At 32.4% G+C, this 63,129-nt stretch overlaps 3 protein-coding genes, 1 long non-coding RNA gene and 1 other non-coding gene across 7 annotated transcripts; 3 read left to right on the top strand and 2 right to left on the bottom strand.

Annotated features, from left to right (window-relative positions):
- Window positions 1-7,978: 7,978 nt before the first annotated feature.
- LOC105111478 (uncharacterized) lies at window positions 7,979-27,478 on the bottom strand. 2 transcript variants are annotated; one of them, XR_839607.1, is made up of 5 exons: window positions 27,468-27,478; window positions 10,150-11,090; window positions 9,961-10,053; window positions 9,600-9,856; window positions 7,979-9,104 (listed from the first exon to the last, which is right to left on the bottom strand). It is a non-coding gene; the product is annotated as an uncharacterized LOC105111478 (long non-coding RNA). The 2 variants fall into 2 exon arrangements; XR_839606.1 differs by having other exon boundaries at window positions 7,979-9,016.
- MDAR4 (monodehydroascorbate reductase 4) lies at window positions 18,671-23,757 on the top strand. The gene is made up of 7 exons (XM_011006840.1): window positions 18,671-18,956; window positions 20,014-20,065; window positions 20,417-20,497; window positions 21,409-21,527; window positions 21,975-22,194; window positions 22,474-22,592; window positions 22,853-23,757. The coding sequence occupies exons 1-7, from the start codon at window positions 18,837-18,839 to the stop codon at window positions 23,576-23,578; spliced, it is 1,437 nt and encodes a 478-aa protein (XP_011005142.1). The 5' UTR covers window positions 18,671-18,836; the 3' UTR covers window positions 23,579-23,757.
- Window positions 24,377-24,448, top strand: TRNAP-UGG (transfer RNA proline (anticodon UGG)). The gene has a single exon. It is a non-coding gene; the product is annotated as a tRNA-Pro (tRNA).
- LOC105111477 (50S ribosomal protein L12, chloroplastic-like) lies at window positions 24,702-25,537 on the top strand. The gene is made up of 2 exons (XM_011006841.1): window positions 24,702-24,769; window positions 24,806-25,537. Exon 2 carries the CDS (start codon window positions 24,841-24,843, stop codon window positions 25,402-25,404), a length of 564 nt encoding a protein of 187 aa, XP_011005143.1. The 5' UTR covers window positions 24,702-24,769; window positions 24,806-24,840; the 3' UTR covers window positions 25,405-25,537.
- Window positions 27,479-43,687: 16,209 nt separating the features above from the next.
- On the bottom strand, window positions 43,688-61,756 carry RST1 (ARM repeat superfamily protein). Of its 2 annotated transcripts, XM_011006838.1 has the most exons (25): window positions 61,340-61,756; window positions 60,900-61,184; window positions 60,642-60,725; window positions 60,144-60,420; window positions 59,296-59,546; window positions 58,666-58,846; window positions 58,346-58,533; window positions 58,138-58,238; window positions 55,722-55,797; window positions 53,952-54,083; window positions 53,786-53,867; window positions 52,902-52,974; window positions 52,241-52,409; window positions 51,889-52,019; window positions 51,713-51,804; window positions 50,727-50,818; window positions 50,436-50,651; window positions 50,249-50,326; window positions 49,571-49,753; window positions 48,443-49,342; window positions 48,054-48,350; window positions 45,849-46,508; window positions 45,355-45,505; window positions 45,053-45,171; window positions 43,688-44,524 (listed from the first exon to the last, which is right to left on the bottom strand). In XM_011006838.1, exons 1-25 carry the CDS (start codon window positions 61,730-61,732, stop codon window positions 44,162-44,164), a joined length of 5,574 nt encoding a protein of 1,857 aa, XP_011005140.1. In that variant the 5' UTR covers window positions 61,733-61,756; the 3' UTR covers window positions 43,688-44,161. The 2 variants fall into 2 exon arrangements, with proteins under 2 accessions (XP_011005140.1, XP_011005141.1); XM_011006839.1 differs by lacking the exons at window positions 60,144-60,420; window positions 60,900-61,184; window positions 61,340-61,756.
- Between the last annotated feature and the right edge of the window lie 1,373 nt (window positions 61,757-63,129).

Below are 63,129 nucleotides of genomic sequence, written 5' to 3'. Positions count from 1 at the left end.
AAAAAAATAATAATAAAAAAAAAAAAAAAAAAAAAAAAAAAAAAAAAAAAACCTCTGGGTTAACAAATTATACCACCTAGGGTATGAACCTCTGGGTTAACAAATTATACCACCTAAGGTATGGTGGTTGTGGTTGTCTATAATTTTTCATAATTAAGGTTATATATCCAATATTCTAAAGGTGCTGGTAAACAAGGTTAAGAGGTATATGTATTGCAATATTTCATTTGATAACAACACTTGAGGAGTTAACCCTGATATGAAACTTGATAGTACTTAACATGACTAAATAGGATGTTGACCTGAAGAATTATAACAATTATGGTTAAGATTTTAATTTTGAGGCCCATCTTTTGATTCATCATTTCATATGATACCAAACCTCATTATTGTATTCTTAATTCTTTTTTATTTCAAACTTTGCTTAACCCTTTCTATTATGGCTATTATATTAACAAAATAGGTTGATGAATTACTAAGTATTTATAGTATGAAACTGATCAGTACTTAAAAGTTTATTTTTATCAAGGTTTTATATTATCATTTTTACACTTAAAGTATCAATAAATTCCCTAACTTAAGCATGTTTTATAATAATAAATCTGATAATATAAGATAACTTTAATTTATGGTAAATACTCATTTTCAATGCAGGCATATCTCATAATTCAAAAGGTTGATTGATGTGATTAACTATTGAAAATGAAAGAACAAAGAAAAGGTTAAGCTTAGAAAAGATATGTTAATTCAATTCGAACTGGAACACTATTCAATTATTAGGTCATATTTGAAACTATAGATCTTGCATTTTAGTTTAGTTTATATGGCTAGAAAGCTAAAACATAGACTTAAAATATTATAAAAGTCCAATACTCAATTCTGCTATATAAAAGTCCAAATCTTAGCATCACAAGAGAAATCTGAATTTGTCTTGTAGCCTAGATACTATTTAGTATTCAACCTATATCTCAGGTTCTAAATGTCCAAATACACCGATTCTTTTTCTATTAGAAAGCTTAGACAATTTTTTAGAACTTTTATGAAGACTATCTATTCAAATTCTAATGTTACCAATGAAGGTTTTTACAGTAACACTTGCTACAACAAATACTTGACACTTTCATAGTCAACCGTATGATATAACCTATATATATGTTATGAAAGAAACTTGATTTGTTATTAGCATAAGTTAGCATCATGAATTCATGACAATATTTAAAAGTTTAATGTTACTTAAAATAAGATAATTAATATGATCATGTTAATAATTTATAATAAGTTATTAATAACAAATCATTATATTGGAACCTCCTTTATGTGTGGTTTCTAGTTGAGTAATAAAAATAGTTTGTATTACATTTATTTTTAATACTACTAGTGGATCCTCTAACCATGATATTTATTTTTATCATTATTTAATCCTCATATTAATCTTACATCTCAAAGTCCTCTTTAGCTTATTATTATTATTATTATTATTATTATTATTATTATTATTATTATTATTAAGGTCAACCTCCTTGTGGTTCGACCTGGTCTTGCTGGATTATTTATTATTTCGACACTCCTATACTTGGAGAAGACATCAATCTTTTCATCGTGTCAAAAGCTTTTTTTAGATCAAAGGTCTTTAGTAAGTATGTTTGTAATAATTTTGATGATAACAATAATTTAGTTAAATTGATATAAGTGTCAAGATTTGATGTTATAGGGATTTTTCAAGTATAAAAGTTTAGATCAAAATGGACTTTATTGATGGTAAACTTGACTTGAAGAAACCTAAAAATGATTTTATGTAATCAAGTATTTATAGGATTTAATTTGATGTTATAAAAATAATTTTTATCAAAAAGAATTTTCTTTTATTGCCTAATTATGCACACTAAAAAATACCTCATCAGAAAACTTTTCAACATAAAATCTTGCACTATTATACTCATTGCTCAATTCTTTTTGAAAATGAAAAGCATCATTTTTCATTGACATGAGCAAATGATTCATTGTGTCCTATTTATTTTAACATACTAAAAGTCTCTTGACTATTTCCAAATAAGTCATTTAATAATTTGAAAGAATTGTAAATAACTTGTTTTACGCTCAAGTTTTAATTTGTCTTAAACTCAGAAAACTTAACTTATTTTATACTTAAATTATCATAAATAACTTCTTCTTCTTTCTTTTACAAGAAGCCACCTAGCTTTTTCTAATATGATGGGTTTCCTTTAAAATTCAAAATGTCAAACTCCTAAATTTTGGTTATGAGTAATGGCTAAGTGTTTTCTATTTGCCTATAAAATTACTTGTTCACTTCATATAAAAACAACAATATGATGCTTGTTAACTATTTAATCTAAAAAACAACAATATGAACTTTATTTACATTAATTTTCTCTTTCACATAGTTGAGCTGGATTATTTTATTTAAAGAATTGAGTTTAATTTATTGTAATCTTCTCTTTATTATGAGGTGTGATAAATGTTTGTTAGAGATCATTCAATATGAAAATGTAAAAGACACTTGAACCATTGAGAAAAATTTTGGTTATGAACCATTAAAAGGTTAATATTCTAAGCCTTGAAAAATATAAATAGTGAAAGGTTTTTTAATCTAGAAACTATAAAAAAATATTAATGTATCAGAAAGGTATCACCCATAAAAAGACCATGATTTATTAGTGAATACTTGAATAGTGGTCCAAGAAGTTTAGTAGGTAAGATTGGTCGAACCACTGTAAATTTAAAGTTATCCCTCAACCTCAATCTCTTTTACTTTGGGCAATTTTATGTTGAATTTTAGTCTTGTTTTTTTCAAGTGTTAAAGGATAATTTAAAAGAAAATATTAAACCTTTAATTAAGCTCCTAATTCATCACCTTTTAAGTGTTTTTAAGACTTTCAACCTTTAAGTTATAAATGAAAATAGAGATATGTTATTTCTTAGATAAAGAAAGAACAAGTTTGTGTTGTCTATTTACGCATCCTCAAAGCATATTTTTTTGATTGACTCATTATTATTTTTTTCTCCATTTCATAAAGATCATACTTGTTCAAACTATTTCAAAAATGTGACATCCAATTTCATCATTTTTTTTTTATTTTAAAGCCAATCAACCCCATATACTAGTTAAGAGCAAGTTGATCCAAGCTATCATAAAAATAATGGATCATTAATTTCTCATCTTCAATAACTTTAGTTATTTTACCATCGTACATTTTAAGATGGGTCTTAGGACATTAAGCTCTTATATATTTGTAAAATTCAAGGATTATGAAATTACTAGAAATGTCGATATCTAGGGCATTAATTCTTTCATGAGTTAAAAAGGGAAAGGAAGTTAGATTGATTCAAGTAGTTAAGATGTTCTTTGATGTGTATTTATTAGATGTTGATAGATGTTGATGAGAGAAACTATAAAAGAAGATGACTCATGGTTTTACCTTTTATGGTTTAAGTCATGTTGAAATAAGAATGGAGGTGTTTAAGGTAATTGGACTCTTGGAAAGAGTGCATCATATTAAGGAATTGAAAATGATGCATTGGTAGTTTATAAAGGATTTGACATGACAATATAAACCTTTGATGATCCTAGAACATCAATAATAAATGAGAAATCTTTATCAATTGCATTGATGTTTGGAATTATTTTTAACAAAAGTCATTCATAAAGCTATTCAAGGTAAATAGTTTGTTTAGCAAGCTAGTTAACCAAGTCAGTTTATCTTTTAAAAAGTTTATTTAATTTTACTTGATCTAAACTTTTTTTTATCTATGGTAATCTATCAATTTATTCATATAAAGTTAACAAGTATTGGTTTCACTCATAAATATTTATAATCAAATTTAGATAAGGTTTATAATCATAATTTAGTCTCTCACTATTTTTTTTTTTTTGCAAATTAATAGATTTCATTATTAACTTGAGAAATCTCATTTAGATCTTCTAGTGGACTAGAATTCTATTTAATTTATATAATTATAGGTAACTTAAAAAATCAAAATAAATTAAATTAGATATATAACATAACTTATCAATTACATCTTTATATGACTCTAGATCAGTTAAGTGATAATTTTTTGTCTAAACATATCATATATATTTCACCTAACTATAGCCTCCAATCTTATATGATCATAGATTACTCATTCAAATCATATAATTTCATTCAATAGGACTTAATTTTATAACATTAAGCATGTGCGATTAACAGTAACCTTGAGTAGCTTAATGAGTTATCCATGAATAGAAATATGATTTCATGCATATAAAATCAGAAGGCCATAAATCATATTCTCAACATGTATTTAATATTTTAATGAGGAATTTATTATTTTAATTAAGTCTCATTTCATGGCATTAGTGATATATTACACATAACAATTTTATATAAATATACATCCCTAGTATGTTATTCTAATTGGTTGATTATAAATGTATCTAAACTAATTTCCTCAAGCCATCAAAGGGAATTAGATTATCAAAACCTAGGTAGCTGTTGCAAATCTTTATAAGTCTTTTATGAGCATCTTGACTGTAACTTTTTTTGTTGTTATTTCTTTATCTTGAATTATAAAATAGGTTTTCATATCTAAATTCCTACATTTCTAAATTATATAACATTTACATAATTATATAAAAAAAATTCAAGTTACATTCGAGGAGAATTGAATGAGAAAATAATTTTACAACTTAGAAGAAAAACAAAAAAAAACACAGGACATGTAGACCTTATTTAATATTATAGTCATTGAACCATAAACACATAATCACATTGATCTTTAATGTCTATAATCATCCATCATGCATAATAACATTTAATATGCATATTAAAATTATTGCATGCTTTAATTCTAATTATTGCCTTTATATGTAATTTTTAAAATAAATTTTTAACATTTAGAAATATAAAACAAATCCAATTTGATAATTTCTCAAACATAATAAACTTTATTTAATGTATATTTTCTTTGAAAAAAATATTTCAAAATTTAATAACAAAAATAATCATATCAAAATTCTTATTAAAATTCTTAACTATTTTAGGATCAAATAAATAAAACTTTGTGGCTTAAAAACTCTTTATTTTAGAAAAAAAATTCTAAACATTATTTAATTAAATATTTTAATTAAATCCTAACCCAATTAGGATATTATTAAACATAAAAAATTTTGAATTAAACATTTTAAGTTAATCTTAATCCTATTAGAAAAATTAATTCTATAATTAATTTAATTTATTTTTCAATTTTAAAATATAAAATCAACAGTTGTAATTCTATAATGCAATAAGGAATTAAAAGACAAGGGTACCCCAAAACCCTTCCGCAATAAATTACAAGTGTTAGGGGTATAATACTAATTATACCCTAAAAAAGCACCATGGGAAGAATTGTAATTCTTCACATCTCCCTTCCTTTTCTATTTGCTATGGCGTGGGAACGCTGCCCAGGTCGGCTGCAGCTATGGCTACTGCCTAGAAGCACCTGGAGCTACTCGTGGTAGCGCTCATGGCGTCTGGCGCTATGTGCAGCAGCAACCATTGCACAAGATGCTACTCATAGTAGTGCTAATGGCAGATCTCTTTTTTAAAAGACAAAATATTGCCAGATTTCAGCCAGATTCAAGAAATCCAACCAGATCTTGCTGGAACAATTGACTTTCAATTTTTTAAAAAAAAAAATCAGGAGAGATTAATTTTTGAGAAATGATTTTGCACCTAAAATTAATTTAAAATTAACACTAATAAAATTAAAACATGTAATTATCAACCTCAATTATTCAACAATAACTTTATTATCTGAGTTAGGTTTTTCAAAACACACTTATTTGCAAGGAAAATAATAAATTATTTTTTTCAGGAGTTTTAAGAACCTAGTTAGACAGATACATGGTTTATACAAATATTATTTGATCAAGTGTTTTTTTGAACTTTGAAATTTAAAACTAGATCATCATGAACTATAAGTTGTACAAATATTTAGTCTTTAATGATAATTCATACAAATCACTAATAAAAAATCTCTTAAACCTTTTTAGAAAAGAGTGATGGCTGTACCTTATAATTCTAGCTTTTTTTCTTCTGAGTTTTTGATATTTTAATATTATACTCTACTCATATTTTTCAATTTCCCCTAGAAATAAGAGTCATAGTTTTCTATAAACATTTTATATATAAAATAATTTAGAGATCTCAAGTTTAAAGATCACTTACATAATCATCATGTAAGCTTTTATATAGAAACAAGTGATCTCTCCATATACAATTCTTATGCAAGTCAGTTACAAGTGATCTCTCCATATACAATTCTTATACAAGTCAGTTTAATATACATATTATCTGATAAGCACCAACATATTAGTTATAAATATCACTCATACTTTAGTTTATAAAAACAATTACTTTTTTCTTAAAAAAATAACATAATATGTATTAGTCTCAACAGCTCTAATTAATGTCCAATTTTAATAGAACATTGATAAGAAACATTTAGAAATATTGCTCTGATATAATAGGAATCTCATTAGATATAACAGTTTTATAATTTTTTTTGCAAAGCATTTTTGTTCCAATATTATAATTTTTTTTGCAAAGCATTTTTGTTTCAATAATTTTACCTTTACTCTAAATTCATTAATAAAGTATTATATCTATTAATAAAATATTAAATAAATATTAAAAATATATAAACTTTCATTAATAAATTAAATATATTTACATGAAAAAAAAATTAATATCATATATAACAAAATGATTGGCTACAAAGATATTATACACTAACATTTCAATCATATGTAGTGGGGGATTATTGTCTAATTTTTCCATGACTAGTGTCCAAAACTAAGATTTGAGAATAGACCACTTATGATGCATAATGTTTTTATTGATAGCATATTAATACATTCATTTTAAGAGTTAAAAATAAATAAAAAATATCAAAATAGCTCAAAACATTATCTATATATTGTGAAAAGTTAGACTAAGACTTTCCATCATCTAAAAATGTTGAAATAATTTAATTCTTTAACCCGCACATTTTTAAAAGAAGTTTTTTTTTTTAATTTTTTAATATCAAAAAAAGGTAACATAGAAAATGATTTATTTGCAAGTCATGTCTCAAAACCTGTCACCTCAAAGAAATCATGACATGTCAAATGCTTATAATAACAAGGCTTTTTGTAATGACACGTTTGAATACTTTCCCCGGGAGTTTATCAGCATCTTTAGCCATAAGATGCATATGCTTTCAATCCTCTATTAGGACAATCCCCCTCAACTTTCAATCTTTAGATTCATTTTAGAACTATTCTTGATTGTCTTGTCGCATATCTCTTGAAATCTCATGCATATTAGATGTCATCATTAGGGCAAACGATTTCTCTTTATTGCCTATCTCTCTAGAAAGGAGGAGTAATAGAAGGTTAGGTGTTCATTGGGTATGATATCTAGTGCCGATCCGGGATACTCCGAAGGGCGACCAGGTCAGTCCATTGAGAGAGGCGGAAAAGGCCTTATATTCGCCATCGGGAACTAGATCGGTCTTAGGCTTTTACGGCCACCAATGGGCAGCAGCTGTGTTGACATTATATGGAGATGTCTTATAGGAGGTTTCTAGTCATTATGTGTTGGTAAGTTAATTAACCTCTTAGTCTTAAAAGAATCGCTCATCGATTGGATCACAAAGGTTGATCTAATGCCTATAAGTGGTAAAAGGTCTAAACTGAGGCAAAGCCACATTGGCTACAAATTGTGACATCATATACTTTTAACAAAATTCTGAGGTTTTATATGTGCTGGCCTAAAACAAAGCCATATCAAAACACCATTAATTCCTCATGCCAACCTAAAACGATGTATATGCAAATGAGTTTCGTGCAGTGGGTGTATGGGCATAAGTCTCTATTCAATCCACTATGCATAATAACAAAATATATGAAAATATAAAAAATAAAAATAATTAAACAAGAGCACAAAAACCAATATAACAAATCACATAATATAGATAATCATATAAAAAAATGATATAACAAGCATATTATTTTCAACCAAGCAAACAAAGTTTAGCCCTTACTAACTTCCCAACGGAGTTGACATTTTATCATAGGAAAAATCTCAATAATCTTGATTATTTCTGGATTGATGAAGGTAAAATTAAATACATGAATCACCACCTAGTTTTATGGTAAATGAGAACCTAGATGGTTTTTAGAGATTTTTGGATAAGGTTCAAGCTATGAAGCTAATATCACAGGAATCTATTACATCTCAGATGCAAACTACAAAGACACTGTTGTAAACAAGAATGTATCATCCAAAATCAACACAACAGGTATAGACAAGCAATATCTCAATCTCAGAAGCTTCCCTGATGGAACCAAAATTTGTTACCTTTGAAGCTTACGCACGGGGACAGCAAGAACAATTTCCTGATCAGTGCAGGGTTTTTGTGTGGTACTATGATGAACCACGATGGGAAGCAGTGAGACTGAATGATGCATCCACTCCCCTCACAACAGAAATCATCCATGTCCTTTCTCCAGATATTATAGACATTTGTCTTGTGAAAACACGTTTTGGGACACCTTTCATATCAGTTTTGGAGCTAAGGCTTTTGGACAATAACACTTACAGCAATGTACCTGACTTGTTGGCCGCAGAGTTGGTTGTGATGTAGCCTATTCAGATTCGATCAGGTGAGCCATTTTCTTTCATTTTTTCATACATTACCTCAACTGTCCAGTATTATCCAGAAGTTTCTCAGTAAACAGAAACATATCATCTAGGTTCTCTAACGATGTCTATGATTGAATTTGGTCACCTCTTCTGCCTCTTGGTTGCGAAGTTAAAAATACTAGCTATGCCATTAAATCACCAGATGATAACAAGTACACTTTCCCATCTGCTATCATGCAAAAAGCAGCGGTTCAATCAACCATGGCAATCCCCTAGTGTCCTATTTTCAACGTGAAAACCCCACCAACCCGTTTTTCCTCTACATGCACTTGGCTGAAATCGGAAAGCTGCCAGCAAACCAGACCAGAGAATTCAACATCTATGTCAACAATAAGCTGTGGCATGGACCGATTGTTCCAACATAATTGCAGACAACTACAGTAGCAGCATATCCGTATTAGAAGGAATATAATTTACAGTTCCGAACAATAAAACCAGAATATTGAATTTTAAGATTTGAAGCATTTTCCACCGATCAATTAGGCAAATAATAAACTTGAGAATCAATGATCTGATAATCCAATTTAGCATGTAGGGTATTGTCATGTGTAATGCAAATTGGCCAGAATATTGAATTTTAAGATTTGAAGCATTTTCCACCGATCAATTACGCAAATAATAAACTTGAGAATTAATGATCTGACAATCCAATTTCGCATGTGTAATGCAAATTGGCCCATTGCTATCAATATTCAGCTCTACTTCTCAAAAATAAAAATGAGTTCAATTTTTTCAAAAGAAAAATATATCAAACTTCATTAAGTACTTTCTCAAAAAAAGAATACTAATATATTAATTGGTATAAAAAAGTCAATTGAATAGGACTTTAGCTAGTTGAGACATGAAAAATATAGCAAAGAGGATCTTCACCTGATCGACTGTGTCATTGTGCTTCCAATTAGGAATATTGAAGGAAATTGATCGCTGACTGCAGAAAGCAATCTTTTCAGTAGAAATAAAAAGAAGTCCTGCAACAGCACCAGTTTCAGTAGACAAAAAGAAGCGTGATGTCTTTAGCAGCTTTTCTCCTGCTCTAACGTCAAACTTCTGCTTGAAAATGTTCTTCCTCTCACCTTTTTTAATTCTTTTGCCTCAAATTTCATTGTCTAAGAGACCAGCCGACCTCACTGCAATTATATAACATATGATTAATGATATTTTTTTTTTCTGAAGAAGAATCTCATCCTTCATAAAAAGAGAGAGTGAGAGAGAGAGAGAGTGAGAGCAATACTTCAAATAATTCAATGGAATGAGTGTTAACTACCACGGTCAACGCAATTTGCAATGGTGCTGCTTGATTCCCCATCTGCATCAACTTCTTCAGCTGCACCCGCAAGTCAATGAATTAAAGTTATCTACAAATATTGATTTAGATTCAGCAATACTAACTGATAATCCTGGGGAGGACTAGAAGACGAACCAGGATGATTAGAGGAAGAGGGTGTTCCTGGTTGCTAGCAACAAAGTGGAAAAAGTCACTTCATTGTCTTTACCATCACCATCCTTTAATATCCCATGAAAAACTTCAAAAGCATCCATCGATAACCCATTTTGGGCATACACAGCAATCATAGAATTCCAACCCCTTTCCAGGCAAACTCATTTCACCACACTTTATGTACGCATCCAACAAAGTATTCTCAACTCCCATCACTTTATTGAACCCGACCTTCATAGCAACCCCATGAACTCCCTCACTGACTGCTTTATTAGAAACACAAGAACAAGCCGATAAAACAGAAACCATAGCAACAGAATCAACAGAAGTTCCAACCTCTTCACCATTTCCTTAACTCTTCTCAATCAAAAACTCCTTAGAAACCATTAACGCTTCATGAGCATCATCATTTTGAACATACCCGGTGATTAAAGAATTCCAAGTAACAATATTTCTCTAAGGAATTTCATCGAACAGTATTCTTGCATCAGTTAACTTCCCACATTTTAAACACATACCAATCGAAGCTGCTGATACAAATAGGTCCGGTTCAAACCCAAGAACAACAGCTTGTTGGTGGGTTTGTTTTCCAGAGTCAAAATCAAACAAAGCCGAGCATGATTTCCTCAAGAATGATGGAAGTACATTGCTATATATTAGACGAAGGCAAATCATTTTATAACTAACGACTCTACAATGAATTTCCTATTCCTTTTGATGATATGTCTCTTTTAAAATAGCATTAGGAAAATTGATTTTTATGTTGTGCAGCAGCATACAACTTCAAAAAAAAAAATCATAATATCTAATTCATCTTTATCCATCAGACAAAACACTCTCTAATATTGATCCCAGCTTTGTGATCTGTGAGAAATATTATAGTGGCACATTAAACGCTCTTTTTCTATTGTTTTCCAGGAAAACTGAGTTGATAAATGATTGAAAATTCAGAAACTCAAATCAAGAAACTTTGAGGTTGTGTTTGAAGTTCTGGTAATGGTAATGGTTAGTTTTTAAGGTAGTTTTAGTTTAAAAATGTTTTTAAAAAATGTTTTTTATTTTTTAAAAAATATTTTTAATATTATTATGTCTAAAAATTTTAAAAAATAATTTAATATAAAAAATTTAAAAAAAATTATAAAGTGCAGGCGGACAAAAAACGGGACATTAGTTTGAAACCTGGGTGTTTATATATATATAATAAATTGATATCAAAATATTAAAATTGAATTGAAAAAAAAAGTAATCATGAATGAATAAAAACCATTCATTCAAATCAATACAATATAATGAAAAGATATATTTTGGATAAATGATATGTGAAGTTTATTTTTTAGTGTGGTTATAGTTGGTTTTCAAAGTATTTTTCATGTTAAAATGCATTAAAATAATATTTTTTTATTTTAAAAAATTAGATTAATGAATTAAAACGATCCAAAATTCAAAAAAAATATTAATTTTATAAATTTCTCACAGATTTAAATAAAGATTTATGTACATATTTAAATAAAAATGAGAATTTAGAAATTTTCGAATATAAATTTCTGGACGAAACATTTCGAGACATTATAAATTAACCTGGAATACTGAGGGTTTGATTAAATTAAAGAAATAAACTAAACTAAAAAGTTAGAGGGGTAAAATTATAAGAAATGAAAAAAAAGTATAGCTTAATTATAAGAAGAAAAGGATATAGGGGTAAAAGTAATATATTTAAAGGAAATAAAGCTTAAATGTAAATAAAAAAAATTATGATGTATAAATACCCCTCTCCCTTACTCATTAAAAATCTGTAACAATAATATTAAGAGAAAGGGAGGAGTTTTTGAATTTATTCTTTCCAATTCAAGATAAAAACACCAAAATTCTAAGAACTCATCTAGAATTAAGGGTTTATAGGTAGAATAAATAATTATAAGCAAGAGATTAACAAGAAATTTTGAACAAATAAAGAGGAAGGAGGGTCAACAGATATTGGTAAAAAAGGGAGTCAAAAATTTTCAACTGGTTGAAGATCGAGACCTTGATTCTTACTAGATAAGAAGTTATAAATATGGTTCTATAAGTCATTTTGTTTTAAATTTGATTACGAATTGATGCCTTAATGTTGAATTTTAGATTAGAGTTCTTATACTTGAATTATGAGAAATGTATTAATTGTTAAAATTAAGTTAATTCATATGTTGTATGTGATTGGGGGCATGCAATTATGATAATTTATCAAAGAAAATATATGGATAACTAAGTAAGAGGTAGTCGACCATATAAAGAGAAAATGGAGGGATTATGGTTTTTCTTTACTGTATCTATTATAGTAGATTGTTTGTGAAGTGAATGTGTGTGTGAATTGAATGAAATTAGCATGAAAGGAATAAGAGAACTATGGGTTCCTTAAGGTTATGCTTCCGGGCAATTATGCATTAAAGAGAAAGGATGTTTAATTTGACATATTTAACTTGATGACGTGTATTTAATTGTGTCAAAATAAGGAAAGACAAATGTTAAAATAGGAGGGATTGTGTTTAGAAGAATATTATTTGGAAAGTTAGTAAATCGATGAAAATACTCTATTTTGATGTAAGAGGGAAGATTGTAATAAATAGAGTAAATTAGCTCTAAAACATATTTTTTGACACTTTTATATGGTTGTAATAAATAGAGTAAATTAGCTCTAAAAGATATTTTTTGACACTCTTATATGGTATGTGATATGGTTAGGGGTTGAGATAAAAGAGAGGAAGTTGAATTGTGAATGTGATGTGTAAATAAAAAGGTTGATAAATCTAAACAGATTCATCTCCAGACTTTCAGAGGGAATTCTAGCAGAAGGATAAGGGAATTAAAATTAAGTTCCTTATAGAAATTATAGTTTTGAATGTTGACTAATTAAGGAAATTGATCTTGCTCAATTTGGAGCTATAGGACTCCAGTTATAGGTCATCAAATGAGACTGGATCATGAAAGATCCTGCAGAGCAGTAGGTTTAATTAGTTAACAAGTAATTTTGAGTTTCTTGGGAGTAGAACTGAGTTCTCCTCCCTTAAGGGAACTTGTAACGTCATGTCTTAACTTTCCAAAAAGACCATCCTCGTTAAAATGGAGTCTTAAAGCTCCGAATATAGTTAAAAAATTGGAAGAGAGGCCGGAATATGACCTTTACTAGCAGATTTGAAAAGTCGTTAAAACAACTATCTAAATGCATTAAGGGTGAAAATTGGGTCCTTTCACTTCAAGGAACACATGATATTACATTTTAGTTTCCAAAAGAAACGAGCCCTATTCAAAATGGAATTTTGTAATGATAATTGCTATAACCTATTTTTAAGTCATCGCACAAAAAAGAAGAAAATACAAAAGAATAAAAAAATATATGTTTGAAAAAAATCAAAAAAATAAGAACAGTGAGAATAGAAGGCCGAAGTGCCTAGAAAATGGTCAAAAATTAGTTGAGGAGGTTCTAAAATACAAAGATTAAAATTTGATAATATTTTATTGATTGATGAGAGCCCTGTTGACAAAGAAAATTCAATTTAAGGAAGACAAGTCTAAGATCAAATATTTTATGGACTTAATTAAATTTTATTGAAGGTTTAATTAAATTTATGGAGGGTTTGATTGCAATAAAATTAATTTTGGAGTTAATTTGAGTTTTAATTGGAAGAAATTAAAGTTCTGGGGTCTAATTATAATTTTTAAGAGTTAATCTGGTCAAATCAGGGGCTTAATTGCATAAATATTAAAGTTTGATGGCTAATTAGAGACTTAATTGAAAAAAATTTGAAACCAATGACCAAACTGAAAAGGCATGTAAATAAAAAGGTTGTAATTAAAATCGAATCAGGGGCTAAATTGAAGAAATTAAAAGTTTATTTATCAATTGAAAGTCAAATTGCACTAATATGAAACCAAGGATCAAAGTGAAAAAAGCAGTCAACACAAGGGCCGCTGTTTAATTTTTTATAGTGGTGTAATTGCATTGATTTTTAAATCAAAATTGCAATTTAGAAATTAATATTTTTAAATCAAAATTGCAATTTAGAAATTGATAGAACAAATTACAAATTGAGGACCAATGTGAACTCTGACACATTTTTACCGCCTTTTTCCTTTTAAATAAAACAGTGCATTTCATCCAAAACAGCATCGTTTTATACACTGTTCACACAAAAAAAGGATCGAAACGGTGCCATTTTGAACGACACTATAAGTCTTTTTTTTCCCCTGAACACGCGAAGCAGGGGAAGAAAAAGATTTTGTCTTCTTCTGTTTTTCCACTGCCATCTCTCTCTCAAAAAGACATCGACCAACCCCACTAGCCTGAAGCTTTCCACACGTTGGAAAAAAAAGGAGATATGTCCTTTGGGTAGTTTTTAGGGTGGCAACACAATAACTGCCTTAACCTCTCTCTCCCTTCTGTTTTTACCTATAAATACAGAGGGGGAGAGCACAAAAAGAGGGCAGAATAGAAAGGCAAATAAGAGAGAAAAATTAAGAGAGAAAGGAGAGAAGAAAAAAGAAGAGAAAGAAACAGAAGAGAAAAGAAAGAAGAAAAATAGAGGAGGGAGAGGAGAAAGAAGGAGCAGCACTGCCGACCACTGCAAACCACTAACGCCGCCACCAACGTCACTGCCTGTCCACTCCAGCAGCTCCGCCAATGACAGCAGTCATCGTAGGTCGGCACTTCTCCCCTTCTTTTTTCTTTAGCTCCGTCCTTGCCATGCCTTCACTGTTCACGGAGCATGTGAATAGTGGAGGGCACTGTTCACACGAGCTCGGCTAAGCCTAGTCCACGTAGTTGGGCCAGGTTCTGCCCAACCCATGCATTTGAGTCGAGTCTAGCGCATTTTAAAAAAAAATTAAAAGAGAGAATATTTTTTAATATTTGTAATTTTCCCACCTTTTGATTTATGGCTTTTTGCTTAATATCAGTATGTATTTTATAACATAAAAATATAAGTATTAAAATACTTGATTTTTGTCAAGCTTTCAAAAATACAAACAAATTTAAAAAAAGCAAAAAATATATTTGTACATATGGCCAAATGTCTCAAAACTAAAAAGCTTATTGTGTTTTTCATACATCAAAAAACAATATTTTAGAATATATTTTGACTTTAATAACTAGTTTATTAAAATCAAAAGAACATTAGTCAAAATTACAGAAAAACAATAAAAAATTTATTTCTTAAAATCAAAAGAACATTAGTCAAAATTATAGAAAAACAATAAAAAATTTATTTCTTTTGTTTTAGTATCAGGAATTATGAATTTATACATAAAAAGTATTTCTGATATTAAGAAGGTAATTTTTTTCATTGACGACATAGAACAGTTAGGTTTTTACCCGATAAGATAAAGATTTTCTTATAGAGAAGGATTTTTCTTAAACTGTAAATAGATCAATAAATTTTTGACATCACAACCAAGCCCTAGATTTTATGAGACAAAACAATGCAGTTACCTTAGTAGGGTGTAGTTGGGGTACTAATACTTTTTCTTTACATAACCAGTTTTCGTACCCTATCTCTAAAACCAATTAGGGTTCCTAGTGACCAGAATACTAGGTGGCGACTTCCAATCTATATTTTATTGATAAGAGACAAGAATTCTTTGTTTCTCTATATTTTGTCAAATAGACCATTACATTTTTCCTTAAGTGGTGGACGGTTCGCCATGACGCCACACATGTGCAACAATAACTATGGTCAAACAAAGAATGACAATATTAATAAATAAAATGAGAAAACATAAAATATAAAAAAAGAAATAATTAAAAGAAAGACTTGTATTGACTGTTAATATGATTATTATGAAATGTATCCTTCAACGAGGATAATTTATGAGATAAGCTTGTGATTACAGAAGGGACCCAGGCGTGGTGCAGCAGCAGTAGCAGAGGAGCACAAGTAAAGCTTCTACTACAAGTAGGTGATCCACACCTATGTTTTTTTGATAAATTTCATGATTTATTATGTTATTGAATTAGTAAATGTTAGATAGTATATGAAAGAATGAAAGTCTGCATAAATATATTATTTTTTCGGGTAGTATCCTAAATGTATATGTGTTTAAGGTGAATGGTCTTTCATGTGAATTGACAAGTAATGGAGTAGTATCATTGACATAAAAGATATGAGAAGTGTGATATGTGGCATGGACTAGTATATATTCAGTGTATGTTAGGATCCTGGATAAGAGGATTACCATGTATTGATGCCCATGAGGCATAAACTAGTATATATTTAGTGTATATTAGGATCCTGGGTAAGGAAATTGTTATGCATCGACGTTTATGGGGTGATGATGATACTGGTAAAATTTGTATCGATAATGTGTTAGGTAGAAATAAATGTGGTTGATTTTATGGAATCTTAAATAAAAATGAAAATGAAAGATGAAATAGTTTACTAATTGAATGGGAAATAGTGTCAATGGAAACAAAAAGAAAGAAATGAATAGAATAAGAATACATGCCTCCATTTTTTAAATTATTGGATAATTGTGTTACTATAATTATTGCGATATTCATGTTTCAATAATATATATTTTGTTTTAGGATTATCGCATGCATGACGAGAGTAGATTTTAGCTTTTGTTCACTTTTTGTTATTTAGTCTAGAGAATATAACCTTGTATTTTGTAAATATTGAAATATTTGTATAATTAATGTTTAAACTTGAATAGATAAACTTAACTTTATAATTCATATAATCATGTTTCCTATATGTATATTTATGTCATTCATACCTCTATAACGATATTTTTTGTTCAATGTATATTATAAAATTATGGTTGGGATGATGATGATGTTTATAGGATTAAGACTTATGATGATTGGATCGTGATGAAGTTATGAGATACGAGATATTAGAAGTGTAAACAAGTTATATATTGATAACTTGAGACTTCCTACTATATGATAAACTTTGTCAAAATTTTGGTAGATTTTTATGCAAAAATTGTATAATTTTTTTTTTTGTTATGTTTGCTTATGTGTTTGGAGGTGATTTGTTTCGGAAAAATTAGGATTGTTATAATAATTATGTTTTGATGGAACTAATTGATAGTGAGCTTCAGGCCACCTTTTGTATTATAATTCTATGACTTAGTTATTTTGGGTAGAGTCTTCGTACAAGAAACACTCCGTCAAAAAAATATTTAAAAAAACAATAATTTATATTCCATTTTGCAACAACGTAATCACTTGGAAGATCTAATTACCTTATAAAAATCTCATATTGCTATAACTTGCTGTATCATATTTTGTTTTTTTGATTTTATGTTTTTTTACTCGGTTAAGTCAACAAAATCAACTCTTACATGAATGAATTTGAAACCTTGCTTAAACAAGAGGTTAGATGGTTGTGAGTGCTTAAAAAGAACTCATTATATTGGGTTTAATTATAATATAAAAATGTGCAGTTTTGTTATTATGAAATAAAAATATATTCATCCCGCAGCACAGACGAAAATTAGCCATATCAATGACAAAATAATAATAATAATAATAAATAAATAAATTCACTCCATGGAAAATGGGGCAAGCTAATTCTTAAAGCCACAATCCTTTTTCCGATGGTGGCTGCTTCTGAGCACAGCCAACACAAGGTGTGCAAACCATAGAAACAACCATAAGAGACAAGATAAGCTCGGAACAGAAGACTTGCCCATGCGGTCGGTATACATGATTCGAAGCCTCATCCACAATTCATGGGTCGACAACAATTTGTCCTAGCCATAGCCACTCATCTTTCCGCACGCTTCCCAATATCTACACTCGGTCCCACCGTATCTTCTCCGTCTCACGATTGCTTCAGGTTCCAAACATTTGTAGATAAAATAAAATCAAGTGCTATAAATTTTGCTCTATAAATAAATAAATAAAAACTAATTTCCTTAATGTTCTTAATATATATATATATATATATATATATATTGTAAATATTGTTTTGCAAACCTTACAATGATTAATCGCAATTTATAGATTTATTTTATAATTTAGAATATATGATAATAAAAAATCATAATTACTAATTAAAGATATGTAAAACTAATATGTTAGTATACCTTTGTGATATTTATAAATCTCCATGTAGGTGTTTGATATAAGGTAGTTCCCATATCTTCTTTGGAGTACATGACATATGTTATTCAACAAAAAAAATAAGTATGTAATTTAACGCTATATTCATATTTCTAGCTAATCCATGTCTTACATTTTCTAATTGTGATTTGAGAAGAACAAAAATTATTTAGTATGTGAGATTTTGTGAGGTATATATTTAAAAAAATGATTAAAAATCGAATTATAATACCTAAGGAACTGAGAAATATATAATGGATGGAACTATATATATATATATATATATATCTATATATATATATATATCTATATATATATATATATCTATATATATATATATATCTATATATATATATATATAGATATATATATATATATATCTATATATATATATATATTTATTTATTTATTTATTTTAAGGGCCTAAAATGGTACAAGTGATGGTGGGTTTTCCTTAGATGACAAGATGCCACCCAAAACACAAAATGGAGAATTGAAATAAATCTCCCTAGTCTTCTTGACTCTTGAGAACCAGAGAGGGAGAGAGAGAGAGAGAGTTTCGGTTGGAGAAGGAGAGTCAAAGGAAATGGGAAGAGCATTTGTGTATGTTATTCTTGGAGGAGGAGTGGCAGCTGGGTATGCAGCTCTTGAATTCACAAAGAAAGGGGTCTCACCTGGAGAACTTTGCATCATCTCTGATGAAACTGTGAGCGAAAAAAAAAAACCCTCATATTTTTAGCCTTTCTAGGTTTATTTTCCTTAACGGGCATCTGATTTTTTTTCCGCTCTTTGTTCTATTCATGCTTTTCTTTGATGGGTTCAATTTTCAGTTTGTTAGTTGCTTTGTCTCCTTAAATCTGCTTCTTCCTCTCTTTTTTTTTATCTTTGTTGGTTAGATTATGAAAAGTGAGTTACGCTTATGAAATCCCAAGAATGAATAGCATGCTGCTTAACTATAAGGAGGATTCTGAAATTTGAACAGTTAGCATCGCCATTGTACCATATGTATTTTGCTATGGCTCTTTTTTTTTTTTTTCCTTGTATTGGCTGATTGATTACAAATTCTTGCCTTGCCTTGTGACTTTAAGTAATGGTAGACTGCAATGGTTATTGTCAATTTCATATTACTTGTATCATGTTTTTTCCTCATTCTTTTAATGGAATATAAGCCATTGGAGACATTTTTGTGAACAATTACCTTCTCTTTCTATTGGTCTTATTGTGGTATGTGGGGTTTTAAATTTGGAAAGCAATAATGAAAATGGCTAACCCTATAGCGGATTCCGCAGCTGCCACCATTGGAACCAGTAAGGCAAATAATTGACCCATCATATCATCCAAAGAAACAGAAAGGACCAAAAAGCTCAAATTCACAGCTAATAACAATCTCGTATATGGGTTTTTAAAGTTTGTGCACTAGACATTTTCGGTCTGAAATTGTGCCAGCTTTATAATTTGGCATCATAGTATTGAAGGTGCAAAATGAATTTGATTAATATTTTAGTTGTTGATATGTAATTTTGATGGTATAATTTAAGGGGTGATTACACAAAAGCTTAGCTTGTGCGATTGAATAAACTTGACGCTGGCTGTGAGTTGTGAGCTGGGAAAAGCCTTGCACGGGCGATAATTATGCAATGGAACAATAATAAGACTGAAATGAAAGTTTTTCTGTACGTCATAAAATTGTATTCGCCTCATACTTCCTGCTTGCCTTGTCTCGTTAGATAGTGATTCATGAATGTCTACTGGATTTCTTTCAGGTTCCACCTTACGAGAGACCTGCATTGAGCAAAGGTTATTTACTTCCTGAAGGTAAAAGTTCTCATCCTTCAAGTTCAGGGTCTGGTTTTCTAATATAACCAACCATTTTGGTAGAATTCTTTATGTAGTGTAACATATAAATAATCTACTGAAATGTGCTGCTTGTTATTAGTCAATAGCTTTGCCTAAGTAACATAGATTTTGTCAGGCTGAACTTTGGGATAGTCAACTTTGAGTCTGGATGCAATGCGGGGGCTTTGGTTTCTTTTTCCTGATGTGCTTTCCTAAAATTCACAACTAAACTAGGGAGGGAAAATGCTAATCTTTTGTTGTTTTATGTTCCTCCTGTTCATTTATTATTCTAAGAATGAGCCTTTTATTGAAACTTTTGCTAACATGCAGCTCCAGCACGCCTTCCATCGTTTCACACTTGTGTTGGAGCTAATGAGGAAAGGTTGACTCCAAAATGGTATAAGGAACACGGTAATCTGTTCTTGGCTCATATGATTCTTTTCACTGACCAATGAGAATAATAATCTTATAGCACTGCACTTATTCTCTGGAATACCTATTTCAAAGTTTGCTATGTTATCCATATGTTTTTTGGTCTAGAATCTGGATGGTTCTTTATGCATTCTAATTGGAATTATTTAGCTTTCAGCTATAGCATCCTTCATACATTCTTATCTAGATTACCTGTAATTATAATTTGCTTATATCAAATGTCAAGGGAGCAGAGGTAGATGAAAAAAATGCAGAATGAATTCAAGTTATCCAATTCTGTTCCCGCTTGATATTTGTGATCTCACCTGCTCAACTATATATATGACATGAATTGTATCGATTGCAGTTGTATTATATTTGAATGTTTGATCCAATTGGGTTGCAGACTTGTACAATGAGGCTTTTATTACCTATTACTAAATACAGCAACTATGATCATTATGCTTCATGTGTAGATTTAAGTTGTCAATTAGGTTGCTGTACTATATCTGCTTGTTAATATCGTTGACATGAGAAAGTTCTTTGACTATCGAGTCTAGCATCTTTAATTAGTTAACCTGTTGCTATAAAGAATTTTACGGAAGTAAAAATGAGACGTGCTTTTCTCTTGTGGAAATATAGACTTACTAATTACTTAGGTAGTCTTAATCAAGCATTTTGTGATGGATACAGCTCTTCATATTTTACCTACATCCAAAGTAACCAAAATCAGAAGTAAATGTCTCTTCATTTTTGGGGAAAAACTCCTTGTAGAATTTGTTCAGACATAAATACCAGCGAAATGTTTTCTGTTGCAAGTTTAATATCAAGTCTTCTAAATTGTTGGCAGTTGAAATTCTTACTTTTATGTTTTATCCCTAATTGATGGGTATATGAATTATTTTTTCTAGGAATTGAATTGATTCTGGGAACTCGAGTTAAGTCTGTTGATGTGAGGCGCAAGACACTACTAACTGCAGTTGGCGAGACTATAAGCTATAAGATTCTCATTATTGCAACAGGTGCTCGGGTATTGAAACTGATCTTTCAATTTGTTGATGCTATTTTTTATTCAGATGGTTAGTTGATGTTTTTAATGTTGGGTAAATGCAGTATAAAAATACCAAGTAGGGATCTGATTCTGCTTTGGGAAAAGTAGAGGAATTACAATCCATGTCGTTTTGTTTGGTAGCATTTTGAATGGGACCACTTGTCATTGTTAAACATATATAATATTGGAGATACAAAATGTTCAATTAGATCTTATCATCATGTTAGCTTGCATTTTTTGTCATATTTTAACTTTGGATATGGTTCTCAAAAGACTCTTATTAAAAAAAAAAGGAAGAAAAAAAACCGTTGGCCTTTATAAAAATTTCATTGAAATAATAAGTTGTGTAGAAAGTGAATTGCATTGTTCAAGTAATAATATGACATTAAAGTAACTCTTTTTTTTTTTTTTCATTGTTCAATGTAGGCTTTAAAGCTTGAAGAGTTTGGAGTGAGTGGATCAGATGCGGAAAATGTTTGTTATTTGCGAGATTTAGCTGATGCAAACAGGGTTGTTGATGTGATGCAATCTTGTGCTTCTGGGAACGCTGTTGTTATTGGTGGTGGCTATATAGGAATGGAGTGTGCTGCCTCTTTGGTGACAAATCGAATTAATGTCACTATGGTTTTCCCGGAAGTACATTGCAGTAAGTGCGCTCCCAATGCTGTTTTATGCTTCCTCTTTTGAGATCTTAAAACTTATTTTTGAGGAAGAAAACCTTTGAAGTTAAAGGCTGTGGAACGTCTCATATCTATCAAACTTGTTTGCATTTATTCATGCAAGAACAGTTGTTTTTGAAGATTTTCCTGCCATGTTTTCTGACCACAAAAATTTAGGATTGCCAATTCTTTCCCAAACTATTGTCTTGATTTCTTCTTGAATACAAGTTACTAGTAAAATCTGTCACTGTCTTTGCCTTTTGTAGTGGCTCGTTTGTTTACTCCCAAGATTGCAAGTTATTATGAGGGCTATTACAATTCAAAAGGAGTTCGATTCGTAAAAGGAACTGTCCTGTCATCTTTTGAGATTGACCCCATTGGAAAGGTAAATCTCCTGCCACCTAACAATCTTGCTAGAACTTGTCTCAATCTGTTTTATGTTGCGGAATATTTCAGGCATGGTATTGGTTACTGTTACAGTTTTTGTTATGCTGATTGGGTTCATCAGATGATTCTTATAATTTTTCCGGTGTGACAAATGTCAAAATGCAGGAAGCTTCATGAGTTCATAAGCATCAGGAGCTTTAGCTTCCTTAAAAATTGATCACCACGTCTGGCTTAACCAATCCAATTCATCCTTTTCAGATTACCGCTGTTAATCTCCGAGATGGAAGTCAGCTTCCTGCTGACATGGTTGTAGTGGGCATTGGGATCCGTCCAAACACAAGCCTGTTTGAAGGCCAACTGACTTTGGAGAAAGGTGGGATCAAAGTAAATGGACGAATGCAAACAAGCAACACCTCGGTCTATGCGGTAGGAGATGTTGCTGCATTTCCAGTGAAACTATTTGGTGAAACACGTAGGCTTGAGCATGTTGACTCGGCACGGAAGACTGCAAAACATGCTGTTGCAGCGATAATGGAGCCTGAGAAAACAGATGAGTTTGATTACCTGCCCTTTTTCTATTCCAGAGTCTTCACATTTTCCTGGCAGTTTTATGGGGACAATGCAGGGGAAGTGGTGCATTTTGGGGATTACTCGGGGAATACAATTGGAGCATACTGGGTAAGTAAAGGTCACCTTGTTGGATCTTTCCTTGAAGGAGGAACGAAAGAAGAGTATGAAGCTCTAGCCAAGACCACAAGACTTAAGCCAGCAATAGACGACATTACTGAGCTGGAAAGGCAGGGTTTGGGCTTTGCATTGACAGTTAGTAAGAAACCACTGACATCTCCACCTACTGATGTTAGTGATTCTACCCTTGTTCTGGAGAGGCCATTGTTTGCTTGGCATGCAACGGCTGGTGTTATCATGGCGGCATCAATAGCCGCGTTTGCATATTGGTACGGAAAGAGGCGCCGGAGGTGGTGAAGTTGCGGTTTCCAAAGCAATTTAGTAGGGTTACTGGGGTTTAAGAATGGATTTTATGATACCATGTTGTAGCATTAATAGGTCAGGAGATTTGGAATACTATGATCTCGTGTGATTAACTTCAATATATTTCTGAGTACTAAATCGAACCACTTCATTTTGTTGTTGTGATTGATATACGTGGTACTGTGTTGTTTGGTTTGTTCAGATTCATCTGTGATTCCAAAATGTTATCTAGAGAACAAGACATGAACTTGGTCAAGGAGTATAAATAAATAAATAAATCTAGCATTGTGTGTCATTTAATACATGTTTTATTATTATTATTTATTTATAGAGGACAAGTGAGGCATTGACAATCTTTATTTTTAAGGTTTTTTTTATTAAGTGAATATAATTTTTATTTTATATAATACAATTGACAAATATATTTTATTTATTCTTAATTTTTTTTTAAAAAAATTAAGTAAAGACTTTAAACAATCATTTAAAAAATAACTTAGTGTTTGTTAAAAATGCAATGCAAACTGTATTTTTAAAATATTTTAATTTTTTTATATATTTTAAATTATTTTAGCATGATTTTAAAAATAATTTTTAAAAATTAATAAAAATTATTATTTTAATACATTTTAATATAAAAATTTATTTAAAAAACAACTATAAATATACGATCCTCTTAACCCAGATTGGAAATGGTTACCCTGCACTCACCTTTTCATCCACAATTAAACCTGCGGTGCTGAAATGGAAAGGAAAAGGTAAATATATTAAAATATTATTTTATTGCACACAGACGGGCATTTGGTCTAGTGGTATGATTCTCGCTTTGGGTGCGAGAGGTCCCGAGTTCGATTCTCGGAATGCCCCAGGCTTTTTGTTTTTTTATTTATTTTCAAGAGTGCAGGCTGGCTGACAAATATACCCCTAAAACAAGAGGCTCTCCCTCCCGATGCAAGGACCTTTTAGTCTAGTTATTACATAAGAGAAAAAAAGGGGACCTTTTATATAAGATTTATATTAATCTATAAGAAAGAAAAATAATATTTTAATATTAAAAAATAAGGAAAGGGAAAGGAAAATAAGAAACCATCGTTTCATAAACCTTCCATCTCCTCTTCTCTGTCTCCATAACCTTATCCTCAAAACCCCTATCCATCTGTTTCTCTCTATTTCATCTCCTTAGAAAACTATCCATCTGTTTCTCTCTATTTCATCTCCATAGAAAAGAGAAGAAATCCTTGGATTCCCCATCGTCAGAAATGGCAACAACAAACCCCCTCTCTACAACAACCCCAACACTCTCTCTCCACTCTCCATCGTCCCCCACCGCACACTCCCCCACCAAACACTTCCTCCTCTTCCCTCGCCGCCAACTCCCCCTCTCTTTCCGCTCCTCCCACGTCCGCCCCGTCGCCGCTGTCGCTGCCCCTGAAAAAATCGAGAAACTCGGTGCAGAAATCTCCTCCTTGACCCTCGAAGAAGCCCGCACCCTCGTCGACTACCTTCAGGACAAGCTCGGGGTTTCGGCTGCTGCATTTGCACCAGCAGCTGCCGTGGGTGTTGCGCCAGGGGCTGCAGCTGACGCGGGAGCAGCAGTGGTAGAGGAGAAGACGGAGTTCGATGTTGTTATTGAGGAAGTGCCCAGTAATGTTAGAATTGCGGTGATTAAATCGGTTAGGGCTTTGACTAGCTTGGCATTGAAGGAGGCCAAGGAATTGATTGAAGGATTGCCTAAGAAGTTTAAAGAAGGGGTTTCTAAAGATGAAGCTGAAGAGGCCAAGAAGCAACTTGAAGAGGCTGGAGCTAAATGTTCTATTGTTTAACACAACAGCTTGTCCTTAATTTTCATTTGTTGGAGTAGCTTGTTTTTGTGATGAAAAACCTTTACACTTGCTGCTAGTAGTGATGGTGCTGTATGCTTTGCTTGCTTCAATTTTAATTTAATTTAATTTAGCATATGGATTGGATTGGTTTCATTTCTCCTTCCTTTAATCAGAAATTGTGCGTCGACAGTGTTTAAACAGCATGCTCTCTTGTTGATTTTACCCCTCAATTTCATCTCCACGGGTACAGAGTGCTCAGTTGTGACCCAGAAGGCTGGATATGAAAAGAAAAGGAAGCTTTTCATGAAATAATACAAGATGGGCACTGATCCTTTTCTCTTAAGAATTGGACACTGTTACAGGGTTGCTTGTTCTATTAGATTATACCTTGCAATCTGCAATTTCCACTGTCTATCCAAAATGAAACTGCGAGTCAGCACACGTTCACCGGTGCGAAATTCTAATACGATGCACGCCCCCACATGGCCATGGCCATATAGTTAGCCAAGGGCGCATTGCTAACGATCGGATCACCTAGCCAGAGAAAATTTGAGATTTCCCTTTCAAACTATTGATCATGTATGTCATTCAAGAAGTTTTCTTTGACCAGTCCCGGATTACTGTTTGGTGCAAATCCAAGCTTCATCATACGATCTTGCAGCTCTGTGAACTTGTCCGCATCACCATCTTCGCAAGCAATGCTGATGAAGTATAATATAACTCTCACTATCAAAAACCTGGAATTCCCTGGCAAAGAATACCAAGAGTGATTCTGCTTTGCCTGCATCCCTTTTACCACGGGACCCATGTATCATTGCTATGCATATTTCTGGATCAGGTTGCAAACCAGAATGAAGCATTTCTTCCATCAACTATTCAGCCTTTATGCTTCTGCCCATTCTACACCAGCCGCAGATGAGGGCTTTATAGGTTAGAAGAGTAGGCTTTAGAGGTAAAGCATCTGCTACACAATCACTTTTGCAGAGGGACTCGATGAGTTTATTATAGATTTCTACATGAGGTATATAATCACGCTCAGACATTCTTTCCAGAAGAGTCTTTCTTTGCTGCAAACGGTTGATCCTCTTCGCATAACAAAACTACTAGATAATCATAAAATATCTGGAGAGATTGAAACATCAATTTTCTCAAGCTCCACAACCGAATTCAAAGCAGAAATAGCCTTCCCTCTTTACCATATCCTTGAATAAGAACCCGACAAGTAAAACTATCAGGGCATCCCGTTTCCTATCATCTCCTGCAACAATGACTTGGACCCTAGCATCTTTCCTTCCTTGCAATAACCACAAATAAGAGAATTATACGAGACAACATCGAGATTCAACCCTCTACGAACCATTCTATGGAACCCTTCCTTCTTTACAAAGGCCATTCATTAATGCAGCATACGAAACCAGAATTTTTCTATTTTGTTGTGAATTAGTTCCTTAAAGAGTTGATTTTTTTTACATTGAGTGATAAAAAGCAAAATATGAGCTTATTACAGTGAAAAATCAAAACTTTATATGAAACATGAGAGGAGTGACATCTACTGAGTGTAAACATGCAAGAGAAGTGATTATATATTTCTTTTACTACGAATGTGATTGTTGCGAGCCAAAAACACACAGCAGCGGGAAAATCAGTTTAAACTAAAGATCAGTAACAAAACGCCATTGCTTTAGCATTTTAACTAAATGCACCGTTTAAATAAATAAAGAAATCACCCTGCCAACATTAGCCTTGTGTTTCAATTCTGTTAAATTTATTGTTACAAGAAGTCGCGTGTGACTTTTGTAACAGATTATAGAATACACATTTCCTATAACTATGGCACCGCATGTAAATAGAAAGGTGTGCAAAAATAATCAATGCAATTAGTGTGTTTCTCTTCTGCTCCTTCTCTCTATCTCTTCTTCCCCTCAGTCCTCTCCCTGCCTCTACTCCTCTCTATGTTCTTATGTTACGTGTAAAGGCCCCTGCATCCTTAGCTCATCATTTTGAATTCCTGCTTATTGGTTCTCTCAAAATTTACTTTGCAACAGTGATTTTTGGATCTTAACGAAGTTAACTAAAAGTGGATCATTACCACCAAAGGATAGGAATAATCCGGAATGAGTTTATTGAGCTATGTAACAACAATTAGAGTTCATGGAATGAGGTGTTTTAGCTATGTAACAACAAGAGTTGATGGACATGAAGTTTAGAGAGGTTATGAATAGGATGGGTGAATTGATAATTAAAACACCTAACCCATGAGCTAGGTCGTAGAGGTCCTGAGGGTAATTGATAATTAAAACACCTAACCCATGAGATGGCCAGGTCGTAGAGGTCTTGAGGGCTTGTAAAACAAGTTATTTCACCTTTAGAAGAGTTTATAACAAAAAAAAAAATGTAGATGAGAAGACTGAGGATTTTGATAATGATTATAATGCTAGGTTTCAGCAACATAAAAACTGTAGGTATGAGGGAGTTCAACCACATGGACATTTCTACCAAGGAGAGCAGACCAAAAAAGTGGTTTTTTTTATTATTTGAAGAGAAATTTTAAGAGTATTAAGATAAGATCTTGACTTTTCAAGGAAATAAAATGATCATAAAGCATACTTGGAGTGAGAGAAGAAAATAAAATTAATTTTTTATTGTCACCCCATACTTTAAGGAAAATAAGGTAAAACTTGTTATTGAGTTTACTAAGTATACTATTATCTAATGGGATCAAATTGTTTTAGGTAAAACAATGAATGGAGAGAGACCCACGAAGACTTGGGATGAAATGAAAGAAATAATGAGAAAGAGGTTTATTCATAGATGTTATTATGAGGAATTGTTTTAAAGATTACAAAGTTTGACTCAATGGTCTAGGATTGTTATAAAAGATGACGATTATCATAATTAGAGCTAATGTTATAGAGGAAAGATATGTTACAATGAAAAGATTTTTTAAGTGGTTTGAATAGAGAGATTACTAATGTGGTTAAGTTCAGCATTATGTTGAAGTAAAGGATATGGTTCAAATGGCTACCAAGGTAGAGAAGGTAATATACGCCAAAAAGGTTATTTGGATTCCTTTTCCACTTGAAGGCTGATTTACAGAAGAGATATTCCCCTATCAAAGTTGAATACTATGAGAAACAAAATCGAACCACCTAAGGATCCATGAAAAGTTTCAAATTGATCGATTGCAAGATCAAAAGGAAAAAAAAAAGCTTAAAGAAGCATTCAATTAGCTTATTTAGAGTATTTGGGTCAAGGTGAATTTCAAAAAAGCTATATCTTTAACAAGTAATGATTGTACTTTAGTCAGTTTAATCTATATAAAAAAGGAGTTTGGTCCATTTACTTCATGTACTAATTAATTTTGGTAACTAGATGCTTATTTTTTCTAATACATAGTTTACTTTAACAAGCATAATTTTTTATTCAATTATTGGATGAGATGAAAATTTTATTAGAAGATTCCAAAGGCCTTGTTTTATTTTAGGTTAAATTTCAAGTTAGTCGAACATCAAGAAGGTCTCATAAGAAGATCTAGAAGCTACTATGTATGAATTATATTAGTTTTCTACTTCATTTAGAATTATTTTTTTTATTTTATTTAAAATACTTTTATTATTTTTTCAGCATTTTTAGGATATTTTTACCTAGGATAAATAGCTTATAATTAGGATTTTTTTATAGATTTGATTTTAACAATTATTATTGTGTATATGAAGTTTTGCTCATACTTTTTTGTTCTTCATTGAACTACTCTAATTTATCAAATAACTGACCAAGCTTCATGGCATATTCTATGTTTTTATTTATTATTTATAGTCTTGGTGCCTCAGTATATGTTATCATTATCTCAAGTTCAAAGCTTGAATTTAACTTTCTTGAGAAATGTTGATTTGAGTGGGTTTCTAGATCTTTATATTCAGGAGGTTCACATCACCGAGTTGGAAAGAGAATAAGAAAAATAGAATTTTTGAACTAAAAATAATGTACTTTTTGAACTAATAAATAGGAGATGGGAGAGAGAAAGAAAATAAAAAAAAGGAAAAAATAAGAGAAACACGTAATTAGAGAAAGAAAACAATAAAAAAAAAACCTCTCCATCATGAGTACCACCATCATCTTCACCACTAGAAGCCACCACAATAGCTCCCCACTCTTTTAAAACCACCTTTAAAGTAAGCCCTAAACTCTCATTCCTTTTTTTTTTTCTTCTTCTTTCTTACAATAAGGTTGTACATATATGATACAATTCACTCTTTTTTCTATTTTACTTTGAATAATGTTAGTTTCATTTTGTAAAACTAAACTTTCTTATTTTTATGAACATATATGCATGGATTTGTTTTCAAAATCAACAACATTTCATTCTTATATTTTTTTTATCTAGATTTATTTTATTTTTAGTAGATTCTCAACAATGTTAGATTCATTTCATAAAACTATATTGTTATATTTTTACTTATATATGTGTGTGAAAACAACTTTGTTTAGGAAATATGTGATTTTTCACTCATATATTTATTTTATTTTATTGTGTTATCATATAGACATTATAGCAACTAGCCATGTTCTTAGAAGGGAAGGGTCTTTAGGTTTTGGGATGAAAAAGGTCTAAAACTTATTAAAAAAAAGTTGTCACCTGGTATGATAGTCATTTTGAATCTTAACTGGTTTTTACAATTCTAAGGTAAGGGATTGATTATGCTTGGGAAAAGATATTATCACCCTAAAATATTTTACCGAGGTAAGTTATATTGTAATTTGTCTTCTATTCCTAATGATATGTTATACCTAATTTTCCAATGGTCTACCTATATGGGTGAACGAAAGTTTACTTGAAACAGTTGTACCTCAAATAGATGTTTCAACTTGAGCTTGTCCATTTCAAAATCCAGGTTATTATGCCACTCTTAATTGATATCATTCATTCATTTGATAACAATTAGTGAATTAATATATTTATAATCAACTACTCTCGATCAAGACAAATAATCAATAATGGTATATCAAGTTATGTTAATGAATAATTGAATGAGCTTTTTATTAAGATCATCAAACTCAAGAAAAATCCTAGGAGGTGTTATTGCTAAACTTGTTGTTTATACAACAGTAGCCCATGGATAATGGTTGATTAATGATCATTTACACTATAGTGTTAACGTATTTTTCCTATAGTTAATTGGTTGATTACACATGGCATTAACTTTGTTCATACAAAACATATTTATTATTAATAAAGACTTCTTTATGTTTAATATTCATTTGTGTTTGATTAATAAATCTTGAATAAAGATAAAATCCTTGGAAAAAAATATTTTGTAAAAGAAATTATAAAGTTGTTATAGTTATAAGATTCATATTTCATTAAAGCATTATCAATAAATGTTTCTAGCCAATGCTTTATTAATATTAGACATTAATTAGAGTCATTAAGACTGATATATATTATATTCTTTTATTTATGAAAGAAAATAGTTGTTCTCATAAGTTAAGATATAAGAGATATCTAAAACTAATATGTAGTTATTTTTTAGATGATATGCACTCCAAACAAACCTGTATGAGAATTTTATATAGAGAGATCTCTATTATCTACAGAAATACTCACATGACAGTTGTATAAGTGATCTTTATGTTTGAGATCACTAAGTTATTTTATATAGAAAATGTTATGCTTTGATCCTGACTACAAGTTGTTCTATTAAAGGCTAATTAACGAGCATATATTAGGTATAACATGAATTATATTAAGGTATTTGAGTGATCAAGAGATGATTCATCATCTTAGATAAATTAGAAAAAATACTCTACTTGTTCCCTAATGGTTTGATTGTGAAATTTTTTAGCAACATTGAATGGGATTTGAAAAGAATTTCATATCTTATTTAAAAAATTAATGACTATAGTGCTGAAAACAAACATGATTTCATAGAGCATGCATATTTCATGCTATGTCTAAATAAAAAACATTCTTGTTAAAGGATAATAATTACATTCAAAAACTACTCATTGAAAGGTTTAGTCAAACCATATATAATTTTTCTAACATTAAAGGGATCATGAAACGTTGCTAGATAATACACTTAATCTTTAAATATAAATTTATTTATTTATTTATTGATAATAAATTAAATTATTTAATTTATTTAATCTAGAATTATGATTTATATTTAGTCCAACTTATTAGGAACCTAATGAGTTACACATTTTAAGAAGTATTGATCACGAAATAAATTAGGATAATTAATCAAGTATGACTTGATTGTAACTAAGTTTTAGAAATTAAAGACTAAAATATAATTAATATAGAAAATTACAATTCTAGACATAAAAAAACCAAGTTGGGACATAATTGAATAAACTTTTAAAAGTAATCCTAAAATAATATATTTGATATTATTTAATTGGATAAATTGACATTTATAGAGTAATTAGGTTTTGCTTTAAATAGAATATTATGTCTCATATTATATATAAAAGAAGAACAATTACACAAGTTACAAGACAAAGAGAGCTAGCATTTATAAGCATGCAAGTCCCTCTATTTTAAAAAGAGTTTTAGGAGATTTCTTATTAGTGGTTGATGTGAATTACTATTAGAGACTAGATACTTGGATGACTTATGATTTTCAACAACATAACCATGAAAAAATTGATCAAACCTCAAAAGAAGATACAAGTATATGTTTTGGGAAAGCCAACATATAGTACTAAGGTTCACTTGTAATTTTGTTGTATGAGGTTTTATACCCCAACCCTAAATATCTAAGCAGTGACCTATTACAAGTTTATCTACTTGAAAATAGGATCTAGTGGCATGAATACCTTTTTTAACTTGGTTTAGATAATGACCTCTATGGATTCATTTTTTCCAATATGTTTTGTTAAGTTTAACAATTATATTGGTACTTTTATTCTACGATGTTTCCTTATGTCAATATTTGTATACATTAGTCAATAAGACTACTAAATGCATTTTTATAGTAAATGGACAACATTATATTATAAGAAAAAAAAATTATTATTGATGTGCATTTTGAAAAGTGGTTTCTAAAGATTTTAGTACTCTCAATTGGCATTTGGGTGTCATTGATGAATATTAGGCTTAAAGACTTAGAAGTTTTACAAACTTGTTTCTTTGAAAGCAAAATGGAAAAAGTGTTACTCCATATTAAAGCCAAAGTGATAGCTTGTTATAAGTCCATTACCCCGAACACTATTAGTGAATAACAAAAAAAAAGATATAATTTATACAATTTCAAAGTAAATAATTTTTTTTTAAGAAAATAAAATAGGAATGTCGCCTCATACAAGTCTTGAATATGGGTCACAACCTATTAGGCCTTACAAACTTGTTTCAAGGCTCAAAAAAATATGTGTGAATGGTTTTTATTATCTAAAATAAAAACAAAAAAGAGCAACACCTACTACCTTGGTAAATTCAAAATCATAGTCATAATAAGATTCCATGAAGCCATAACAATGCAAGATATGATTAAAAAATAAATCAAACACAAGGAGAAAAACTTGAAATGGGTTTCAATCAAATGAAATACAAGTGAAAACTTAAAATTGAGTAGAAAACATATCTGAAAAAACCAAACTAGGAAATCAATAAGTTTTTAAAAGACATATTTTGGTTTAGTTTTTTTTTTTACTCTACTAATTGGGGGGGGGGGGGGAACTAAATTGAACCTTTAATGTAGAAATCAGCAATCTACACATTATTTAAATTTAGATATAATTCAGGATAGGTATGGATAAGATAACCATATGAAAGACAAAACATAAAGAAAATATTTGCAAATAAGGTAAAATTCCAGGCTACTTTTAGGCTTGAATTAAAGGGCAATAGATTTTAATCATTCCAAAGTTGCTCATAATGAGTGAAAATTAAAATGAGTATCCAACTTCCTCAAATATCCAATTTTGGTCCACCACATAATACTAATTACCATTCTTATATATATATATATATATATAAAACAATTCAAGGTAGCTTAGAACTTAATCACGCAATCCAAAAGTTTAACTCATAAAGAGTGAGTCATATTACAAATAAACAATTTCATCAAAATAGCTATATAAAAAGCTTATAACTCAATCACATAGTGCAAAAGCTTCATTTATGAAAAATGAATCCTATCACACACAAAAAATTCTCATCCAAATAGTAACATATGACTTCTCAAGATTCATGGATATAAACATTTTTCACATCACAAATTGCATCATTATAGTTATAAAACCAAAGGTATTAAAGATTGAAAATGAGCATAAAAAAGAAACACATAAGGGAAAATACCCACGCTAGGAGGAAGATGGGGGTTGAATCAAACTGAAATGTAAACCAGGACTTATAGGCTTTTAAAAACCTTAATTTCTCACTCTTCAACACTAAAACCCTCAAAACTTTCTTGCCCAGAATCCTGAATACCTAATAAGCTTTTTTTTTTTTTCAGTTCTCTAATGTAACTATATTTCCTCTAAGTGTTCCTCCTTCTTACTTGTTTTCTCTCTCACACACACCTTAGACCTATTTATAGGGGAAGAGGACAAACTTAGCTTCCTAGACCAAATCAACATAAACCACATGATTTGTAAGCATGGAATCTATAACGTTGAAGGGTTAAGATAGAACAAGGATCACAAGTTTCAATATATAAGCATGAAAAGGCTTTTTTGCAATGGGTCAGCGAGTCATTTTTTAAGAAAAAACAAAAAAAGACAATAAAGTTAACATGTTGCCATGTAGAGAAGAACAACCAAAGGTTGAACAACATTAAAATCATGAAAGAACAATGCTTGAAAATGAATGAAACAAAGCCAAAATATCCAAAACAGTGGTTAATGACGGTTTGTCAGGAAAATGACAGGAGTGGTGGCTAGGATTCTTAATTTTGATCTCTAAAAAAAAGGACATAGAGGTTAAGGGTTTTTATAAGAAGGCCTTGAAATGATGATGTTTGGTGTGGAAAACGCTTAAAATAGTATTTGAAAATCAATTCACTTTTAGTTTTAATCCTTTTGAAGTTTTAATTATTAACTAGGCACAAAATCAAAGCCAAATTAATAAAATCTTTTATGTCATTGACCAAAGTTAAATAAACCCATCAACTTTTCAACTATAAAATCATAAATTTGTTCAATTAAGCCTCTGATAAATTTGATCTTTGACCCTTCAATTAAAACCATTTTATTTAATTTAAATCCTTTTAAAAAATTCTTATTTAATTAAAACCTTGACGAATTTTGATTGACTTATTTAAAAAAATAATATTTTTAGATTTTCCTCTTTTTGAAAATATTTTAAGGTAAAAATAGGTTATAACAATTTCTCTTTCCTTACAATGTTTATAGTACAAAGTCTTATAGAGAAGGCTTTGTATAATAGGCTTGTCAAAAAAATATGATGTTCGTGTTAACTTTGAAAAGTTGTAAAGTCAAGAAAGGACTATGCAGGGAAATTTTGAATGCTAGTCAAATCAAGAGGTGACCAACCTTGATTTTCTAAAATGATCAAATCAAGATGTGTCCAACCTCATTTTTCTTTGATCATAGAGTTTGTTTGGCTTATCTACGGGATTTGATCAAATGTATCTCAATTATAGAAGTGAAATCTTTTGATAACATAATTGGATTTCGATTGAATTCTGCCGCAAGGACGGATCTCCTAATATAAGTTGAATTCTGCCATAAGACCACTTGTCTTAAAGAATCAAATCCACAGTGCTTTTTAATTATAGGGCTAATTTTTTTTTATGTCAAGTTAAGTTGGAAGAAACCTTATCAAATCCTTGTGGACATAGATTTATTAAAGCTGTTTTAGATTCCAGTTGGGATTTTTACTTATAAGATTTCTACAAAACATTACACAATGTTAAACACTTTTAGGTTAAATGATAGGTATATATCATTACCTAGTTTGAAATGTAACCTCCTTTTCTTTTGTAATACATCTTCCTTATTGATATTAGGACTAATTATTTCTAATTTTTCCTCTCTTAGTCACTTGACACACTAGCCCACTCGAGTTTTACTCGTGCAAATCCTTTGTTTTGTTGCTTAGAAGTCATACAACCTAGGTCTTTTTGCAATAATATCCCAATACACAAAGGTGCATGGATATTATCGTCATGCACCTAGCATTTATATATTTTTTTTATATGTTATACACAGTCTCTTTCCATGGTCATCTATAAGTAATCAAATCATTGAATTTGCTCAACCATTATATGTTTGTTTGCATAAGTGGCATAAATCCCTTTATGAACTTATCACAGGGCCTTTTTGGCTTCTTTTTAATTCAAACATCTTAATAGAGTTCCATCAAATGATCTTTTGTATAAGGTTTCTCCATGCAAGTAGTATCATTAAATTGTCATCCTTCTTAAGGTTTTCTTGTCTACCTTAGATGCTCATAATGGATATTTGTGTCATTCAATGAACTATTTAATGTCATGATACCAAAGGTTCTCAATTGTTTCTCCTTCAGCTATGCAACAATGAGCTGGAGAATTTCTAATCTCTATATAGATCAACTGCATTTTGATTTCACAATCAAATTTGGTTATGGTGTGTAAATTGTATTTCTTCAAAGTCTTTTGTAAGTTTCGTGAAATGTTCTTGATACAGTCTCAACTTTTCATTCATAGTCTACCATTCACCCTTCATTTGATAGATTATCAATATTTAATCTTTATATACATCTAGCTTCTTAACTTGAATTTCCAAAGTGGCCTCCAACCTATAAATGCATCCCTCATATCAAGTCATATGGTTAGTACAATCAAATTATATAACTTGATTGAGATAGGATACTAACTTATGGAAAAGAAAAAGAAGGAAAAATCTAGCATATATTTTCGCTCTAGTACTTCTATGGATAATATAAATGCAATTTCTTATAAGTTGGGGATTAAGCCTGTAACTGGAAAAGAAATTGGGTAGCGAACAAAGTATGGGAGGTCCAAGTCATAAATCCTTAGTTTTTTACTTGAATGTATTTATGGAAAGTTATAATCTTGAAAGCAATAATTATTATCATAAGTAGGGATGGAGGTTTTGGTTAAGGTAATGATTGCTGCCACCCCAAATTATATGATGTCCAGTTTTAAATTGCTAACAAGTTTTTGTTGTAATTGATGTCCAAAAAAAAAGTTTTAGCATTGAAATAATATCTATTGGGCTTGCAGTTCTAAATAACACCTTGGTATAGGATTAAAAAAACTTGGAAGCCTAACTATAAAGTATGGATATTATGTGCAATCATTCTTGCATAGCATCTCATCTTAGATATAATCTCCTTCATGTTGTGTCTTAAGATCAAGTAAGGCTACCAAAGCTTCTAAAAGAAATAATAGGCTTTTAAGGTATTTTAGAAAACCATAAATTTCTTGTGTAAAACTTTACAAACTCTTTAGCCACATAAAGGGGTTTACTTCAGAGAAATATTGGCCCAAACTTTATATCTTATATGTGGAGTAGAAATGGAATATACCTTTGTTTTATGGTGATCATGGATAGTGGATATGGCTTGCTAGCCAATTAAGCAATAACTCAAGTGATGTCAATTTAATTTTAAGAAAGAATTGATGGGTGAAGGTACAATATATTTTTAGAGGATTTGTAATTTGGTCAAATTACATTACTCTAATGGTATATTTAGAAAGCAAGAACCGACTATTTTTAAAAGGAAAGTCACTAATCCAAATAACATATTTTTAACTGCTTCCAAGGATCTTTCAATTAGCATTACTCTTTAATGTTGTCTAACCTATATAATGTTTGAAATTGTAATAACAGTTGTTTTTTGCTTGAAAACATATTAAAATAATTTTTATTTTATTTTTAAAAAATTATTTTTTACATCAAGAAAATCTAAAAATATATAAAATAAATAATTTAAAATAAAAAAAAAATTTCAAAAATATATATTTTTTTTAATATAAGCATACTCATGTAACTATTAGTAGTGGTTGAACATTATGATCAGCAACAGACAATTTGGACCATTCCAAAATGGTGTAAATAACATGTGCTCTCTAGTTTGATTTTTTTTTTTTATCAAATTTTAAATTTTAATCAAGTGGTCAAGCATGATTCTTTCAACCTGATCTGCATTAGCGAAATGCGTGAAATACAAATGGCTAAGATTAAAAGAGGTGTGTTGAAAAACTATAATTAAATACATTAAATTATTATTCTTGTATATCTTTCTTCATCCCAATTCAAATAACATCCCTCTCTCTTAAAAGAAGAAACCTATTTCCCATATTCTCCATATGCTTTATAAATAATAGTGGATATGGCTTGCTAGCCAATTAAGCAATAACTCAAGTGATGTTAATTTAATTTTAAGAAAGAATTGATGGGTGAAGGTACAATATATTTTTAGAGGATTTGTAATTTGGTCAAATTACATTACTCTAATGGTATATTTAGAAAGCAAGAACCGACTATTTTTAAAAGGAAAGTCACTAATCCAAATAACATATTTTTAACTGCTTCCAAGGATCTTTCAATTAGCATTACTCTTTAATGTTGTCTAACCTATATAATGTTTGAAATTGTAATAACAGTTGTTTTTTGCTTGAAAACATATTAAAATAATTTTTATTTTATTTTTAAAAAATTATTTTTTACATCAAGAAAATCTAAAAATATATAAAATAAATAATTTAAAATAAAAAACAAAAATTTTCAAAAATATATATAAAATAAATAATTTAAAATAAAAAAAAAATTTCAAAAATATATATTTTTTTTAATATAAGCATACTCATGTAACTATTAGTAGTGGTTGAACATTATGATCAGCAACAGACAATTTGGACCATTCCAAAATGGTGTAAATAACATGTGCTCTCTAGTTTGATTTTTTTTTTTTATCAAATTTTAAATTTTAATCAAGTGGTCAAGCATGATTCTTTCAACCTGATCTGCATTAGCGAAATGCGTGAAATACAAATGGCTAAGATTAAAAGAGGTGTGTTGAAAAACTATAATTAAATACATTAAATTATTATTCTTGTATATCTTTCTTCATCCCAATTCAAATAACATCCCTCTCTCTTAAAAGAAGAAACCTATTTCCCATATTCTCCATATGCTTTATAAATAACTGATTTTTGCTTCCAAACTATAATTCATCTTACAAATCCTTCAGTCACCATCAAAGCCCAAAATATAAAAAACATTCTCTCAATAATGAAAGCTCTTAATTTTTAACTTATAATAAAGAAGGCTAAGGGATAATTATTTATGGATTTGTGGGAAATAAATGGTTCTTAGGGTTTGAGAGAATTTCTTCTTATTTTAAAGCTTTGGTAAGGATGTCTGCAATCTAAGATTTTGTTGGAGTGTAGATAAGGTGAACAATGTTCTTCTCAATCTTTTCTGTGATGAAGTGTCGATCTATTTCAATGTGCTTTATCCTGTCATGATAAACTGGATTCTTTGCTATGCTTATGGCTGCTTGATTATCACAGTGCATTTGGATAGGTGTCAATGATTCTATGCCAAGTTCTTTAAGTAATCTTTGTATCCACATCCCTTCACAGATTTCAAGAGCTAAAGCTCTCAACTCAGATTCTGCACTGCTTCTAGATACCACATGTTGTTTCTTACTTCTCTAAGTTACTAGATTTCCCCAAACATAGGAGTAGTATCCAGAAGTAGATCTCCTATCTATAATGTTTTCTGTCTGCATTAGCGAAATGCGTGAAATACAAATGGCTAAGATTAAAAGAGGTGTGTTGAAAAACTATAATTGAATACATTAAATTACTATTCTTGTATATCTTTCTTCATCCCAACTCAAATAACATCCCTCTCACTTAAAAGAAGAAACCTACTTCCCATATTCTCCATATGCTTTATAAATCACTGATTTTTGCTTCCAAACTATAATTCATCTTACAAATCCTTCGGTCACCATCAAAGCCCAAAATATAAAAAACATCCTCTCAATAATGAAAGCTCTTAATTTTTAACTTATAATAAAGAAGGCTAAGGGATAATTATTTATGGATTTGTGGGAAATAAATGGTTCTTAGGGTTTGAGAGAATTTCTTCTCTTTGTAAATCTGTCAAACCATGCCCAAGGGGATTGCTTTAGTCCATATAGTGATTTTTTCAGTCTGCATACTCTGTTAACGTTGGAGGATGTTTTTAATTCTAGAGGAATCTCCATGTATACTTCTTCTTCCAAGTCTCCATCAAGGAAAGAATTTTTGATATCTAGTTGATGTAATGGCCAATCTTGGTTAGCTGTTAGGAAAAAAAGCACTCTGATTGTATTAAGTTTGACAATGATTCTATGCCAAGTTCTTTAAGTAATCTTTGTATCCACATCCCTTCACAGATTTCAAGAGCTAAAGCTCTCAACTCAGATTCTGCACTGCTTCTAGATACCACATGTTGTTTCTTACTTCTCGAAGTTACTAAATTTCCCCAAACATAGGAGCAGTATCCAGAAGTAGATCTCATATCTATAATGTTTTCTACCCAGTCTGCATCTGTGTAGATTTTAATATTTTTGTTGTTACATTTCTTGTATAAAAGGCCTCCCTGTACACTGTCAATGGCTGAAACAAATGCATGATAGGTTGGTGATAACCCTTCATATGAAACAAATTTGCTAATGGGATGACTTGTGCATGATCTAACACCCTTTCTCAAAGCAATTGGAATATTTAAATCATCAATAACAGAGGCAGTATTCTCACAGTCAGAAGTTTCCATACCCAAGTATATTGGAGCAGAATCTGGACTTGGATCTAAATCTTGGTCATGTGCAAGAGGTATTATGTGCTTTATCTCCTTTCCAAGTTTTTTTCTTCTTGAATAGGTAAGAAGCTCATGATTTTTGATCTGTTTTGGTGTAGGATGAATCTGATCAGGAGATTGGACTAAGGCTGGATGTCTTGGGACTGATTGGATCGAGGCTAGAGGTGGTGTTGGGACTGATTGGATCGAGGCTGGATGACTCAAATCACTTTGGACAAAACTCTGTTAGTTATCTCCTAAGTTAATTACATGATCAGATTGTATATCCCAATTCTAATATTCTCTCATGGTTGCTCCCTGAAGATCAGACTTAGGATAATATGTTTGATGTTCAAAAAATATGACATCCATATAAGTATAAACCTTTTTTAGAATAGAAGAGTAACATTTATAACCCTTTTAGTGTGGAGAGCATCCTATAAAAATGCACTTGAAAGAGGTAGGGTCTAATTTTCCTCTATGGTGTATATAAACAAACACTAAGCAGCCAAATACTTTAGGGTCTAAGAAATAGAGTAGTTTGGTATGTGGAAAGACTTGTAGAAGGACTTGGCTGGGAGTTCTGAAGTTTAGAACTCTAGAAGGCATTCTTTTGATGAGATAGGTTGCTGTGAATATAGCTTCTCCCCAGAATTGTTTTGGCACATGAGTAGAGAGCATAAAGGATCTAGCAACTTCCAACAAATGTCTATTCTTTCTTTCAGCCACTCCATTTTGTTGTGGAGTGTTAACACAAAAGCTTATATGGATAATGTCTTGATTTAGACAATAAGTATTAAGGCTAGAATTGAAATATTCTTTGGCTTTATCAGTTTTTAGGATTTGGATTTTAGTATGGAATTAGGTTTGTATCATGGTATGGAAGTTTTGGAAAATCTGGCCAACTTCAAATTTTTCTTTTATAAAGAATAACCAAGTCAATCTAGTGTGATCATCAACAAAGGAGACAAACCACCGAGTTCCAGTTATATTGTGCACTTGTGAGGGGCCCCATACATCACTATGAATCATTGTAAATGGATGTGATGGTTTATATGAAATGGTGGGATAACTATTGCGAATATGTTTAGAGAGTTGACATATTTCACATTTGAAGGATTATGAGCTTTTATTGGAAAAGAAGGATGAAAACAGCCTTTCAAGGTACATGAAATTTGGATGATCAAGACGATAGTGCCATAACAAAACTTCACCATCTTTATTGACATGAAAATTTAAAGCTAACTGACCCTTGGATGATACATAGCTTCTGTTTTGAGTTTGCCTTCTTAGAGGAATCTCACTTTTGAGTAGATAGAGCCCAAAACATATCTTAGCACTGTCAATCTTCTTCCCCATATCCAAATCCTGAAATATACACAAATGAGGAAAGAATTTAACAACACAATTTAGGTCACGAGTCAATTTGCTAATTGAGAGTAGGTTGCAATCTAGGTTAGGAACATGGAGAATAGAGTTTAGGATCATGTCCCTTGAGAGTCTGCTTAATCTTATTCCCTTAACTTGGGAGAAAGACCCATCAGCTATATGAACTGTAGAATTATTAGTGCACTGATTGTATTCATTAAGAAGAGTAGCATCTCCTGTCATATGGTCTGATGCTCCAGAGTCGATGATCCAAGGGCTCGAGTGTTTCTTATTAACAGTAAAGGCTATTGAAAATTTATCTTTTTGTGCTAACAGTCCAAATTTAGGACCAGAGGCTGACTCACTTGGTTGAGACAGTGAATTCTGACTGAAGAGTTTTTGTAAGATCTCAAGTTGTTCTTTGCTGAAAGGACTTGTTTCAGTTGGTAGAATGGTGTTCTTATCTCGGTTGTTATCTGAGGTAACATTGTTGGCACGTCTGTCTTTGTCATTTATTGATTTTGATGGTTTCCAATCAGCAGGTTTGCCATGAATCTTCCAACAATTTTCCTTAACATGTCCCGGTTTGTTGCAATGATCACACCAGGGTCTTCCTTTCCTCTATCGATTATCATAGTTGCTGTTTGAATGGCCTCTAGCAGCAAGGGCAGATCCTTCCATTATGTGAGCTGAGTTGTGAGGTCCCATCATTACTTTCTTTCTACTTTCTTCATGTCTAACCTCAGAGAATGCTTCTCTGAGATTTGGAAGAGGTTTGGTTCCTATTATTCTTCCTCTGACTTTATCAAGGTTCTTGTTGAGCCCAAGAAAAAATTTGAAAGTTCTTTTTTGCTGAACAATTCTTCTATATAAAACTATGCCTTTAGGGCAATTCCAACTATGAATTTCAAACATATCTAGGTGCTACCAATGACGATAAAGAGTGTTTGAAGTATTGAGTAATAGAAAGTTCTCCTTGGCGTAGATCATGCATCACTCCTCAATCTCAAATAGTTCTGATGTATTTTCAGAGAACTTGAGTAGGTTTCTCTTATTGCTTCCCAAATTTCCTTTACTATTTCATATAGGAGAAAATTTTCTCTAATATCATTGATCATTGAATTGATTAGCCATGACATTACCATATGATTTTCAGTCTTCCATGTTCAGAACATAAAATTATTATTTTCTGGTATGATGATATCCCATATAAGGTAGTCATCTCTACCCTTTCCATAAATAAACATCATAACTAATGATGACCATTGAAGATAATTATATCCATTAAGTTTATATCTTGTGATTTGATGCTAATGATGACCATTGAAGATAATTATATCTATTAAGTTTATGTCTTGTGATTTGCTGTGAGGATGTGCCTTCAATGCCTCCTGAAAGGCTACCATGAGAGGCTATTCCTGGCTGTGAAGTCACCTTAGAGAGAAAGCTTTGTCCTGCTACTGCTATGCTTTATAGAAGCAAATTAAGGTTCAAGAGTAGGCTTTGATACCATGAAGAATTTTGAGAGAAGTATTTCTCTTTTCTTAACATTACCAGCAATATATTTGTACAATAAATAAGAAAGAGAAGCTAACCTACTAACCCTCGAAACAAGAAAAAAATACTAGATAATAAAGTATCCTACACTAAACTAGAAAACAATAATCTAAAGAATCTGGATAGTTAATACCAAATTTCTCTTTCCTAAACAATATACACCAAGATTTCTCTAAAATCCTAACTGATTTTAAAACTGATTTTCATATTAAATATCTGATATATTTAGGTCTCATAATTCAATGTAATGTATTAATCTATAGCTTCCTACTTGCTTCTATTAATCTCTACCACCCCAATGTCACGAATCTCATTATCCATATTTGCTTAATTCATAGATATGACGGCAGGGTTATTCCTCGGGATATTAAGGCCACAATTGCTGAGGCCATGACAAGGTGAGGAAGGACAGTGTTGGCTATATACCTAGACAGGCCAGAATTTGCTGATTGGGCGGTCCCTAAACGGATTTGTTGACTGGATCAACTGCCCTCCAACCGAGCTGAAATGGCTTGTGTAATCACGTTTTGATTGTTAAATGAGTTTCAACCTTCCATCCAAAAAACGAAGAAAACAAGAAAAAACCTCAATATAAAGACTCATCATAATCATCAATTACTCTTTACCTCCCATGTTGAAGACAGTTTTAGAAACAACCGTGGTTGCTGGAACAGCTTGAACACGAAGAATTTAAAACAGATTCTTTAAACAGAGGACAGACATCAAGGTTACATAAAGGTTAGAAACAACTGACCATTGAGTAAAGCTATATATTTACATATAAACTATTGGTGACTGGTACCTGAAAAGATGAGTCCCTTGTGTCGCCATTTTGATGGAAACCCAGAAACTTGTGCACTCTAGCCCTTTAGCCTCACATAAAGGACTTGTGGAATAAGATCCAGTTGGAAAAAGATAACCAATTAGAGATAAGCTTCACGCAGGAATAGTAATGCTTTGAAAAACACGGGATTCGTTAAGTGAGAGATGCTGACTGAATAGTTAAAGATGCCGCAAGCAAAGATCATATAGCCTAATTGACTGCAAGTTAGGCTATGACCCTCTCTCAAGTGACCAGCATATTGGCAAGCCTAAGCTGCTTCTCCAAAGGCAAATACTCTTTTAAACATGTACAGGTATGATACATCACATGCAATAGAAAGGAGGCAATATCCTTTTCACTTCCGTCAATAGGTTGTGTGCTATTTGTATTGTCAGGGGGTCCTTTGTCAGTAACCAAGTAGTATATGCGTTCGGTTGATGTCCAAAGGGTAGAAACAATGGATTCCGCGACAACTTCCCAACTAGGTTCGGTCACAAGGGAAGGGAGGGTAACTGGTAGATCACTCAACACGGATAACTGGTCCAAAGTCAGAAGAGACCCATATTTGCAACAGCTACCAGATAGCAGAGCGAGAAACTTTAAGGCCTGCAGAAGAAATGTAAAGACCTTTTATTCAAAAGCATTATCACAATGAAGAATTAAAAACAAAAACAAAAGGACTTTAAAGGTGAGAAATAATACAGGTTCCTTTACCCCTTATGATTCAGATGACACAATGGCAGAAAACAACGCATGGGAATCACTAATTTCTACACAAATGTATTTTGAAAGGGTTCGAATTAAAGAGAGCTGAACTTCTTAAAAACATGTACACAAGAATGGAAGTGGAAGTGGAAGCGGAAGCGGGAGCATATCATATCAACTGCCAATGAGGGATGGATTTTTCTAAGCTGCATTTACATACAAGTAACATTAGCGAGACTACTTGCACAGATCAACTATACCACCACCACCCTCCCCTGCCCTGACTGCAGGTAAACAAAGTATCCTCCTAAATACATACAGGGTTACTATTCCATATTTTGCTTAGACTATAGCTACCATGCCGGTGCCTTGTGTTGGGAAATCAGAACCAGTAACCTATGCATTTTGATTGTGTAAAAAAAAGCTTACTATGGAAGGATAGCTCGAGACACAACTAATCTCCGCTGCATCAATAAGCCACTGTCTTTTGACACTTCCATCTGCATGTTGCAAAGCTGCTACCACTTCAGCATGCAAATTCCAAATATCTGTATTGTTGAAAAGAGGTGCATTAAACCAACTCTAAGCAAGAAATTCCACAGCAAGAACCACCAAAACATGCAGCAAACTGAATCCAATTTGGAAGCATGGAAACAACATTAGCAATATTTATAATTAGACTGGCTCCAAGTTATTCAACTACCATGCTCTTTCCAAGTAAAGTAACTAACCCTTTGATTTAGAGTTCAGCATATAAGCTTTTAATCTTCCAAGCTCGGTTAATGGGATGGAACCCATCCTAACTAGCTTCACTTTCGCTAGAATCTTCTTTAGGACTTCATTTGACAGGCTACCTCCTTGCACAAGATCCCCTAATGGAACCTGCAAAGCAAACATTGCAACATAATTTTCTGAGAATAGAACATAATGGAAATTCAAATGCTCCTACATAAACTCTACAAGACTAAATAATGTTTTGAACCATTTTGGGTTCAGCTCAGTATTTACAAACCAATTAAGTTGTTGAATATACATGAAAGAGTTCCAAAGAGTACTCCCCATATTACTAAATATGATTCAGTAGAAACTTGATATTCTTCAAAAAAATTATCATTAGATATGATTCAAGTTCATAGCATATGAGCTAAATATCCACAAAGCAGAAACAAAGACGAGAAGTTTCTGAAAAGAAATGCTCCAAAGAGAGATGATTGACCGTGTTTACCTGCAGGAAATCCAATAACCAATCCCCTTGAGCCTTTGCCAAGCATTGAACTGCCACACGCCATTCCTCTGCAGCATTTGGCAGATCCACTCCTGTGAAGGCAGCAGATTCTGATGCAGGCAACAAGTGAAACAGCACCTCTATGCACTTGTCAAGGTTTGATATGTACTCTACAGAGCTAAGGACAGCTTCTTCTAGACACTGATAGAGACCCACCCAGCATGAGATTCTCAATGAGCCCTTCTGATCAGGGCTATACCCTTGGTATAAAATATCTGAGCAAAAGTATTCAGCAATATCATCAAGCAGTTTCTCTAGCCTGGAACCTGAGAATACTTTTATCAGGCCTGCAAGATGAAAGAGCAGACATGACTGCAGATTCAGCTCTAGTGTCCTGAACCTCGTCAAATCAGATAGCTCATCAAGGAAAGTCAGGAGGGGATCTAATTGATTTGCATGAGCTATTGAGAATTGTACACATTCCTCCCTAAGGGCTCCCCTCTTAAGAGCTGAATCTGGCAACAACACCTCAGACACTTGAGCCTCATATCTCATGCAGCGTCTAATGATCAATCCCCAATCCACTGTTGGCAATCTAGGAGCTCGGGAAAGGCATCTTAAAACTGTTACAACAGTGCCCACATGTGCAATAGCCCCTGCCTGAAAATTAGACAGCAAGAAATTTGAAAGAAGAATTCACAAAAAGCATCTCTCAATAAGAACAAAATAGCTGAAGAAAATAATATATGCAAGCAATAAGATAAGACTAACGAGTAGGTAGTGGAAGAAGGCAAAAACATTAATAAGTCTGCATGTATTTGCTTATGCTGGTGTTGCAAATCTACAATGTGATAGCAGAGATTTGCCAGCACCTGATGCATAAACTAGAATAGATAGAACCCAAAGTTATAAGCAGACAAAAGTTGATTGTTCTATCTCCATTCCAAAGTTTAAAATGTCTCCACACATGCACAAAGAACTAGAGTCCATCTACTTCTTATGCCAAAACTTCAATTATTCTACAATCTTTCAGCATAAACAGGGAGAAGCAGAAGCATGCGTGATAGTTCATAGTTCTTTCTGAAAATAAACTAGAAAACATTCATTGCCTTAGCCTAAAGCCAAACAAGGATAGAGAAAAAGAGAGAGGAGAGATGAGGGGGGAAATCAAGAAATAGTGAGCTGGGAGGCTTTAATTTCAATAACATCCAAAGTGGTCTCCAAACATAATATTGTATTCTTTATACAAGGACACCAAAGAAATCCTAACATCCTTTTAAAATAACTATATGAAAACAAATACCTAATATCCAACTAATATTAATGCATTTTTTTCCAAATATAAAACAACAAAAAATCCTTAGGGGATCCTCCATCTTAGCTTGCATACCAGCACAACATACTAGTGCATCCACCAAGAAAACATGGGCCACTGTGGAAAACTTCCCTCTCCTTCATTCACCTTTATCCGTCCACATAGCAAGGTCAACTAGCTAAGTGCATTCCAATTTAATAAAATGTGAATAAGATATTTACTTGCACACATACATAAATACATTCGTGCACACAAGCAGACACATAATCTGAGAATTGGTTTTAGCATTCATCACCAACAGAGAAACACTACAAGAAACATGCTTATAGACACAACTTAAGGTATAAAAACACTACAAGAAACATGCTTATAGACACACCTTAAGGTATAAACTGTTAGAGAATTATATAAATTATATCTTGAAATCTCACTTAATAGCTTAAACTATTAGACTGAAATGATTCTTTGACATGATATCAAAGTATTGCTGACTAAGCAATCATGAGTTTGAATTTTACCACCTCATTTTATTTGATAAAAATTAATCACAAGATAGCATAAGCATGTGCAAGTTTCAAGCCCAAAAAGCTTTCACTTGAGAGGGTGTGTTAAATAATTATATCAATCATATCTTGAAACCTCATTTAATAGCTTAAGCTATTGGGTTGTAATAGTCCTTTGACATAAACATGATGTGTTCACACACACATACAGCATAAACCCCATGTTTATCACAGGCATGCATTCTCACTAAAAGAGCTATACATACATTCATGTTTAGCAAAAGAGAAGATAAAACAAATCACAGCTCATATTAGATAAAGATAGCCACAAAGGAATAAAATTACTACAATAAACATGTAACCTGGAACGTTTAGACAGAAACCTACCCCGGAGTTATTTAGATGCATTAACCATATAGTCAGCTTCATAACTAAACTGTCCTCAGGAAAATTGTGAGAATTTGTTTTGCTATCAACAACATCAGTCTGATCATTGCTTTCAGCATTTAGAAGTTCCTTTGACCACAAACCATTTCGAAGGAATGAAACTGCCCAAGCTGCATTTTGTTGCATTTTAAGATCATCAGAATTTTGCGCGATGAGAAATATCTCTTGCACCAATGTTGTCAAATGTGGCTCACAAAAAGGGTTTGAAAGTAAAGGGCCCAAAATATGAGAAGATTCCTGTTAACCAAAACAAAGAATGGTGTTGAAAACATAAACCCCTATTTTTGTGAGGGTAACTCTTCCAAAAACACAGAAATATAAGAAAGAACCTTTTGTTCACAAGCAGTCTTGATTGAGGCTGAGAAGTGATGGGCATGAACCAAAATCCCTGCACCAGCTCCCATTGCATTAACAACTCCAAGCATACCACCCAGATGGATGATAGGAGGGAAAGAACTACAGTAGCATTTTCTAAACATCTCCAGTAAACCTTTTACAAATTCAGCTTCAAGAGGGTGCACACCTTCATTCAAAATGCAAGCGATAAGATTTCCCGCACCAATGCATGATGCCAGCATCAAGCTCTGATGGAAAGTACCAGATTTTTTAACAGATAATAACTCAAAAATGAGCTCATGATAGCCCTTTAATAGTTGATCCAGCTCATTATCATTGATCATTTCCACTCTCCGGCAGAATGCCACAACACTGGGAAGTGCAAGACAGGATCCTACTGATAAAGCTTTCTCCCTTCCTTCACTTGAAAAAGATGAGTTTGTTACTAGAGAGTTTACATGTGGGATCCATGATATAATCAAGTCCTTTATCTTCAGCATAGCATCATGTGCCCCAGCTCTATATATTGCATTGAAAGAGATCCCCAAGCCAAGGACAATACCAGCAACACCCCAAGGATCTTCCTCCAAGTCATCACACCTCTCAAGCAACTGATCAGATGTCAAATTGATTTCCATATCATTAGCACCCATGCCGAAAAATGGAGAAAGACTTTCTAGAATATCATATGAAGCATTACTGAGCTGGCTTGTCATCAGAAGTAATGTCCTAAGAATCTTCCCTAATAAGTCAACCTCCTGTGCCTTGTACTTTTCTTTATCCAAATCAACATTATCAGCAGCTTCAAACCTGGTAAGAAGATCTTGGCATGCAAAGCCCAAGCCAAGCCCACAAGCTCCTTTGACAAGGATGCTTTTGCTGCCATGCAAAACCTGAAAGCATGCAATGTCTTATAACAAATGCCACATAACTTGTATAATCCTTTGCAAAAGAATCTAACTTCATCCCTTTCATAATAATTTTCAGAAGTATACTTCATTAATCCCTCTGTTAGTAACACCAAAAAAAAACCCTACGTATGCAAAAACACTCATTTTGAAAGCTTTTTCAAGATGGACTGGAATAAAATGTTCACAGTTCCAAACCACAGATCTTCATACCTTTATAAGTCCAGTGATATTCTCAAATTTCTGTTTGTGATCAGTTACATGAAGACAACTTGAAACCAATCCAAGAGATATTGCAGCTGACCATTGGCGATGATCATGCTCATTCTGGAACAACCAGTTTAGCAGAAACTTTGAAGCAGTTGATTTGACAGTATGGGTAGATGGAGCCAACACCTGACAGTAGCCAGCAAAACCAACCATTTAACTGACAAAGCATGTGAAACAAGAAGTTTAAATGTGAACGGTAGTGCATTTCTATTTAATAAAAAACCAAACCATTACTCAAAAATCAGAATGACTGGTTAAGAGGCCTTTAATAGAATAAGATGAAATAGCAGGATTGTGCCAGGACCTGAAACCAATTAACTGACCACCAAACTTTCACCCAGCCTCATAACTTGGTTAAGGGAAATTTGCAGTTCAGATGCCATGGATGGCATTTTCATTTTCCTTTTTTTTCAATATCACTGTCTATTTCCCACATTAATGCCGGCCTGGGCTGAGATTTGACTCCACAGTCTCTACATTCCATCTCATAAATATCATGGATATGCAAATAAAATTGATCTTATGGTTGGTACAATGATCCCAAGCACCGAACCAAGTATAGACATCAGTAAGTAGTTAGATTGTGAAATCTGGAGTGAGATTTATAGAGCAATATCTTACCACACAGAGTGCACCAATAGCCAGAGCAATATTTTCAGCAGAACTTGGGATAGACTCTTCAGCAAGTCGCATCACACGCTGCAAGAAAATAATGCAGTAGAAGAAATATTACACATGGCATGAATCTGTTTAAAATTGCTGCAGATAAAATATTATGGCACAAATGCTAGAAGAGGAAAAGGTGAACCTTCAGGATATCAGTAGCAGCTTTAGAAGTTTTATTTAATGAAACAGAAGGTGCTTTAGCATCAAGGGATGAAATATTTGCCCTTATCCAACGCCGCATGAAGGACTTCCAAGATTGCAATGAAAGAAGGGCAGTGAAAATGTTTCTTGATAATTGAAGAGAAGCAGCTATTTCCACCAGTGCACTCTCATATCCAGAATGGAAATCTACAGATACCTGGGAGAGAAAGTAACATAGATTTAAATATCATAGTAAATTCTCAAGAAAAGAACTCAACATATGATTTCTTACTCTTGACAAGCATTGTCTGTTCACATCTTTAGGGGTAAAGGAAAGGCATAACAGAGCTGCCCCAGGTAATTGCCCAGCACTACCTTTTATCCCTGCAAATTTATTGCTCATTTGATTTACTGTACAGATCACACATAAGAAATGAACAGACTCCAAGACAACTCGACATAAAATGAGGAGGTGGAGTAGATAACCTAGCATTCAATAGGCTAAACCATCATAGAAGGACAAGAAACTAGAGCTCTTGAAATCCAAACAAACAAACATAAAAAGACCTTTCAAGACTCCTTTTCATTCACCAAATGGCCCTCTCAAAGTTTACAACAAATGTAACACAAAGTCAGTCCTAAAGAGTCATAACCAAATTAAAAATAAAACCTTAATGAATAAAACTACATAATAATCCAGATAATAGCAAAAACAAAGACATTTCAAACCTTATAACTAGCACCTTCTCAGATATGACAAAATTACACCATTAGTGAAAGTTTAAAGTGACTAGGAAAACGCCCTTAATATTGTACCACCCTTGTCAGCTAGATGCCTGTATTTGTCAAACAATATTATCCATCTATGATGACTCTAATACTTCATTTTTCTATATTTTACTTTCTCTTTCCTTTTCCCACCCTTGTCTGCTAGATTCCTGTATTTGTCAAACACTATTATCCATTTATGATGAATCTAATACTTCATTTTTCTACCTCGTATATGGCTTCTCTACTAGAGCTTTTACATTGTATTATTCCTCTCATCTCATTTTTCCTTTTCACATTTCCGAAGTCCACTCAATATCTTTCAACTCTTTTTCCCACTTATTCTGCATCAGGACCTGTAACAAGGGCAGACAATTCTCGCACTCACTTGAGGTGTCATGATGCCATAAAATGCTTTGGACAGAGGGCGTTGAGGATTAGAGACAATAAACCAAAACTCACATGGAAAGCAGCATGATCTACATCAGAACCCAATTGCATATATAATACCTGAGGAGACGAGAACCTGTGGAAATACATTTAGCAACTTCTCAATCTTACTTCCAGCAACTTTTTTCTCCTTCACCAACCTTCGACGATTCCTGGAGCAAATACAACCAAAGTATCAAGGTTCAATATCTTATGGTTTTCAGCAAGTGAAAGAGAAAAGTGGATGAGTTCTTTACACATGTTCATGAGTTATGATCTTGACTTGAAATCCTTCCATAGCCGTGAGCACATCAAGATTCGTCTCACATAAAAGCAAATCCATGTTCACCCTCTTAAAATCTGGAATTCCTATTTGTATATGTGTAACCTAGTAAAGCATAAAGTCATTCAGAGAATCTGTTTTAACTGGAGCATATGATGTGAGGATGCAAGAAACCAAACATGGTTAGCAGCAAAATAGATGAGTACCGGGACTAACTATAGTACATTTTGTCAAAGTAAAATTATCAAGACAGAAGATTTTGAAAACAATAAAATTTTACAATGATTTTATATAACTTTCAATAATAAGCATCTCACACAATTTACCTCATATTGGCTCAGGGCCTCAAAGGCAAAGATCCTTGCCCTTGCCCACTCAAGTGCTTGATTGACATGTACAGCAGTTCCAATACCCCATAAAATTTGCAAGACATTCCTTGAAGCTTCTGAATATGCTTCAGCATCCATTGCACCCCATCTCAGAAGGAGGCATATGCTGTCAATGGCAAGAAGTCATTTGGTATATGTTAATATATCAATTGAAAGAAAGGATGAAAAAGTTACGGCTAAATGGCTTAGGTACAAAGATTTGACAGAAATATCAGGTGCAACTAAGAATGTTGTCCTCAAGGTAAATCAACAAAACTGATTATTGTTGCACTAAAGTTAATGAAAAAAAAGGAGCAATATAAATTTAAAAAAGGAGAACAAATGGGGAATGTTTTAGGGTGCAATTTTCCAAACAGGAAGAAAAATGTTAAGAAAGGCTCTTATTTGACCACTGGGTAATACTGCCTCCTGACCAGGGTAAAATGTCCCCCTTTTACAGAAGGATACGATACCTGGACAGCTAAAGGTAGGCAATCCTTTAGCAATCTAAAGTCACCTAGCCTCACCTTTCTTTTGGTATGATCTATATTGGTTATATAATCAGGATTGCCAAATGGAGGCACAAATTTAAATAGCAATCAAAACCAGCACACATTACCTTTGTGCAAGAACTGGGTCTGTGGTGTAGTCTACCGCATGCTTATCAATGACATCCCAGGCAGTATAAAAATCTAAAAAGAAAATTTATTCCACTGTAGTTAAGAACATAACATAATGATAACTAGTGCAATTTTAACTTATCATGAACATAATCGCTGGAAGACATACAATTGAAATATATGGGTAAGAAAACACACATTATCCTGCTGACAATAATTGAAGTATTTGTGGTTAAACTTAGCATTCAAATTTTCAGGCCGCATACAAGCATGGATTTAGCATTTTTCCAAAAAACACATATCATTCAAACTATGACTTAATAGAAATGCTCAAATATGTTCTGAAATAATAACTACCACTGAAGTCAAGGTAAGGATACTAATACAAAAATCTACAGCATTAATTTATGATCATAATAAATGAAATTGAGAATATCTGTCCAGTAAAAAATAGAAGAGGTGGGAAAAAAAAGAAGGGTGGATAAAAATCCATCTTATTAAGAGTTAAAACTTCGAGATAAAGAATCTCAGGGGTCGTTCCTAAACTTTCTGCAGAGGAGCTGCAGGTTCACTAAGCAAGCATAAGGCACCTCCATTCTGGCCAAAGCTGCAAAAACCTTGACATTAAATTCTAGCAATTACATGTCATCATTTATGATGGTCTTTAACATCAGATAACTAGAAATCAAAATGAGTACGCCATTACATGCTTGAACTTGCAAGACAAATTTGGATAAAAAACATAAAGAATGTTCTCAAGAAATATGATGCAATTTTTCAGACAAAACGGAAGAGGCAAAAGTAACATTTTCAAACCTAGAAATGTTTAAGATATAAATTGGAAAAGGAAAAGGATTGGATTTTAAAGCAGGAGGAGGATTACCAATTACATCAGCTTCACATAGATGTGCAAGGCTCTGAAATCCAAGAGCTTTAATAATATGATCTTGGCTCTCAATGCAAGCCTGTTAGTTTAGATGAATGAGACCCTATTAAATTGTGTAAACTCGAGACATTAGAAAATAGAGGAGCTATGGCTTCACACATACCGAAACAGATAAGATAAGATCCACCCCCCTATCAGGGTTCTTTCTGCAAATGTCCCGAATGGAGGCAGCCAAACTTATTAAGATGTTTCTCTCATGCTTGAATTCAGTGAGCCCCTTCGGAAGCAATATTGCCTAAAAGTCAACTAGCATGTTAGTATCAAAGCATAGTAATATTGCAATAGAATTTGAGAATGAAACAAACTCATGGACAGGAAAATCTGTTTAGCATGGATGAATGACTTCTGTTAATTTACCATAGAAAAGTAGATAATTTAGTTCGTACTTGGTACTTGTTTAGGGAGTCTAGACATTTGAGGTTATCATGATATATAGTATTAGTTATAAATTTTATTTTGTTATATTTCCTGTTTGAATAGCCTTTATTCATCTTCAGTATTGACAAAGGCTGGAGTGCCATTTCAGCCAGAATCTTTTCTTTATGGCAGCAATATTCACAATAATTGTTGTACAATGGCCATTCAGTTTTAGTGCCTGTGACTTTCATCAGTCATGAACATTCTAAACAGTCATCCACCCTTCTATACCTTCAGGACAAAAGGAGCAGATAAAATCCAAGAAATTGTGAGAAGGAGCTCTATGAAAGCTTTAGATCAAAAAATGCCTCCTGAAGTCTGTAACTACACTTAACAACATCCAAGAATCTTTAGACCAGGCAATCACTATACTTCAAGTTTGTATTAACAAGCTCAAAACAAAAGCAGTAGAAGAAACACTAGTTCCATCATTCCATGATTAGAAATAGCAGCAACTAAGAAACTAAGAATTGCAGAATAACAAAAAGTTCCAGTAGTAGATTTTGTACAGGCAGAATGTGGACAGTATGTTTGAAAGCTTTACTTCATTATTCAAGTAGACAGGATGTTCAAGAAATTAATTAATCATTCCAAAAAAAAAAAGCCTTGAATGGTGACGTTTAAGGCAAGTAAAAATGCATGTATCAAGGCCAGGAGTGCAACTTCAAGTTATAGAGAAAGCATAGAAAATGCAGATTCTTACCACAACACTTTGAAACACAAGGTTGAGTTTTTTCTAACAAAGGGAGAATGGTGTTGCAGTTTGAGTTTTCCCAAAATAACTAATCTTGGGAAAATTAGGGATTTTATTTTACTTCAAATGTTTCTCATTTAGTGAATCTACTTGTTTTATGTTATTGTAATAACTAATATTAACTATAACTTTTTTGGTTAGAAATTTTATTCCAATTCCCGTTTTCTTTTATGGTTCTATAGTTTAATTCTTTAACAAAAAGCATATCTTTCTTGGTTTAGGGTTTCTTGTTGAATTGATAATAAAATTAGAATTGTTCTCTGCCTACTGCCATTCTTCCAAGATTCATCTCCCCCTTTTTCTTCCTCCCTCTCTCTCCTTTCTTCCCTCCCCTCCTTCCAGAATCCTTTCTCAGGTCCTACATAATGAGGCCGAATGGCTATATTAATTTTGACACAAATAAATAGAAATTATCTTCTCTTTTTGAACAACATGCTAGTCCCACTTCATCCTCAACATTCTTTACACAAGCCTCCAAATGGAACAGAATTTGCATCTAATTGCACTACACGAACACATATTAAACAATCTTTACTGGGATCAAAAAAGAATTTTTCAAACTTTCTTCTATCAAATAGTTCTGCACATCTCAACTTTCATTGATTATTTCAAATTTTTGTTGTATGTTTGTTTCTGCTTTCCTAAACAACTAAAATGAATCGTTATTTGCAATTCAGCAGAGTGGAAGCAGAAGAATCTTACTTGCAAACTCCCAAAGGCACGGTCATTGATTGCCCAGGTCTGACAAAGCAAACGAGCGCCGGTGGCATACAACACACTGAATATGACACATAGGTTGCAGTTAAAAAAATACAGATATGGAGAAAGGACAACAGGGATTATGTAACAAGTTAAAAAAGTTTTAGAGGTCACCAGTAAATGATAAGACTTTAAAGGTTTAATTGCATATTTCATCCATGAACTATTAGAATTGGCAGTTTCAATCTTATGCTTCATTTGCATTTATTAGGTCCCTGAATTTGTCTTGGTGGATGCCATTCACCAAAGTCCAACTATAAACTATGAAAGTTGAAGACTGACTATTGACCATAACCAACAAGTTTCAGTTAGAGTCACATACAGATGGCATCTTGACTATAATGTCTTTCATATATCTGTTCAAATTCCAACTTTCTTGGAAAATCAACAGCTTTCCTAGGAATCAACTACACCCAAACCACCAAAGCCTATAAAAAAAACCATCATCCATGCCAGCACCAATGACTACACCAATGAGTTCATCAACATTGCTTGCCTCTAACTCAGCAAACACCTAAATTTGCAGTTGTGAAGCATAAATCAAGCTCAGGCCCATTCAGTTCTTGAACTTCAAAACCCATAATACATGTTTAGGATATAGTTTTTTTTTTTTTTCCTTCTCTCTTTTGGTAAAATCTTCAAAATTTTGTTTCTCATAGTTCTGTTACTATATTAGATTTGATATTCTGTTAAAAAAATAAGGGTTTTAATTTTCCTCTGATACTTCATCTTTAGCAGCCACAATGTGGATAGCTTAAGTTCTTTGCTTGAATTGCTGATAATTTCACATACAATTTCAGTTGCTTATTTGAGGATTTGGGTTGTTTTATTTTTTTTGCTGGTCTAGGATTCTACCATGAAAGGCTTTTATTGTAAACAGGTGGGGTTGGAAATTTGAGGAAGATAGAATCACACTATTGTCTGCTTTGTATGATTTGGATAGAGCATTCATATGGGCTTAGAGAACATTTTTGTCCATTTGTTGAGCACAAATGCTTATCAACACTTTGTCCATTTTTTTTACTTTTAAAGAGGGATCACAAGTTTGCCATGTGGTCTCTGTCAACTTCATGCACCTGGTAATTCAGTCAGCCAAACTGAACGGCTTATTAACTAATAATTAATGTTGACAGATCAACATTTCTAGTGACAGAGTTTTGGCTCAGTAACAAAACAAGGGGAACAAAATGAGTTTAGACACTTGCAGCCCATCATAAAAGTATAAGAATGAAACATCCCCAAATGGAAAGTTGGAAGATGAAATATGTGTTTAAGCATTCTATATGTGGTTCTCATTATATCAATGACAACAACTTCACTATTCATACAGCCATTCATGCTGAGTGCCCATGAAATCTGTTAAGCTGTCTAGAGACATGATTACTCACTATTACCCACTGAATGAGCACAACAAATGGTGTCTAGGACAGTTAGAATTGGATGATTGAGCCAACTAAACAGTAGTAAGACAAACAATTTTCAATAGAGTCAGACACTGACTCAACTACCAGATTTAGGCACATAGCATAGGTTGGAATTTAAAATGCATCAAGTGCAATTCAGAGGAATGAAAATAGTTCAAGACCATTGGTATTTAAAAGTACTGAAAGAAAATTATTAGACAGACAATAAAAGAAACCACTTGCTATGCAAAGTCCTGACCTAATAGATCCTATTACGACTCTTCAAATAGCCAAAAGAGCCAACTGAGCCGAAAAATAGAACCCCATAATTGGTCAGGCAAGCCATCAGGTACCAAATGGTTAGTTATCTGGGAAAACTCATCAGGTTTTTCTCATACCCACTGCCTTGTATAGGTGTAGAAAATTTGGAGCATGCAATTATACCGAACTTATTGTATGTGTAATCCAATTTAAGCACTTGGTGAAAATTTTAATTATAAAGTCAGTTTAATTATCAGGTCATCTTATGATGGTGGTTGCTCATCACAAGTGTCCATGGTCACATTATTTGCAAAATCAGTCAACCATAAGAGAAGCAATACATGTTTCGGAAAGGAAAACAAGCCTATTAGAACTGTTAGAACATATTAAAACCAAATCAGTGGGCTAATGTGAACCACACTAAAATGACAATTCAAGCTGGCATGTCCTATATATCCGAGGACAAATATGGACATGGCTATTGTTTCTACCCTTTCTCACTATCCTGTTCCACCTGAGAAAAAATGTTATAATTGTCCATAGCATGTATCTCCCATCCCTTCATGGCATAGCTATGATCACCACAATACACAATATCACCAGGACAGCTCACTGAAATTCTTCAAAAACATAAAACGCACTAAACAAGGAAGGATAAGAGAAAAGACAAACATCATGAGTTGTAGAGAACATACGGTTTTCCATCTTTCTGAAGCATTGGCAAGATTGTCTGAATTATGAGGGGGATCATCACAGAATGTGAAGCAAGTGATGGAAGTAATGCCAGAAGTTTTGGCTGAAAGTATCAAAAATCGTACTGTGAAAGACATCAAAGGGAGAGCTGGATACACTTTTGTATCAACTAAAATTAGACGTGAAGCAAGGTAAGAAAAGAAAACTCACCAATATATACTGGTAACTAATGTCTTTACTGGTGAAGATGTTACTGTAAAATAGAATTGCTAGCAGCAGTGGCACTCCCTGTTTGGGGTCCACAATGCCAATAGCACCCAGCAAATCAATTGCCATATCTCCAAATGATCGGTGCATCACCAAAACACCAGTAATCGCACCAAGTAAAGGGGGCAGTTCTGCAAGATAATAAAGTGGGTATAAAGTGAACATGATTTTAAAGCACAACAACTTTAAAGCAATTTTTCTGAAACAATAGGATACCAAGAAGAATGAACCAAACATAATTCATTGGTGTTATTCTATCTTACCCCTTGTGAAACATTCTTGAGACTGAGAAACAGATAGGGAGGATTTTCTTCTGTCTACAATCGACAAAATGTATTCTCTTAACTGAGAAGCCCAATGTCTCGGTTTCTGGTGCATTACTTTGACATCAGTTTTGCCACTGGAAGCAAAATTCAGGAAGGAAGTGGGCAGTAAAAACTGGTCCTGGAAAACAGAACAGACAGAATCTTACAAGATCTCAATCATCATATGCCAGTCAAAATAGCACATTTCCAACAACTTGACACACTAAGCCTTGATTTCAACTAAATGGACCACAGGAATACTATTGCACCATTCTACTTTATCTGATGCAAAAATGGCACTTCTAGAGTCCCAACATTACTGCCTTATCCTCTTCCTCTCCTACATAAAGCATAATGGCATCTTAAATGAGCTTGTTAATAGGACTATCATATTTCTCTCATTTGAGAACAAAAATGTGAAATGGAACCCAACAATGAACAATATTGTCTTTCCTTTTCTTTTCCAGGTTAGGGGTGAGAATAACAAATGAAAAACACAAACCATATCCCAATACTTACAATTGTAACAAGTATTAAACAAACAAAAAATTCCCCACTCTTAACACAATAATCAGAGTAACATTGAACCTGAAACCACAAGCATCGCAAAAGCCTATAAGCAATGGATCCTAGAGAGCTGATAGGGGGAAATCCCCCTTCTGTGGCTAGTCCAGCCTTTGGTGCTTTTGACAGTTCTACTAGGACCTTTTCCAGCGTCACAAGCAATTCTGCTGCTTCCCCCTTAATAGATCTAGATGTAGATGATAATAGGTTGATGACAGGAAATGTGAACAAAAGCTCTTCGCTCATAGCACATTTGACTCTATCGACCTCATATTCTGAAAAATAAATAAATAAGTAAACTTATATTGCAAGAAGGTTAACAGTGGATGAAAAAAAGGCAACTATACACAATGATAAGAACATTAAAGCAGAATCAAGTGCCTGAAAAAGGCTTGGAAGTGAGATTAAGACAATGTCAAACAGTGAGTTTTCATTTTCTAACTAATAATTGCTGTTGTAACCCATTTTTGGGTCCCCACACAAAAAAAGGAAAAAATACAAAAAAATCAAAAATAAAATTAAAAAAATATAACAGTGAGAAACCAGTCATTCTTAATGATGCAAAACGCAAAATGCAAAGGAAGCATTGCACAAAACAAGGATGCAAACTAACTGGAGATGAAAGGAGAAACTATGCCTAGCATAAAACTTTTAATAGACAGATAACTCTAAGGCAACTTAAATGATCATATGGCATCCAAAAGTATTAAGAGAATACTATATTGTGTAACGTCATAAATACAGAATTTGCATCAGAACAATTTCCAATTAACCAAGAAGCTTGCACAAGAAGATTACGATTTAACTAATGGGCTTGTAATAGATAGACAATCATTAATTCATGCCAGCAAAATGAGAGTCAGGAAACATACCCTTTTCACTCTTCCATTTTAAAAGGAAGTTCAGGAGTTTCAATAAAGAGAGCTGTTCGTATTCAAGATCAGATTGAATCAGGACAACAAATAAGGATAGCAGTTTTGATGATATTTCAGGCATATATTGCAAAGAAAGATTTTTCTGGGCAATAAACAGCCGCTTCACTAGTTCAATAATTGGTTCACTACTACCAGCATGCCCATGATGACACGTCAATAATGAAAGAATAGCATCTGACAGTTCCACACCAAACAGTTGAGCCTCAGTAACCAGCTGTGAACGTGGAGAAGATAACAATTAACAGCAAGTTATGGCAGACAAGCTCCACGCAAAATTATAATAGTTCCATGTCCAAAAAAAAACTTCCATAAAATCAGCAAGTTAAGACAGACAAGCTCCACGCAAAATTATAATAGTTCCATGTCCCAAAAAAAAACTTCCATAAAGCACAAATGAGACAACAGATTGTGCTGATGCTGCATTGAGAAGCATACCAGTCCAGTTCCAACCAAGTGTCTCAAAACGACCGTATATGCATCAACTATGGATTCCAGAAAATAATATGAGTTCTTAAGCTCCTGTACATCATCAAGAAATTCGAATTAATAGCTATGAGCTTGCATTGAAGTATGAACCAGTTAAATTTATTATCTATGCTCCAGTTAAATCAATCAGTTAAGCAACGTGAGAGTATAGCTCCATCTGAATAAAAGAAAAGGTAAAAGAAACAATTACTAAGCAAGCATACTGACATCTGAATTCTTATGTGACGCATGCTTAAGGCAACCTATCAGTAGCTTTAAAACCGGAATCGCCTCATCAGGGAAAGAACAACAAAACGAAGCCATTGATGATATCAACTGCCTTGCAAACAAAGATGACGAAGAATTCGAAAAGGGCACTCGTAGAATCGAAAAATTCAAAAAGGGTCTCAAGAATTCACAAATTTCCACCATTCCCAATCTTCTATCCTGTCCGAGAAATAGTAAGACTTGCTGAACCAATTCAGACTGAACCTCAGTTCTTGATGACAAAATCTGCAATCCATAACTCAATATTATTGAATTTACACTTTAATCAAACACAATAAACCTCAAATTAGCCACAAAAAAAATTAATAATAATAATAATAGTCCATTAAAATGTGATCCTCGAAATTAGGAACTTATAAAATCCAATTAAGTTAACAAACCATAACAAAGGGGTGATTCTCAATAGAAGGAAAATGCCACGACCCATGATTCCTTTGAAACCCGACCCGAACGACAAATCCAAGAGCTTTAACAAATAAACCAACAAATTTTGGGTCGGACCCTTCGAGTGCAGACTGGAGCTCCAGCAAAGTTCGGGAGAGGTCCAATCTGGAGTCCAATAGGAGGCGACAGAGCTCGCGTACAGACTGGTCGACGACGGGTGGAGAAGCGGAACGGAGGCATTGAGAGATAGCTTCTCTACCAGGTTCGGAATCCGGGTCGAGGTAACTCGGCGCGGATCGTAACTTCGAGAAGATTGTAATCACCGCGAATTTTTGGAGCGAGGGTTGTGGAACCCGTGTTTTCTGGAGTAAAGGAGTGTAAGAGTCCATTTGTGCAGTGAGAGAGCGCGATTGAGAGAGTTAAAACGGAGGAAATGCTATGACAGAAACGACGGAGGCTTCCGCGTTTCGTTCAGGGTCCTAGTGACGTCGTTTTCATCTTGAACCCGTAGTTAAAAAAATTCCTTCGTTCTCAGATTTATACACCTTAAAATTAGCCTTGGTAGAATTTATTAAATTCATGTGAATACATAAGAGGAGGTTGCAGGAGGTATGTTTTTAAAATCTTCCAGAATAGAATTTAATCTTAATTATACGTATCATTTAATTCAAGAATATTTGTAATATCAAATAAGAAAACTAAAACTAGTTATTAATCTTCACATGTCATGCCGTCATTATAATTTTACACAATGATAAATTTGGTTTCAAGATTAAAAATTAGAGGTTAATTGCTAAGAGATGAAATGGTAAGAGGTTAATTATTAATAAATAAAGTATTAAGCATGTAAAAAAAATGGTAGATAGATGAAGCAATAGTGAGTTCTTGCGATATAAAAATATTTTTGAAAAAAATTAAATTTTATTTTTTAAAAATTAATACCTTAATATTTTTAGATTAATATGTTTATATTAAAAATAAATTTTAAAAAAATATTATTTTAATACATTTTCAAATAATAAATACTTTAAAAAACAATAACTACTATATAATATCAAATGGATTTGAAGTGTTGTAAAATTGTATAATGATAAGATTCATTAGATTTTAAATCAAATTTTAATTTAAATATAATTTAAATTATTAATTCATGTTACTAGAAACTAATTTTGTGTAAGAAAGAGAGAATGAATGATAGTTTAAAAGAAAAAAATAAATTAACTTTTTAGATAGTGATTGTCTTGAGATAGAAAAAATGAAGATAGCGAAAGCAAAAATGTGATTGGTTAAAGAAACATATACATAAAATAAATATATTTTTAAATAATTTTAGAGTGAATTTATGTTAGACAAGTTTCTAAAGATAATGTTTTTATTTTTTATTTCTAAAATATCCTTATAAAAAACTCTTAATTCCAAAATTATTCAACTAAGACATGTAAGGATAAAACTAGTTATTATCATAATTTTAAAACTTAACTCGAGAGTCAATCATAGACAAAGCTCAAGTCATCAGTCGAGGCCCAGATCATAGGTCAGGTTGAACCAAATCAGCGTAAAAATAAAAGTGTTTATTATTATAATTTTAAAACCTAATTTTAGGATCAACCAGGAATAAGGATTGGGTCACAAGTCAAAAGAGTTAACCCTTATTGACTCGGTCAACATAAAAATAAAAGTGGAAAGATTGTTGACATTTAGAGTCACGTTGATTAGTACTTAAAAGTGCATTTTTATCAAGGTTTTATTTCATCATTTTGCACTCGAAGTATCAATAACTCCTTAA

Source organism: Populus euphratica, unplaced genomic scaffold, assembly GCF_000495115.2.
Source record: "Populus euphratica unplaced genomic scaffold, PopEup_1.0 scaffold521.1, whole genome shotgun sequence".
NCBI classification, from domain to species: Eukaryota; Viridiplantae; Streptophyta; class Magnoliopsida; order Malpighiales; family Salicaceae; genus Populus; species Populus euphratica.
This window is presented reverse-complemented; position numbering and strand designations above follow the sequence as displayed.

What these genes read in the sequence shown, in the direction of transcription:
- RST1 (XM_011006838.1), bottom strand. Translation starts at nt 61,732, where the DNA reads ATGGACTCTTACACTCCTTTACTCCAGAAAACACGGGTTCCACAACCC. An exon ending in GTGCCTTTGGGAGTTTGCAA is followed by an intron (nt 54,084 to 55,721) that starts GTAAGATTCTTC and finishes GTTGACTTTTAG; the next exon opens with GCAATATTGCTTCCGAAGGG. An exon ending in ACAGGTTCTCGTCTCCTCAG is followed by an intron (nt 50,819 to 51,712) that starts GTATTATATATG and finishes ATAAATTTGCAG; the next exon opens with GGATAAAAGGTAGTGCTGGG.
- MDAR4 (XM_011006840.1), top strand. Translation starts at nt 18,837, where the DNA reads ATGGGAAGAGCATTTGTGTATGTTATTCTTGGAGGAGGAGTGGCAGCT. An exon ending in AAAATGGTATAAGGAACACG is followed by an intron (nt 20,498 to 21,408) that starts GTAATCTGTTCT and finishes TATTTTTTCTAG; the next exon opens with GAATTGAATTGATTCTGGGA. An exon ending in AGATTGACCCCATTGGAAAG is followed by an intron (nt 22,593 to 22,852) that starts GTAAATCTCCTG and finishes CATCCTTTTCAG; the next exon opens with ATTACCGCTGTTAATCTCCG.
- LOC105111477 (XM_011006841.1), top strand. Translation starts at nt 24,841, where the DNA reads ATGGCAACAACAAACCCCCTCTCTACAACAACCCCAACACTCTCTCTC.